Below are 68,573 nucleotides of genomic sequence, written 5' to 3' on the forward strand. Positions count from 1 at the left end.
CCCCCTCTGCTGTGGGAAGACAGCTGCAGCAGGGATTTTAGTCTCCAACTCTGAAAATTCTCCAGAGCAGTTCCAAGAAACCCTTAATAGTTTCTTTCTGGACAAAAGCCTTGTAAGAGAGATGAACTTCAGGTATCCAAGAATTATAGTGATTGGTCCTTTTTTTTTTTTTTTTTTTTCGAGACAGGGTTTCTCTGTGTAGCTTTGGCTGTCCTGGACTCGCTTTGTAGACCAGGCTGGCCTTGAACTCACAGCGACCCTCCTGCCTCTGCCTCCTGAGTGCTGGGATTACCAGCGTGCACCACACCATGCCTGGTATCAGTTTGTAATTTTATAAATTCACTCCTGCCACGTGGTGGTGGTGGTGGCACACGCCTTTAATACCAGCATTCAGGAGGCAGAGGCAGGTGGATCTCTTGAGTACAAGGTCTACAAAGTGAGTTTCAGCACAGTGGGGCTACACAGAGAAACCCTGTCTCGAAAAACAAAACAAAACAATAATAAATTCACCTCTTTCCACTTCTATTCTTGTATCCTTATTCAAGTCTTTTTTCGATTTCTTTATTTTATGTGTTTGGGGGTATTTCGGGCATGCATATCTGTACAGCTTGTGTAGGTTTGGTGCCCTTGGAGGCTAGAACACGGTATCAGGGAAGCCAGAAGACAGTATTCCTGGGACCAGGGGAACAGCCCTGGTCAAGAGCTGCCATGTGGGTGTTGGGAATTGAATTCTCAGCTCCTCTGGAAGAGCAGTTAGGCCTTCTAACTTGGGTCTCTCTCCAGACCCAAGCCTTTTTTTTTTTTTTTTTTCTTCACATCTCAACGGTTATCTGAGGCTTCTGAACAGCCATTTTTCTCAGTTCAATGCTTTCCTCCTTTCTATTTCAAAACCAGCTCTGTCACCCCTTTCCCATTAGTGTAATGCTCCCCCAAAAGGATTCTCTATCCACTATTCGTGCCAGAGAACAGATTATGGTACCTGAGTACAGTGACACATGCCTGTATCCACGGAACTCTGGAGGCCAAGGCCGGGAAGATGTTTGAGGCCAGTCTTACACATATGACCAGTTTAAGGAATACCTGATATCCTGCTTCAAACATGCCTATGCTGTGACTTGAGAATAGTTGGGACTGCAGAGATGGCCCCATGGCAGCTAAGAGCACATAATGCTCTTGAAGAGAACCTGGGTTTAATTCCTGGTAGCCACATCAGGCAGTTAACCACTGGCAGTGATTTCAGGTCCAGAGGGATCTGATGTCTCTGGCCTTCACGGGCCTTGCATCCACATGCATATACTTACACTCAGACACATAAATAAAAACAAAACATCCTTTCAAAAAATGCAAACACTGTCATTCTTACTGCTCAGTCCTTTTGCCTGGCATTCAAGGACACAAGTTGACAAGTTGTTCTGTCACCCCTCCCCCCCCCCCCCCCCCCCCGTCTGTCTTACCAAGTGTCATCCTTCTCTGGCTAACTTTGCTCTTAGCTCAGGTCCTAATGGCATAACAGTTACACACTCAAGAGGTTAACCTGTTGGAAAGAAAACAGACCCTGGGGGGGGGGGAATGAATCTGGCAGGGGTTCAAATCCTAGGTGTGTTATCAGCTGTGGCCATGTGCAAGTCATTAACATTTCTGGGCTTCAGTTTCCACATTTGTGTGGTTAAGGACAACATACAGATTTGGGGATCACAGGTACTACTTCCTCTTAAATTCTTCAGAGTAGCACTCACATTTATGCCTATCCTTTCTCTTCTGCTCTCTGCCTGGACAAAACACCTCCTTTATCCCACTCAAACAGTCCACTTCTTCTCATCTGGGAATGAGAAGTTTCACCTTAGAAACAAAACTTCTTTCCTCTGATTTATAGACACTGATGGCTCTTAGCCTAGGGGCTCTAGCCTCCCGGGGTGGGGATTGCTAGCGGCCCTGAAATCTCTCGGTACAAACAAGATTGAGTGTAGACGACAAACAATATGCTTTGCGAATGCATATGTGATTTGTGCTTCATCAGGGTCACTAAAATCTTTCTGGGGGAAATGAAAAGCTCTTCTCTCCCACTGGAGAGCAGTGAGGGCCTGCTACAAGGCTTGTTCTCTATACATTGGTCTGATAGATTATTTTCCCTAGACTTTATACATACATACATACATACTTTGTGTGTGTGTGTGTGTGTGTATGATTCTTCAATACCTGGATCACAAAACTGACCAAAACATACAACTTCTTTGAATTTCACCTATCCAGGGGTTTGCACACTGCCTGTGCTTGAAGCTGTCACTTAGCTGCAAGTGTAGTTTGAAACTGCTTTTGACTCATAGAGAGTAGGGTAGATATTGTCCAAGTCGGAACACTGTCTTGAACCTGTCCTAACAGTAAAGAACAATGAGGCAGAACCTCATATCAGGTCGGAGCTGCCTAGAGACGCCCTAGGTCTAGGACAGAAACAGATCTCAGTGGAAATTTCCCACCTCCGGCCCTTCCCAAGCCCCTGTGTCTGCCTCTGCCCCTTATCAGGTTCCCCCTGAGTCATCCTGACCCAGAGACGAATTTAGATGCTGGAACCTTCCAGTGTCTCCCTCCCCCTCTCCAAGCATGTCTACTTTAGACACATGAGAGAAGCCTACAGGCTCAAGGGCTCAGTCCAGGTTCCCTGGCTTCCTACATGCCGCAAGCGCTGTCTGAGATCTTTTTATCTTACCATTTTACCCATCTGTAGCTGTGATCTTAATTCCAGCAAGCTTCTCGTGGAGGACAGCTCTAAACCTGCACCCAGGGGCTAGACAGGAAGCTTATGCCAGGTTTCTGTGCTAGTTTCTAGGGCAATAGCTAGGAGGGGAACAGGAGAAAAAAACAGAGGACAACTTGGGGCTCCATTTGGGGGATATAGGAAGCTCTTTAGGTCTAGGGTGTTCTGTTTTGTTTTTGAAAGCTGGGTTTGAGCCTATCCAGGTCTCCTCCTCCTCCCTCTTGGCCTCTCCTTCTTTCCAACAGACCTGCCAAGTGGGGATGAAAAGGGGCATTGATTTTCCTTGGGGAGGGGGGGTGGTGGGTGGTGAGGGTAGTTCCCAGGCAGGGGGGAGGGCAATCTAGGGGTCTTGTGGGGAGCAGTCTGCGCTGGTGTCGCAGTTGGCAGCTCCAGTTCCATTGGACATTGTTTTCAACTGGCCTGACGCCCAGCCCCCGAAATGGCAAGTCTGGAACTAGGCTTGAAGGGGGATGGGGTAGGATTGATCCTGGGAGCAGGGGTGCGAGAACGAGGGCATGTGGGGAAATTCAATCTGGTTGCCCAACACAACTTTCAACCCCCATAGCCACATCAACCCTTCCGTTCCAGCAAGCCTCCTCTAAAGAGCACAGGGAGGGCGTGTCTCCGCTGTGACTCTTGTGGAAGTCTAGGATAGGATGGCAAACCCACCCAGGCGCCGAGAGCCGAGCTCCGGAGACATCTGCAGCGGGGCAGTGCCACTCAGCCTTTCAGAGCTGATCTCACCCTCCTTTTCGGGGCTGGGCTAGGAGGGGTTAGCGCCTCAGCCACAGGGTCTCCTGGGTCTCAGCCCAGGACATCGAGTCCTCCCCAAACCCTTACTCCACCCTTGCGGGGTTAGCTCCGCCTCCGCGCCTGTTTACACAGGAGTCAGAGCCCTTGGGGGGTCCCCTGTCCCTCCCCTGCGCCCCCCCCGTTGGGGCCTTGACCCGGGAATCGCTGTTGGCCATCATCTTCCCCCTCCTTCGTTCATCCTCTATTTATAGCGGCCCCCAGAATTTCCCGCCCCCCCCCCTTGCTTGTTGTCCAACTTTTCACAGAGCGGCTGGAGAGCAGGCGGCGGGATTCGGCTGAGGAGGTACCAGCACCCCAAGCGTTCGGAATCCCTGCGTCCTCGACGCCCCATGCCCAGACACGATGGCACTACCGCCCCTACCTGCCCCAAGACCTGGTCGCAGCGGTAGCCCTCGCCCACCTCCCCCTTCCTCGACCTAGCTCTCTGCTTCCGGGCTGGCGGAGCTGAAATCGGAGGACGTGGGCACCTTGGGTTGGCCTCCCCGTTTTATCCGTCGCCACCACTCAATCTGGGGGTCTAGGAAGGGAGCCAAAAGTGAGCCCGGTAGAGCCAAGTCACAGTAGGGGAGCCGTTGAGGTGGGCGTGGGGGGTCATTTGGAGGCTTAAGGGGTCCCACGCACACCCCACTTCACGCGGCTCCGGGTTGTGGGGAGTACTCGGAGAGCCTATGAGCATCCCGTAACGTGCTGCCTAGTCACCCCTCTTGCCCCTCCCCGGGAGGCCGGGGCGTGTTTACGGGGGTCGGGGCGGATCTGCGGGGAGATGGTCCAGGGGCGGGTCCGGGGCGGGTCTGTGGGGAACCGGAGCGAGGGCGGACCTAAGTCAAAGGCAAGTGAAGGTGGCAGCGACCGCGGCGGCTGCAGCAGGTAGGGGGAGGGGCAAGCGCGCCTTTGGCCTGGGAAGGCGCGGGCCAGGAGGGTCGGCTTTGTGGTTCTGGTCCCGGGGCTGAGGCTCAGGGGCAGGGGCTGGCCAAGAAAGGCGCTCCGCTGCCGTGCACAAAGGCAGAGGCGCTGCGAAGTGCAGGGCGTGTTTGGGGCGCGGCCGAGATGGTGTCCGGGGTCCTGGGCGCTACGTGTCCGCCGTGCGAGGGTGTTGGTCAGGATGAGGACAGGCAGCTAGGGACTCAGAGCGTCAGGTTTCGGGTTCTGGGAGCGGCCAGTCACAGGTCCTACCCATCCTTTCCCGGCTGGCGCTTGCTCGCTGGCAGTCAGGGGAAGTGCGGAGGTTACGTGCGGGATGGACCTGTCTCCCCTCCCCTTTCTCCACCGGACCTACAGTTAGACTGGGTGGAGGGGAGAGATGAAGGCCTGAAATGAACACTGTTTTTAGATATGGAGGAAAAGGTCATGCTGAACTACCTACACACCAACTGAGAACTGTCAAAACCGGACAAGGTCACATAGTGGTGGCCGTAGGGTAGGACCCAGAGGTTCTGACAGTCTTGCGCTGTCGCCATGTCGGCACTCCGTTTTCTCTTTATCCTACCCAGCCTGGACCTGCTTGTGTTGCCCCGCAGGCCCCTCCAACTTGTATTGATTGAGGCGTAAAGAGGACGTGTTCTCTGGTCTCAGTGGAGGTTAAGTAGGGTTAGTGATCCCGGGATTCTGGGTCTTGGCTGTGGCGGTATGTCCCTAAAACACCCACGTCTATCTCCAGTGTCATTCACCTTGCTCGTGTGTGTTTTCTCAGACCGCGCAGTCAGAACTAAGAACCCTGACCTTTAGTCTCCCCGCACCTAGCCAATTAAAGCCCAGTAAATTGACTCCACCCACCCCATGCGGCCTCTCCTTTCTTTGCAAGTCTGCACAGGTGCTCTGTTGCTCTCCAGACCGTCCAGGGTTCCTGTAGGCTTGCTTGTACTTGGGTGGCAGAGTCTTGAGTCGCCAGAGAAAGAGAGGCGTTGGTTGGGTTGGAGATCCATGTCCCTCTGCTGAGCACTTTCAGTTGGTCGTTGCCTTAGTCGTTTTTAACCCCTCAAGATGCTGACATTGGGTTATACTTGAAGGTCATAGTCAATTGCGAACTCTCACTGCCCTGTCCCTTGGTACACTAAGAGTGTACCCAGTCAGCGACAACAGGGAGTGTGGGATGTCCCCTAAATATAGCTTAAGAAACTGGAGCCACATTGCTTCCCTACCCTGGGAGGAGTATCCTGAGGTGTGAGTGTTGGGCTTGGTAGCCAGCAGCGGGCCTGGCAGTCTGAAGAGATGTGCCCTCCTGATTTTGCCCTCTTTTGTAGTACCCTTGAAGTGGGATAGGGGAGCCAGCAAAGCCCTCTGTGTGTCTTGGAGTTTTCACCTTTGGGTTTCCTCTGCGCCCTGCACTGACCAGGGCTGAGAGTACAGAGGCTGAACCACCTACCAGGCTTATTGTTTCTTTGTTTCTTTTTTCCCCTTCCTTCCTTCCTTCCTTCCTTCCTTCCTTCCTTCCTTCCTTCCTTCCTTCCTTCCTTCCTTCCTTCCTTCCTTCCCTCCTTCCCTCCTTCCCTCCTTCCCTCCTTCTTTCTTTCTTTCTTTGTTCCCTGTGTAGCCTTGGCTGTTCTGGCATTCACTCTGTAGAGGAGGCTGACCTCAACTCAGAAACCTGCCTGCCTCTGCCTTCTGAGTGCCAGGATCAAAGGTGTGTGCTACCCTCCCCCCCCCCAGCTGGTTTATTGTTTTCTTATCCTGCCAGGCCACCATGGCAGAGCTTCAGGAGGTGCAGATCACTGAGGAGAAGCCGCTGCTGCCAGGACAAACGCCTGAGACTGCCAAGGTTAATGGAGACTCTCTGATTTCCCTGCCTCAAACCCATACTCTGAAAACAGCCCCTTGCCTCCCGGCTTCCCCAAGCCCATGGCTCTTATTCTAATGCACACTCCTCCTTTATCCATCTCCTCCCATCTCTTGTTCTAGACACTGCAAAAGGGAGCCCACACCTTGTCTTGTCACTACACTAACCTTCACCCTCTCCTGTCTCGTTTTTTTGTCACTCTTTCTGTATTTGGTGTCTTTTGTTCTTTACCTACCTCTTTGTGTCTGCCTCTCCATTTGTTGTGTGTATCTGTCTGTGTGTGTCTCTCCAGGAGGCCGAGTTAGCTGCCCGAATCCTCCTGGACCAGGGACAGGTAACTGTGGGGACGATGCCAGGGTGGGAGGAGCTCTTCTTTCCCCCAATATTGAAAGGGACCCGATCTGGCTCTCTGCACTTTTTTCCATTCCCCACACTTCTCCCTCCTTTCCTTCTTTCTTTCTTCTTTGAGTTCCTTACTTTCCAGCCTCTCATTGGTTTCTACCCTCAGACCCAATTCTACTGTCACATTTTCACCTTCACGTCACTGTTTACTTCTTTTTGCCTTTCCCCCTTTTGAAAAATTTCCGTGTATTTCCTCCCTGATGGCAACCTTTCTCCTTACAGACTCACTCTGTGGAGACACCTTATGGCTCTGTCACTTTTACCGTGTATGGCACCCCCAAACCCAAACGGCCAGCGATATTCACCTACCACGATGTAGGACTTAACTGTAAGACCCTCATTTCTTCTTCTACTTCTTTCTGGGACGAGTCAGGGGTGAGAAAGACCCAGTGCATATGGGGGCATTGTCAGTATGGTCAGGCAGGGCCCCCAGTAGCACATCACGGAAATGTGTCCTTTAGTTCAGCAATAGGGTGGGTTCTGACACGCGGATGGTTTTCCTTCTGATCTTGTTGTTGTGGGGGAATGTGGGTTCTCTTTAGATAAATCTTGCTTCCAGCCACTGTTTCAGTTCGGGGACATGCAAGAAATCATTCAGAACTTTGTGCGGGTTCATGTGGATGCCCCTGGAATGGAAGAGGGGGCTCCTGTGTTCCCTTTGGGGTAAGAAATAGTTCCTTGTCACTTTTTTATAAGCAGGTGTGTGTGTGTGTGTGTGTGTGTGTGTGTGTGTGTGTGTGTGGTGTGTGGTGGGGGTGTGGGCAAGGAAGTGCACAGTGCACCAGAGAGGATGAAAGTGAAGGAGGCAGAGAAGACGCTGGCAGAGGATATGGAGTTACTCCAGGAAGTAGGCATATGGGTACAGATTGGTAACTTTAATGTCTTTCTCTTTTCTAGGTACCAGTACCCATCTCTGGACCAGCTCGCAGACATGATTCCTTGCATCCTGCAGTACCTAAAGTGAGAGGCCTCAGGAGTCCTTCAGAATGTTCTTTTCAGCCTAACAAAGCCCTTAGAATGTGATCACCATGGTTCCTGGGCTAATTTTGGTCTCAATATACCCTCCTCCTCCTTCCATGTTTTTCACCTTGATGGTCAGGAGGAAGGGCAGTGGGCTTTGACTATTGACTAGAACTATCAGAGTAATCTTGCGACTGAATGGGAAAAAGAAAGCAAAAGGGTTTGTACTTGGTGGCTTAGGGGAAGCTTCTCTGATCTGGAAGTTAGGGAAGAAGAGGTACGGGTGACCTCATCCCTAAGGAACTAGATAGACCTGTCTTGGTCTCCATTCCTGTCTTCTATAATCACATTCAGTGTACCGGGAACCAGGTGTGTAAGACAGATAAGCCTCACAAGGGCCCTATGGCATGCACAGGGGAGATACTAATTTGAGGGTATTCTTTCTTAGATTGATTAGTTCTCATTTTACATGTAGGAGAGTTTGCCTGCATGTATGTATATGTACCACATATATGCCTGGTGCCCACAGTATCCAGAAAAGTGCATTGGAACCCCTAGAACTTGAGTAGTAGAAGTTTTTGAGCCACCATGGAGGTTCTGGGAACCTGACCCAGGTCCTCTGCAAAAGAAGCAAGTGCTCTTGATTGCTGGGCCATCTTGTCAGCCCCTGATTCCTAGTATCTTTTTTTTTTTTTTGGCTTACCTTTTTCTGGGCGCATGGCTCTCAGCAACTCTGGTCTACTTTCTTGCCTGTCTTCTCCATCCTTCCAAATGACCAACATCACACCTTTCCCATATTTGCTTTAAGGTGCATAATTCCAGTTCCTCCGTGCAACCAGGACTCAGATCAAGTTAAACACCGAGAGCTGAGAACATAGAAGCTTTGTGTGTGTAGGAAGAGATGTGTGTTTCCTTTCAAAAGACACTCATTCTCCAAGAGGAAGCTGAGTGTAGACCTCAGGGATCTGCACTCAGTACCAGGCATTCTTGGTACCTTTCTTTTTACATCCATGCAGGAAGGTCCTTTGTTGTCCTCTTTTGTGGCTCTGACCTCAGAAAACATGACGATGAGTTTGGAGAGACTGGACTGTGACAGGTTTCGGCTGCCAGGGCCTGTGACACGTACATTTCCCTTTTACAGTTTTTCTTCAATAATTGGCGTTGGTGTTGGAGCTGGAGCCTACATTCTGTCACGATATGCTGTAAGAGGCAAAAACTGCTAAATTAGGGAGTGGCCTCCCCCTCCCCCATATTAGACAGAATATTGCAGGCATAGTCCACATTCCTGTAATTCCAGCATTTTCGAAGGAAATAGGGAGCAGGGTAGAGTAGGCCTTATAGGAGTTTGGGGGGAGGGGACTTGGGAGGGGGAGACAAAGGCGCAGCTGTTTCTGATCTCCTTCCTGTCACCCCTTAGCTGAACCACCCAGACACAGTTGAAGGGCTCGTTCTCATCAACATTGACCCCAATGCCAAGGGCTGGATGGACTGGGCAGCCCACAAGGTTCGGAGGGCGGTGTGTTCTGACGTCTGGGGTGGTGGCGGCTGTCCCTGGGTAACAGGCAGTGTCACTGAACAGATTCGGGCCTTCAAGGAGGGCATGGTGGGGCACAAAAACGAAGACGCGTTGCTTTGCCTGGATGTCTCTTCCCCCACGGTCGTCTGATCTTGTTCACCTGCCCTTGTAGTTAACAGGCCTCACCTCTTCCATCCCGGAGATGATCCTTGGACATCTTTTCAGCCATGTAAGTGGTTATGGAGGGCGGAAGAAATAGAGATGGTCAGCAGGGACTTGAATGCTTTGGGGTGGCTTCCTTCCCTGGGACAGGATCTGGGGTGTGGAGACAGTTCCAGTCATTGTGGGCTTCTTCTCCCAGCCCTGATTTGTCTCTTGTGTGCTTCAGGAGGAGCTTTCTGGGAACTCAGAGTTGATACAGAAATACAGGAATATAATCACGCACGCTCCTAACCTGGAGAACATTGAGCTGTACTGGAACAGCTACAACAAGTGAGTGGGGCCGTGTGCGCACGGAGAGGCAGAAGCGGGGAGAGGGTCGTGTGCAGTGTGCATCGCAGGCAGGATTTGGCACACGGCTTCAGGGCAGGAGTCAGGCGATCTCTCCCTTCCTCTCCCTTAGCTGCCTCTTGCCAGAGGTCTAGGGCACAGGTGCCGAGCTCTTGGCACGTGCCTGCCATTTTCTCTGATATCCCTTCCTCCCTTTTTAACTGCTGGGGGAAACAAACTAAGTGCCTTGTAGACGCTGGCTAAGCAGGTACTCCACCACCAAGCCGCAACCCCCCCCGCCCTCGGTAGTCACTTTTGATCACCATTGACTATAAAAATAAAAAGGGGGGGGGGGAATAGCCTCCTGTGGAGAAGGTAGCTTACCTAGGTAGGCAGTGTTGCCTGTCAAAAACAAGTTCTCTCTGAATCCTCTGCAGCCGCCGAGACCTGAACTTCGAGCGAGGTGGTGAGATGACCCTCAAGTAAGACGTTGGTAGCTAGGGCTCTGCCCTGTCCCTGCACTGTCCCTTGGTACCAGCATCCCTTAACTTTTGTAGAGGGAGCTTACCTGTCTCCCTTACTCCATTCTGTGTAACAAGTTGCCTCCCCCTGGGCCTTCCCTCTTTGATGCTCTTGCGGAGTCAGCAGGAGAAAGGGGACTTAGAGCCAGGGTGCTCTTTTGGGGGAAGTGTTGGGTAAGGATGCACAGGGCTCACTGCCTTCTCCCTGACCCTGTGCCTCTAGGTGTCCTGTGATGCTGGTGGTAGGAGACCAAGCGCCTCATGAGGATGCCGTGGTCAGTAGTGACTTCTGGGCTAGTGAAGGGACGTTGGGGTCAGAAACTCTGGGACAGGGGAAGCAACTCTAGGGCCTTAGGAATGTGACTTCTGTTAACAAGGAATTGGGGAGGGGCTGACGAGGAAAGGGAAAAGAACAGGGTCCCTTGGAAGGTTGTGGAGAGGGCGACCTCATTCATTCTGCCTCCTACTTATTGCAGGTCGAGTGTAACTCAAAACTGGACCCCACACAGACCTCGTTCCTCAAGGTCAGTGGTCCTCCTCTAAGCCTTCTGCCTCCTGGGCCCCAGTCCAGGGCCATACATACTCTAAATTCCAGTGTCTGAGCCTTGTGGGTTCATTATGGGTCAAGGGAGAAAAGAACAAAGGGACTAAATCGGGAAACTGTTAGGGAAGAGCCCCTTTCCCTCTGCGTGGATCATCTGATAGATTCCCGTGTCTCTTCTTTTCTGGGTGGTTCCTTCCTGAGCAGATGGCTGACTCTGGAGGTCAGCCACAGCTGACCCAAGTGAGTACCCTGCCAACCATGGGATGGGGAAATGGGATGAATTACTAGGGTCATTGAGCTGTGGCCTTCCTGCTTTCATGGTGTCTGTCTAACCATATCTCTCTGACTCTTCTTTTTCCTGTAATATGCCCACAGCCAGGCAAGCTGACTGAGGCTTTCAAGTACTTCCTGCAAGGCATGGGCTACAGTGAGTATTGAGACAGAGGCTACTATGAAGAAGGGAAAGGAGGGGCACTCTGAGGGTCGACCTATTTTAGGTTGACCCTTGAAGTCAGCATCTCACAAGTCAAGCTCACGGGCTCTCTGGCTCCACCTGAAGTCACCAGCTCCCTTCCCCACGCCTCTCTGAGGGCCTGCCCATCACTCTGTTTCCACAGTGGCCTCCTCCTGCATGACTCGCCTATCGAGGTCCCGCACGGCATCTCTGACCAGCGCAGCATCCATTGATGGTGGCCGGTCCCGCTCCCGCACCCTGTCGCAGAGTAGCGAGTCTGGGACCCTCCCTTCTGGACCTCCTGGGCACACCATGGAAGTCTCCTGTTGAATGACCCTCAGTTCCCTGGTGTGGGATCCCAGCCCTCACCTCCCGCAGCACTAACTTGAGAGGTGTATCGGGGCATTGGGCCAGGGTACGCAAGGAAAGTGGGCAGATCATGCAGGGAGGTGACCTCCGTCTTTAATTGTTACCCTAACCTTGACCTTTAACCTGTGATTTCCTCCAGCTCCTAGGTGAGATGTCCTAATATCTCGTAGTGATCCAGGCCCCCTAAATTATCCCCTCTCCCGTTTTGGTGTTGTAGCTGTCACGGGGCCTCCACCACTGCCCCTCTTTATCCCATATTTGCAAGGGTTAAGAGAGTTGGTGTGTATGTGTTGGGAGTTGGGAGCTGGGGTGCTCCAATCCCCGAAGCTGACAGTGGATTTGCCTTGATGCTTCAGGTCTCTGAAGGCAGCGGACCTAAATGAATGTCTATGGGGGGAGGCTTGCTGGTGGGTCAGTGGTCCTACAGACGTGACAGAAATAGCCAGCATGTAAAAAGACAGAATGGGAGATGGTGGGCAGTGAGTAAGAGCAATGGTAGGAATGGAGCTGGGGCAGTAGGGAGGGGCCTGGGCCATTCGGCCGCACTAACTTTGGTAGCTGTCAGTGTGCACCTAGCATGGGACTGGGGGAGAGAGCCTAGGTCAGACTGCTTGGAGCTTGACATAAGGGTGGGAAGGGCTACCTCAGGCCCTGACCATACTGTTATGGTGACCTCCTGTCTTGCACAACTTCTGCTGTGACAATAAACTATAGAGGAAACTGAGCACCTTTGTTAATCCGGGTCTAAATGTGCCTGTACCCTGTCCCATCTTATCCTCTCCTTGCCCCCTCTTAAAGCACTATGACCTTGGGTGGCTTGTGGGGTATAAACACAGGATGTGACGTTGGGATCCAAGGAAATGGTATTGTTCTATTAATAGTGTCTTTAAGCTTGGGAAAGAGGAACTGTTACAGATCTTAGAAAACCTCTTTATCATTTGTGGATCATTGAGAAACTAGGATTTCAGGGATGTCATCAGTATCATGCTCTTTAAGAAAGAGCCAGGCAGTGGCAGGGCACACCTTTAATCCCAGCACTGGGAAGGCAGAGGCAAGGGAATCTATGAGTTCGAGGCCAGCCTGGAATACAGAGCAAGCTCCAGGACAGCCAGAGATCTCAAAAAAACAAAAGGGCTGGGAAGATAGCTCAGTGGTTACTTTCAGTAACCTCGGTTCCATGGCAGCTCATAAACTCTAGTTCCAGGGGATCCAATGCCCTCTTCAAACCTCTGAGGGTACTAGGCATGTATGTGGTATACAGACAAACATGCAGACAAAAACACCTATATACATAAACTAAACTTAAAAAAAATTAAATTAAAAAAGGAAGCTAACTGCCAAAGACCCATCTATCAGGATTCTTGGAGTTACTAAAATACATTTTAGATGGGTCATTCATAAGATAGTAAACCAGGGCTGCTTGTATTTGGAAGACTCTAGAAGGTCACAGCAAAAGGGAACTTCCTTTAGGATTTTATTCACTGATGGACTCCAGGGGGATCTGGGAGCCGAACTGTGGTTCTTTAACAAATATGAGTAACAATCTTGGGGTTCAGATGTCTTGAAGCTGATGTCGGTTGATTCTTGAGGCAAAAGGAGGGGCTGTGGGGATGGCTCAGTGTGTAAAGTCCTTGGGTGAACATGAAGATCTGTGTTCGGATCCTTAGCGCATGTAAACATCTGGGTTTGGCTGTAGGATTTGTGCAGAGCCTGGGTGCTCGCTAGCTGTCCGGGCTAGCCAATCAGTGGGTACCAGTTTCAGTTGGGACTTAGTGTTGGGAGAACTTTCTTCCTAAAGGTGTGGAACTAAGCAATGTCTAACTCTCCTTCATGAGGTCCCAGGGCCAAGCCAAAGCTCAATTCTTCCGAGTTCACCCAGGGAAACCAATGAGTTCATTAAGCTTAGAGACCGTAGGTGACCTTATGGCAGGCACACCAGAACATCTCCTCCCAGTAGAGGTGATGACTGCCTATTGCTGGTCAGGTGGTGCTCCCTTCTAGTCATCCCTGGGCTGTATACTGTAGCTCCTCCCTGAGAGGCCTCCTGGAGTTAGGGTGGGGGAAATGGTTTGGAGGAGTGGCTGAATTCTCAGGTGAGGGTCCCTTGACCCTGTTTCCTTCCTATGTGTCAACAAGCCTAGCCATGATGATCGTTTGCAAGTGGGCATGACAGTGGTGGCTGTTTGATTTAGAGGGTTGTGCTGGACAATGCCCAGTCTCAAAATATTAGGTACAGAGTGATGAAGGAATACCCCTGAAGTCCACCTCTGACCTTCACATGTGTGTGCGTGCACACACACACACACACACACACACACACACACGTAAAAATGAGAAAGCACGTTATGAATAATGTGGATAGAGTCTTTGAGGTCATTAGCGTGTGCCTTACGGAAACCCCAATTGTCTTATTTCCTCAGTGACACTGAGTGGCGGGCTGAGCCACTTGGCATCAAGTGCTCACAATTCAGACACGGTAGTGAATCAGGCTAGGCCCTTGACACTGACTTCCCTCTTCTTTCTTGTCCTGTGGATTGACCCCAGGACCTTGGGAATGCTAGGCAAGTGCTCTCCTACTGAGCTATAGGCCTATTTAGGTGTTGTAGGCCAGTGTCAGAAGAGGGTGTTAAAGGTTATAGCTAGCTGTTGGGTGGGTGTTGGCTCAGGCAACAGACTGCTGAAATATCACTGAAGAAAAGCAAAGCATGGCTAGAATCACTAGAGCCATTTAGCAGATCATGAGGTAAAAACAAACAGCTAAGGCCTCAACCGGCCTTTACTGGTATAGCTCTTGGTGTGCATCATGGAAAGGAAGACAGATATTTGCTTAGTATCTGCCTACAAAAGTACTGCTAAGAGTAATTTTTACAACTGGGAACAAATTTCATTTCCACGTACATGTATGTGAATACAACCATAGATGTTTCTTCTCCAGAAACCTTAGGTAGGAGAAAAGATGTTCTGCAGGAGCTTGAGGGGGAAGGGCATTTGCTGTCCCCGATTGACCCTGTTTTGGGTCTCCTAGTCTAGTTCATTTATGGAGACACAGTGCCCCCCGGTGGCCAGTAAGGTCCTTCAGAACTTTACTTGACCACTAAGTTTCCTGGTCTCACAGCCCCATTGTTCTTCCTAGTTAAACACAAGACAGTCCTGAGACCAAGACCTGCTTTGAAGCTTGTTTTATTTCAAAAGAACGTGAGTGTATGCCAGACATCAGGGGCAGGTAAGGTAAAGACAGCTCAACGAGAATGAGGGCTCAGTTTGGGAAATCTGGATCTTATGAAGAGATTTTTCGAGGAGCAGCTGTGAGCTTGCTTCATAAGGACATTTTGGCCAGGCGAATATATAAAATCACATATATATGTATATAATACGTGATGACAGCCCCGCAAAGTGCTCATAGACACCACATAGACATCACTTTCTTAGTTGTGCAGTGCACTCTCTAATGTCTGCCCAGTGACCAAAAACAAAAAACCCAAACCGCCTCACAGATGTACGGATGAGACAGTGACATTACAGTAGGCAGAAGTAAAAACATGGTCAGAGGAAATGTTGAAGTAGGAAACACCATTTTTTAAACAATGCGATTTAGGACTGCCTGGAAAAGAGGAGTGATTTCTGACTTGAAGCTCAGGGTTTGCTGGGGACATCTGATGCCCAGAGCAAGGTAGCTGTTTGTTTTTTTTTTTTTTTTTAAACCAGATCTGTCTGCCAGCAGATGCTTTCTTAACCATGAATCCACAGAAGATATGGGGCACACTGTGTTTGAGACATGACAAGGGAGAGTCACTAAGAACACAGACACAAATTTAGTCTACAGCCGGGATTTTGTAAGCGTCCCTACAGATTGCCTCCCCTTTAGCTAGGGAACCTGAGGTGTCCCCACACACCGCCCTCTCACTAAGCTCTGGCGCTGTTCTCTGTCTCCAAGAACAGGAACTATTCTCTCTTGCAAGGGAGGCAAACACTCCAAAACTTCCTCAGGGGAAGGACCAAGAGACACAGGTTACCCCAGCGGTGAGTCTGGGGCTCTAAGCTCATCCTGCTTTCTTTGGTACTGGGGCTCAAACCCTCGCTCACTGAGTGAGCAGCTGTCAAACCTTGGTTTCTGCCTGACAACCTGCCCTGCTCCAGTAAATTCTCGGAACTCTAGTTTCTCTTGCCTTCTTCACAGAATGTGTTCTTGTGACTGCAACATTGAAAGCAAACTAAGCCAACCCATCATCCTTAAAGCAAAGGGGAGACGGGAAAGCTCCCAGAAAGATCTCTTCAGAAGACAGTGTATTGGTAGCAGAAACAGAGCTGTCTTTCTGAAGGAGGTCAGTTGGGAACCTAATTCTTGAGTTTTCTTCTTAGATATATACAATATATTCGAGGGACTGAATGTGAGAGACAGATGGAAAGGAGAGATGTGAACTAAAGTTCCTGGAAAGAAGTTCACCACTGAACCTTCTAGAGGCTGGTTGGCTGATTAGAACTTAAATGATTGTACAGAAGTTGGAATGTTGAAGGTCTGGTACTTAATTACAGTTTGTTAGGCTATCTTTAGCCCCCTTAAATAACCATTCATTACTCACCTTTATGTCTGACTGGACATCTTTTTGACTATCAGGTAAAATCTTTTGGGATGAATTAGTGGACCATTAACTTTCACTAGCCCTGAAAGCTAAGAATGCCATCAGACAGCATCTGAGGCCTTACAAGTTCTGATTTATGGCTTTGTCTTGTTACTATTAAAACACAATGAATTCTGGGCATGTTTTTGCTCAACTTTAATCTCAGTACTTAGGAGGCAAAAACAGGTGGACCTCTATGAGTTTGAGGTCAGCCTGGTCTACATAATGAATTCCAGGCTAGCCATGGTTACACAGTGTCTGACTCAAAATAAACAAAACCCAACCCAAACCCCAAATCCAACCAACCAATGGACCCCCCAAAAGAGCAACAACAAACTGCATGCAGCTGTCAGCATCACAGAACATGGAATATGGGGTAACCCCAACCTTTTCTGGGTCATGGCCCCTCCTATGTGGTCCCAGAGAAAACTCTGTGTTTTATACATCATCATAGGAGGGTGTGAAAATTGCCACACACGCTAGCCTGGGTCATCTCTCTGTTTCAAAGTCTCACTGTTCTGGTCATTTTCTGTTTCAGTCTTACAGCTGAACCTGCCACACTGCAGCTGCCTCGCTTCTTTCCCACCACAGTCCTTATGCCTGTTCCTGTTCTCCGTGTTGTTTTTATTGGTAACTCCTGAAAACACCCTGTCCTTCTCCTGGTCCGGTGTTCACTCTCCCTGGTGTTCTCCAGAAGGGGCTACCTTCTAGCTTTATGTCTGCTCTTGACACAACATTCCTCAAACTAAACACATGTCTGGCCCTGGGGGGTAAGGAATTGTGGGATAAACAAGAAACTAGGTATGGGAGAAAACAAAGTACTGGTAGCTTTGAAGAGGAGGCCAAACAAGAACCCCGAGTTTGTGATGGATGAAGACAAAGGGTTCATGGCTCCCCAGAGGCTTGAGATTGAAGACTCTACCTGAGCTGCCTCAAATGCTGATGGCACCAGCGATCTAGAAACATGGAGAGAGCCACAGCAGGTGAGGGGATGTCTCCTTCAGGTTCCTTTCAGAGTTAGACAGGCTTCTGGGATGGGGATACTTCTCTAGCTTCCCTACAATCACATGGACGTTTCAATTTGTCCTGCCAAAGTTCTGCCAAAGATCATTTTAAGGTAAATAGGGCAGGGAGCAGATAGCATACAGGACAGAGCCGTGTTCCTGGGGACTGACCGGTCCACAGAGCACTCCCAGCCATTTCTACCCTCAGGCTTTAGTTTGGTTTTACTGGTATAAGACATTAGCAAATCAGAGCAGGAAAATAGGATTATTCTCGTACCTTCCTGGCTGGGTCCCTGTGGATCAAGGACACTGCTCTCGGGGCTGGCCCTTTCTAGTTTCTACTAACAGCTGATTACTCAGCTCCAGGGTATGGCATGTTTCTGGCTTTGTCTAAACCCTGCCCACACATACCTTCCCGAGTACCCTCCCATCCCGCTTCCTCAATTATGCCTCACTCTCTCTGCTCTGATCGGGGATTCTAACATAAAGGTTAGACACTGATATCTGGGAGGGAAAACACAAGGAAGGAGAGACCATGGAACTTTCTATACAGCTATAGGAAAATGAGTTTTGAGGCCCCACTGGCTAAGAGATCAAGTTCCTTAGCTTTTCTGGATGCCAGCTCTCCTATCCAGTTACTACAGAGATAATGTCACTGTTGGAATTGTGTAAGAGTGTACAAACAGCAGCACAGCACCTGTCACACCGCAGGTGTGCTATTGGCACACACCAGGTTCTCCTGAACACCTTACTCCCTGCATCTAATGCTGAGCAGATGCTGGAGCAGTGCTCCAGGGTAAATACCCCACCCCCTCCTATTTCTGTCCACCCATTGCTTTCTCATTGATCCCTGGTTGTGAAGATCAGACTTAGATTCCTTAGTTTTTCATAAGGGGAATATGGCAGAAGGGAGAGAAGACTGAGACAAGAATGAATTCAGGAGAGTTTTTTCATGTTAAGGCTATTTGGGCTATCACACTGAAAAATCACAAAAAGGGGTAAAATGGTGAGGGTGAGTGAGCTCCAGAGCACATCTTTCCTTCCGTATTTCTTCACTAAGTGTGAGATACTCCCAACTAGTCAAGGGCACAGAGCAGTTTTCCTCTCTCTCCTCTGAAGAAATTGAAGATAACAGGGCTAACTCCATTTTGTTTCTCAGACTCTATCTTAAGTTGACTGTCCTTAGTGACTTGGCCCCTATCCTGCAGGCTGTCGTTAATACCACAGAACATGTTAATGGGTCCTCCACCCAGCAGGCTATTGTACCGATAACTCTGGTCTGACCAGGTGACTGGAACGATCAGCTAAAGGTCACCTCGCTTGCTGATCCCCCCAACCCACCACCCAATCTTACCCTACCAGGTAACACCAAAGCTTGGAATTCCCGGCTTGCAGTTAGTTCTTCCCTTTAAAAACTCTGCCCTCCTGAGACTCGAGGCTGCTCATTCTAACCTGCTGTCTCAGGGATGATTGATGGCCGGAGCTTAAGCTCCAATAAAGCCCTCATGTGTTTGCTTCAGACAAACACATGAGGTCTCTTTGGGGGGTCTCGCTTCTAGGCGTAATGTCTCCATTCCAGGTTAGCTGCCTTTTGCACTGTCCTTAGTAGCAGTTGGTCAGGTAGACAAAAGGGAAGTCACTCGGTGGTTACACCTCAGATAATCACCATAGGTATTTATCTGGCGCCATCCCCCTCTGCAAACATTGGTTTTTAATCCTTCAGCCTGTGGCAGCCAGAAAGAGAGAATAGCAATAGTGTCCTTGAGGCTACACCGGACTCAGTGTGAAAATAGGGACTTGGTGGGGCTGACAGCCGGCACTGAGAGTTGGTTGAGGTAGTTAGTGAAGAAAAGATATCTATCCCCTGATTCTGTTTCCAAGCGTCCATCTCCCTGTAAGTGCTGTCCTATTTCTTAGCCCCCATGGGTAAGAGAATAAGGGTTTGTTGAAGTTCAGCAGTCCTGTGTCTCAGGAGAAATGGCCTGTAACCACAAAAATGACTACTGGTCCCACTTCCATCCTCACCCTCTTTTCCCCTATCAGAGACATGACTTACAATCAGGTTGAAGGGAAAGGGTAAAATGGGAATTTTATTACACATAATAATAGCAAATCTGGAATGATGGTCTTAATACCTATGTTCCAGTTAAATCAGACACTCAGACAAAACATCTTTTCTAGGTCCTGAGCGAGAACAGGGTCTCCTGTATATAAAATCTGGGTTAGTCCATGCCTAGTAAATGTTTGGCCTCACTGAAAAAAAGTCTGAGGAGCAAGGTCTCCTCAGGAGAAGTTATCCTAGGTTCAAAAGAGCAGTGAGGGATCTCTCTCTCAGGCCCACAAGGCAATAAGGGCCATGAAGGCAAAGCCGGCAGCCACACAGCCAAATTTGGCCAGAGGGGCCTCAGGACAAGCCAGCTCCCGGGGCAAAATTTCTAGGAAGGTGACATATAAGAATGTGCCAGCTGCTATGCCCTCTAATACAGCCTGGGCTAATCCCCGCCCTGGCCCCGAGGCCCCTCCAGCCACAGTCAGCCCCAGAGCCAGTCCCACAGGAGACATGAGCGCTAAGGACAGTATGCAGAACATGGCCCATCGAGACCCAGTCCCAATCTTCACCAGCCGCAGCCCTACGCTGAACACCACGAGCCCCTTATGAGCCAGAACGGCGACGCAGAGCTGTATGGTAGCTGCCACTGTTGTTTGCAGTCCCACTGCCAGACCTTCGAACACGGAGTGAAAGGACAGCGAGAGCAGAAGGATGAGGGCGCGGAGGGGACCCCGTGAGGGCGAGGGCACAGGCGGATGTTTGTGGAATTCAAAGGCGTGAGTCCCTCCCCATTCCTCCTCCTGTACTGTTGATCCTCCAGCAGCCCCATGGCAGCACTGCAATGCCAGCGACTCCGAAAGGAAGACAAAGAAAAAGCCCAGGGAGATGACAAGCTCTCCGTAGGGATACTCCACCTAGGAACAGAGAGAGGGACCATAAGCCAGGAAGGGAAGGAGACAGTACATTGCATGGACATGGGGCCAGGAGAGAGGAGAATGGGAAAATGGGGGAACAGAGCAAAAAGGGGATGGGGCTTAGGGGAGACACATGGAAGCGAGAAACCCAAGGGATGAAACACTCTTGGGTTGGAAATAAAGGAAAATGATGTGAAGAATGTCAGAGAGTCCAGGGTAGGAAGGACAGTAAAGCAAGAGCTTTCTCCGAGGACCCACAAACAAAGAATTAGATTGGCACCGTCTTTCTCTACATTTTCTGAGTGGAGAGAAGAGATTCCTGGTAATCCTCAGGTGTCCAAAGGGCACGAGCGAGCAGCCCCTGGTTCTCTTCACTCTCCAGAGAGAGGCTAATAGGAGATACTTACGTAACTGGAAGCAGCATCTTGAGAAGAGTTCCCCTTACTGTCTGTACTATTCTAGGGAGACGGAAACAGAAATTAGCCTGAGAGTCTGAGGCAGCGCTAGATCCTGTCCTGCCCTTTCAGCTATCAAGCCTTCCTTGGAAGCTCAGTCCGACCACCCTTCCATCCCTTCTTCTCAATAGCTGCTGTCCCACCGGTGCTCTGTGCTTCCCCGCTTTCTTCCCTGGCTCTCGAGAGCCATAGCCCTGTCACTTGACTTTTCTGTTACCCACCTGTACCAGGAATTTCTGAATTTCTGATTCAATTCCCCCCAGGGCTTCAGCAGTCATATGCATCAACCCTGCTCCCAGGAAGACACCGGCAGAGCTGCAGCCCAGGAGGCTCAGAACCCTGTGGTGATGACCTATTAAAAAAAGCCAAAGTTATCTTCCAGTTTGCAAAGAGATAAATGGGAAAGAATGAAGGGCAACAGACAGCACCCAGTGTTTTTGGGGGGATGTGAGAGAACCAGAGACAGATGTCAGGAAAGGTCTGAGAGAAGACATGGAATGGGGCTGCTGTACCTGTAGCTGCATCCATCTGGAACCATTTGACGTAGACGGGAGTAAGGCCACAGCCCAGTGTGAGAACCAGAAGGGCGAGCAGGCAGCCAATCTTCACTCCCAGCAGCACCTCCATCTTCTGTAGACCTCAGAATGCCAACTGCAGGGAGTAGCAGTTGAGGTGGTCAAAGTGCAGTGTCCCCTTGCATGGATTTCAGGAGAGTGTCGGTATTCTCCCTGTCCTGGACCGCGTCTGGGCTTCCACAGCCCTCACCGCATAGCTGACTAGGGCTCAGCCCCAGCCACCAACCCTCCCACTATCTGGAGGCCCCTCCCCTGCCTCACGCCTTCCCTTCCAGAGCTTCCAAACCAGAAACTCCAGACTCCCTGCCAGGTACAGCTCAGTGAAGTTTTCTCTTCAATGCTGTGACTAATCCAAGAGCTCTGAGGAGTCTTAGTTCATGTCTGGGGTTGACCTAACCTCAAATGGGACAGTTCATGGTAGTTACGGCTCAGCTAATTTATGTGTGGGGCAGTTTGGTCCTGCCATGGTCAAGACATTTAATCTAAGCCTTCCACACTCTCTACCTACCCTAAGTCTTATAGGCTGCTACGCTGATACTTGAACTGAACCCTTTCAGAGAGGATTTGGGGCCACCTGAGGGTACAGGGGGTGGGACTGAGAACAGGGCTGCTACTCTTCTGTGGGAATTAGCAAGTGCAGGGATTCCCCTTTCCTCTAATTCCAGAAAAATAGCTCCAGGTATGGAAATTCCCAGGGGTGTGTGTAGATTCCTAATGTATAATATAGATACTGTAACTTTTTTTTTTTTTTCTTGAGACAAGCTCTCACTGTGTAGCCCTGGCTAGCTTGGGACTATGTAGACCAGGCTGGCCTTGATAATCTCATAGATTTACCTGCCTCTGCTTCTCCAAAGGCTTGAGCCACTATGTGCCACCTGTCACCACTTCTGTGAAGAAGCTGTCCCCTACAACCCCAGTAAAATCAGTCATTTGTTTTCTCTAAAAGCTTAAACACTTCTCTTTCCCTTCAGTTTAAAGAAAGCCACAAACTTCAAACAGTGAATGTCTGGGCTGAGCACATTCTTCCTTTTGGTCAAGGTAGGCTGTTGCCATGTCCCTGTTGCTGTTCCTGTAATTATCAACTATTAACCTTGTCATTTTTGTCACACAGGGCAATTTACAAGCTTGCTGTGCAGAACCTCAGATAGCTCAATGGCCTACCAGAGGTCCATCAGTGCCAAGGAGTATAAAAACCTTGACTTTTATCAAAACCTGTGACTTCACCAGCTTGCCCCTTCCCCTCTTCCCCTTCCCTTATAGTTCATAATTACGCTTGCTGAGTGACCCCTGCTTCTGGTGGGTATCCTCCTGACTGTTTTGGGGGATTTGTTAATGTTTCCTGCTGTGAACTGGGCTTATTCTAGAAAGGAAACAGGAAAATGGAAACAAAGCAAATAAACAGTAGTGCCCTGATGAGATCTAGATATGGGTAGAGCTGGATGGCTCAGTCCTGATGGGAGCGACCTTGAGGGAAATACGAGGCAAACTCCAGGGAAAGAAACAGGGTAAGGAAGCCAGCTCCCCGCTGGCTCCCACTTAGGAAGCCCCCATAACCACCAGCTGAGACCTGTGGAGACTGGTCACAGGGCCAGGGGCGTCTTCCTCTGCCACCTTGCCATCTTTCAGGGGAGTATCTTATAGAAGTATCTGACTGAGCCCTCATTCTCTTCATTCTCCACAGACGGGCCAGAACAACTGACATAAAATCCACCTCTGTTCTTAAAAAAATTTATTATTAAAATTTCAAACAAACACAAGCACAGGGGTACCAGCACTCTCTTCCCGGACATGGGGCAGCTTTCGCCTTGGCAGCTGTGATGGGAGGGAACTCTTAGTATACGCCCTTGTCAACTCTCAGGGGGCTCTTCAGCAGGGGATGGAGGAGACTCAGAGGAAGTGATCACTGGTAAAAGGTCTCCCCAGGAGCTGACTCGGGCACAGCGGTACAAATCCCTGAGGCACAGGAAAGAGGTGTTACCGTGAGCTGCAGGTTCCCCCTATACTTCCCCACGCGGTCATAGCCCCCGTACCTGCCGTGTCGACGGGCTGTGACCACAGCATGCTGCATGTGCCCGTCTGGGCAACAGAGGTGACAGTGCACGTGCCGAGGCCGTCTAAGGACAGGCTGAGTGATTCGGGGCCAGTGGTGAGCCTCCTTTGGAGACCCTTTGGCAAGGATCACCATAGAGAACATTTCCTCCTTAGGCTTCTTATTCTAAAAGAAGAATATGGGGGCTGGTTAAAGGGAACAAACTTGTTTAGCTCCCGTCCCCTTATTTGCCTGAAGTCCTTTCTCATCCCATAAATCACATTGCAGGTTAGTCCAGGAATATTTCAGCTCTTCCCACCTTCCCCTGTCTAGTTAGTCTCTTTTCCTAGGCTAGTTCTCCCTGTTGCAGCACTGAGAATACGTACCCAGCTGAAGGGGATCGGGTGATACGCCTGGGAGAAGCTACAGGCCAGGGGCTTGGAGTCGCTCAGCTGAGGACAAGGAAGCTCATGGGGACACTGCAAACACACATAAGACCCATCACAGTGTATCTGGGGCTGGAGACAAGGCTCATCTGGTGAAGGTGCTTCCTGCAAAACCCTAGTGGCCTGAATTTGATCCCTTAAATTCCACAGAGGGAGGAGGGAACAGATTCCTCGAAGCTGCTTGCCCTTCACACGCATGCTCCACACATCATGCACCCCCCCCCCCACATGCTAGGAAAAGTAAAATAAATGTACAAGTATCTAGAAATAAGGACTTTTAAAGCACATTACAAATCCTAAGGTTGAAGAATAAGGAGTCAGCAGGGGCCAGAAGGAAGGGAACACAGGGCAAGGGGCTGGGAAAGCGGTGGGATCACTGGAGGAGGCCATGAGGACAAGGCAGGAGAGTGGCCGCCTCCCGCTCTTGCTCTAGGTGACAGAAGATGAAGCAGAACTTACTGGGGCAAAGACAAAGCTGGGCTCCAGGTCCAAAGGTGACTTCTCTTTTTCCTGAAATCAAGGAAGTACAGCTGAATCTGTGGGGACTCTAGCTTCCTGAGCCAGCCTCTGCACCTGGCGAGCTGAAGACGCCTCATTATAACGCCAATGTCGACACACCATGCTCACTGAGGCTACAGCTTTACCGTGCCACACAATGAGCTCATCTTTACCACAGCGGAAGGGCAGGGCGTGGGCACGCGGCACTGTACTCTCGTTAGCAACCCCCACTGACAAAACCCTCACTCTGGCACAGTTAAATTTAGGCTTCTGTATTGGCTCACACGGTTTCTCTGAGACTAGGGTCTTGGCTCAGCAACACTTTCAATCAGGAGTCAGCAAAGTCATTTTTTAAACAACTGAGGAGCAACCAACATCTGTCTGTAAGGTACCTGGCTCTGCGGTCTGAAGTGTGAAAGCTATCACACACACACATGAATATGCACAGCTCCTAGGGCAACAGGCCCCGGGCTGGATTTGACCCAGAAACCTCATTTGCCAACCATTTTGCTGTATCATGACTTTGTGTGTCTCAATATGGAGCTACCATTACAAATGCGGGGCAGTCACAAGCTCCCAAGCGAGTAATAGCAACTTAGGACAGAAAGGTGGACGACTGCGGATAAGAACTCTACCCGGAGGACCAGGTTCCTAACATCCATGAGAAGTCGGTGTCCAGCTTTTGTTCCATTCTCCACCAGCACCTGTTTAAAAACAGAGAACAAAAGCTGGCATTCTAAATCCCAGGAAACAGAAGTCAGTGGCTGTCAGGGCACTCGCAGAGGGAGGCGGGCGTTGTGTGAGACGGGTCTACGAAAGAGAAAGATACTAGATGCTAATAAGAGGAAAAGGCAGAGTCACAAAGCTGCTTGCAGGGAAAGGATTTCAACTCACCATAAAATGGCTTGTCTTACGCCACAAATTCTGCACTACCTCAAGGCGATCAGCCCTGCTGGGTAGTTCACTGAGGGCGAAGGCTGCCACTGTAACATCAAACTGGACCTGGGAACCAAGACCAGGGTCACAACAGACCCGACACTTCCCTATCCAAAAGCACAACCAATTCCTGGCCTCTAGATCTTCCTGACCCCAACCTTCCTAACCCATGTTGGACTCGAACTCACAGCAATCCTCTGGCCTCAGCTCCTGAGTGCTGATGCTATAGGTGTGTACCATGACACCTAGTTTTAAATTTATCTCCTAACACAAAATGATGGATTTCACGGCTGAGGCCACAGCTCTCATCTGCCACGTTATGTCTGAGAACAGCCTACTTGCTACTTGCCTTTGGTGACACAGGAAGAAACTGTCTGAAAAAGACACCTGGGATACAGGGCTTCCCTGATTCTGAACCACCTATGGAAGAAAGATTCAGTAGCTAAGAGTTTATACTCAATTAAAACATGCCTCAGATGATTATGCCAGCCGAGAGGTGCAGGGCTATAAGGGAATATTAGAAATGGTGACCTACTACCACCATCCCACCATTCAGAGCCCCAGAAGGCCCCTGACACTGCTTCACTACAGTAACAGAAGGGGACCGGGTTAGCTTAATTCATAGCTTTCTCTTTTACATGCCAACAAAACACTTTCCTAACTCCCTTAACTTCTGAAAAGCCCAGTTATAGCTTGGTCTCACCTTTTAGTAGCTTTTCAGCCAAACCCAACATGGCGGCTGAGCTGTCTACACACATATATTCCCGGAGGCTCTGGCCCCAAGTACTGTGAGCAGCCCTGAGATGGCAAGATGAAAAACACCAATTTTTTTTTTTTTTGATGAACAGTCATTTCTCCAAGAGACCCACCTGACCTCAATCCCACCCCTGGGGAATCAGGGTGCTACATTAAGACAGATAAACAGTGTAATTTTCTTTCTTTCTTTCTTTTTTTTTTTTTTTACAATTTATTCACTTTCCGTCTCGATTGTAGACCCCTTCCTTATCTCCTCCCAGTCTTACCCTCCCTCCCTCTTCCCTAACTTTCTTACTGTATTTACAACTTCTGAAATAAAAGGCAGATGATTAAAAAATTGATTTGTAGACATAAAAATTGGCATATAAAATCTATTCCTTATGCTAAATTTCTCTTTCTTTTAACTCGAGTACTGAGCCCTTTTTCACGTACTATTTCTTTAAATCTAACCCAAATTATTCTGGTTTGTCTAATCTGAGGGCAGAAACTAGGTCCAACTTTCTTGTTCCCTAGTGTCCCAGTTTCTTGATACTGAGATGGTGTAGAAAATCTGATTCTCTAGAACAGTTCTCAACCTTCCTAATACTGTGACCCTTTAACACAGTTCCTCATGTTGTGGCGATCCCCAACCACAAATTATTTTCATTGCTACTTCATAACTGTAATTTTGCTATGTAAAATTATATTGCATTGTAAAAATGCAATGTAAAAATCTGATATGTGACCCCTGTGAAAGAGTTATTTGGCTTCCAAACGGGTCGTGACCCACAGGTTGAGAACTTGCTCTAGAGTTAGCGCCGATATGGCTAAGGGTTAAGTTACTTACCAGGTGACAGAACCAGTGCCAGATCCAAAGTCCATCAATGTTTGCGGCTTGAACTCCGGAACTCGAGCCTTGATCTGATGGAAATACACAACACCCAGAAAGGTAAGTCAGCACTGAGAGCTTTGCTAATGATCAGGGGACTGAGACAGGGGCGAGATAGGAATGTACTACAAGACTCCCTAAAACAAAACAAACAAACAAACATTTTGAGATAGGAAACACCTCGGTGACTCTAACCTTTCTTAGGCCACAGAACTTTTTCCAAAGGATATACAGAACCAATAATGTATACATAATGTCCCAAGAACTCCTACCACAGAAGACTAATTTATGGATAACAAAACCATTGATAAAAAGGGTCAGGTTGGACTTTCACCTCATGGAACGCCCTTAATACTGCTGCAAAACCACCATCCAGTCTTGCTGCCATATATAACAGACTCAGTTCTTCATTGTAGCTGCCAAAAATAAAATAAAAAAAATTCAGAGGGTCCTTTTAGCTCCACATTACCCTCTAAAGTCTAGGAAGTGAAAAGTCTGGAAAGGTTCTTCTCGGTCAGTCCTTTCACTTTCCAGTGCAGAGGAGTCCAGGCAGCTCCCTCAAACACAACGGTGTCTGTGGTTCTCTCAGCTCTCGTCAAATTTCTCCTTTGCACCCTTTCTGTAAGTCCTTACCTGAGCTCCTGCCAGTGGTAGGTAGTTTTGCGCAGGGCACGCAGTACCGCCTCACGAAGTTTTTCCTCTGTCTGCGTTGCGTCTAGGGTGAGAAGGACCAGGGGGGTGAGGACCTGGGAGAGCTGGCCAGATCCAATGTAGTACACCGCCTGCCCAGCCCCCTCCCCCCATTCCCACCCAGGAAGATGCTCATAGTTCGGGAGGCCAAACCCAGAGAAAACTTCAGGAGACAGTAATAGCCGCCATCGCCACCAACCTTGCCTATATATTGCTGTTCTAATAGTACTTATACTATTAGAATCGTTTGGTCAGCCTAACCTATCCAAGTTTTCCTGCATTGTAAGCGTTAGCCTGGCAAAAATTATTATTTTTTTTTTACATTTATTTACTGTGTGTGTGTGTATAGGTCTGAGTCAGTTCTCACCTTCAACCACAGGGTAGAAGGTCATCAGGTTCGGTGGCCAGTGCTTTTACTCTGCACCATTTCTCCTGCCCATGCGATAAAAAGTTAAAAGCTAGGATAAGGGCATTTTAAGGGATTTTTTTTTTCACTTCCCTTACACTTTGGAGCGAGACACCCTCAATATTCCCACTGAAAGAGGATTGCACGTCTAAACCTCACGACTGTGTGGAGCTCTGCAGTAGCAAAATTCTGCAAACACCCACTGCGGTGGTCTAAAGGAGACGTCCCTCATTGGCTCATCTAGTCCAATGCTTGGTCACCAGAAGGTGGCACTATTTCAAAGGAAAAGGAGGTGGGCTTTGACCTTTCAAAGGGCCATGCCAAATCCTTCAGCTCCGAAGAACTCTCAGCTACTTCTTCAGCACCACGTGTGCCTTCCAAATGCTCCTTGCCATGCCGACAATGGACTAAATCTCTGGAACTGTAAGCCAGCCCCAGTTTAATGCTTTCCTTTATAAGAGTGGTCATGGTGTCTCTTCACAGCAACAGAACACCGAGTAATTCACCTACCCTGAACCAGGTACTGTTGGGAAGTGCAGGGAATACAAGATGAATAAAGGACAAATCTGCAACATGAATCCACAGCCTTGAACCTAACCTGAAACGTAATCATTTTCAACCCCTGAAGTGGGTTTCCACACCTACTGGATAACGATATAGCCTTTATTTTACACGAATCAAAATACCGTCATAATCTTTCGGACTTGCAAAGGTGGGGGAAAAAATAGAAACAACAACAACAACAACAAAATCCAAAGATCTAAATTTCTGATCTTTATGCAATCTCCAAGGGCAGCCTCTGTGGGAGATTTAAATTATTCCTCCAGATAACTTCATTGACATTTCAATCTGGTTTACTATTCGTCTTAAACCCTACCTTGGGTTTCCAGGAATTTTTTCTCAAGATTCGCGGCCCGTCTTTGCAACTCCTCCGGCTCTACTGGCAAATGTCGGCTCCAGAGGTAGTTGGTGAGTGCTTCCACCTGCTTCTCTATGCCGCGCACGGGTCTCTCTGTGGCCACAGAGGGAAAGAGTCATCAGCATGTGCTGGCCCCATTTAGTTTCTCTGGCCTCCCCTTCCCGCAGTTTCTCACCGAGAAGCAACAACTGCGCGGCGTTGGCCAGCGCTTGCGGCAGCCGCACGTGCGGAAGGTGCAGGATGCCGGGATGCTTGCGGTGGGGCTTCTTCCCCAGGAAATCGGAGCTGTTGTCTACCTGGGACACACCGGGCACAAGGGCGGAGAATGCCTGCAGACCGCGGAAGAAACAGAGAGGCTGTAGGTGCTTGCTGCCGGCGGCACCGCCGAGGTCGCTCCTTCTCCGAGAGACGTCTCCGGAAACCCACTTCTCCGCCAGGAGACGAAGATGCACTTACTCTGGACTGGGGTCCTTGAAGGTCGCGACACGACCTGCAGAACGTCCGTAGAAACCTCAGCTCCCTAGCGGTAGCCATGGCGGCAGGGCACACCGGAAACGGAAGTGCACGTGCCTGTGACCCTCAGCCCACGCAGCTAAAAGCATCTTCCGTGGAACTTCGACCCGGACAGTATCAGCTAAATAAGAAGGGGTAGTATTCGCTAGCAGCCAATAAGCGACCTTTCTGTCCATCTCTTTGCGACAGAAGCCGTTCGTGGAGGGGCTTAGTCATCAGAAGGGGCGTGGCCCCAAGGCGGCGCGTGGCCTAGGGCCGGGAACCAGCGCGGCAGGGACAGGGCGCGTTTTGTGAAATGTGTGGGGAGGGATCAGCCTCAAGGGGAGGGCGGGGAGGGGGAGGGAGGAAAGGGCGAGGGCGGGGAGGAGGGAAGGAGGGGGCCAGGGGTGGGTTGGGGAGGGGAGGGACACCAGCGGAGCAGACGCAGGAGCTGGGGTGGGGCTGAGAGTGGTGTAGGCAGGTGAAGAGGGACGTGTTGACTTCCTTTGTTTTCTTTTAGCGCTGAAGAATTCTGAGCCTTGGCCAGTGTTCCTCTGTGAAATCGGACAATCCCGAAACGAAAATGTAGGCGATGAAAGATGTCAGCTAATAGTTATTATAGTTAGCAGCTTAATAGATATAAAGGCCAATTGGTTTACTTTTTCTTATATTTTCTTTGTGAACACGCTCGAGGTTTTCTGTCAAGAACTTCCATATAGTACACCTAATTCCCACAATCCTCTGTTCCTACTATCCTCTGTTGTTAACCTAATTTTTCAGGTGGTCAAATGTGCCCAAGAACACTGCACAATACTGGGTATTGTTGGTCCTTGGAATGCAAATGAATTTTATGCTAACTGTTCGGAAGAGCCGGTGGCATTAGAAAAGCCTTAAGGAGCTGTCAACACCTGTTTCCTGGTGGCAGCGCGTTGCACAGCTGTGGTTTTGTCCTTAACCTCTTGGGGGGTAGGAGTCCGCCGACAGCACGCTGAGCACTCTGCGTGGTCACCATAGACTAGAATAATTACAGGACCACATATGAGCAGCTGTGTCCTCAGGACACTTAGATGCCTGGTTTGTGTTTGGGTCATAGAGATTTGATTTCAAATCTCTGGAGACTCGAGGGAGTGTGTGACAGCTGTGGAAAATGTGCTACCTACTTCAGTCCCTTGCAAGTTTGCTTTCTCTCCCCCCTCCCCCCTTCCGTCAGAAAGTCTCTGCATAGCCCTGGCTGACCTGGAACTCACTATGTAGATCAGGCTGGCCTAGAACTTATAGAGATCCACCAGCCTCTGCTACCCAAGTGCTGAGTTTAAAGGCCTATGCTACTATGCCCAGCCTACATTTTGCATTTCTTATGTTTATGGTTGTGAGCCTAGCCTTTAATGGCTGAACCATCTCTCCAGCCCCGTTTTGCATTTCTTATACTTTACTTTTATGTTAAATTACTGTCTTGCGCTTAAACAAAATATCACTGCATTTACAGGTCTGCCATGCTAGAAGTTTGATTAGTTTTTTTTTTTGTTCTTGTTGTTATAGGCAGGTGTCATAACACAGGATATGTAAAACTCCTGGGGTCCAGCATTTGGTAGTGAGATCCTAGAGCAGTGACAGTTGATGCCTTTAAAAGGGTTGTTTTAATGATTAAATATGATAATGTCTGGGTCAAAGTAACTGTTCAATAAATTTAGGCTACTATTTTTATATGCACTTTTGGAATTTGAAGGGACATGACTATATATTTAAATTGTTACTCTACAGCCATATCATTTTAAAAACAGACATGAAAGAACAGTTTGGGGGCCAGTTAAGACTGAGCACCAGGGAATGAGAGGAAATCAGGGAATTAATTGGTGCTGTCTGTGAATGACATTCCTCTTTTCCCTGTCAAACTGCTAATAGAGATGTGGCTGCCTTTTTCCTGGTAATGGTCTAATTGGCATCCTTCCTTTTCACTGGAAATATAACTTCTTAAGAGCTTAAGAGTGGTGGTTTGAATGAGAATGGTCCCCATGGGCTCCTATGTTTGAATTCTTAGATCCCAGTTGGTGGAACTGTTTGGGAAGGATTAGGAGGTGTGGCCTTGTTAGAGGAAGTGTGTCACTAGGGGTAGGCTTTGAGGTTTCAAAAAAACCATTGCCATCCAGTCAGAGATAAGCATACCTTTAATCCCCGTCCTAGGGAGGCAGGGGCAGTCAAATCTCTGTGAGTTCAAGGTCAGCCTGGTCTATTGAGTGAGCTCCAGGACAGCCAATGATATACCTAAAAACCCTATCTCAAAAAACCAAACTGAAACAAAGCAAAAACGTGCCGTTCTCAGTGTGCTTTCTGCTTGTAGTTCCAGATGTGAGCTCCCAGCTGTTCCTGACACCATGCATTTGCTCCTAAAGCATGGACTCTAATCCTCTTCAATCGTTAACCCCAATTAAACGTTTCCTTTTATAAGTTGCTGGTGATGGTGATTGATTACAGCAACAGAATAGCAACTTGATTGATTACAGCAACAGAATAGCAACTAATACACTGACTTAGACCTCATTTTCTTTTTCTTTTCTTTTTTTTTCTTTCTTTTCTTTTGCTCTTCTCTTCTTTCTCTTCTCTTCTCTTTTGAGACAGACTCTTGCAATGTAGTCCATGTTGGCTTTCAACTCACAATCCTGCCTCTGTCTCTGGAGTGCTGGGATTCTAGGCATATGCCTTCCAGAGACAGAGGCAGGATTGTGAGCTGCCATGTGGGTGCTGGGAATTGAACCTAGATCTTTTGGAAGAACAGACAGTGTTCTTAACCATTGAGCTGTCTCTCCAGTCCTACACGTTAGCATCTTAAGGAGCTTTTACTTTTAAAAAATTGTTATTTTTGTATGTGGTATGTATATATAACATGTGTATGTGCACAGGGCATGTGTATGTATGTGAGTATGTCTGATGTGTGTATATGTTATGGGTGTATAGGTGTGTGCTAGTACCATGGTATGTATTTGGAGATCAGAGGAGTTTGGGGAGTCAGCTCTTACCTCCCATTTTGTGGAGCCAAAATCCCTCCTGTTATTTCTTCTGCTGCTGGCCTGTGTACTCTCGGCTAGTTGACCAGCAAGCTTCTGCATAATCTTTCTGTCTTTTTTCCCACTTCACCATAGGAGTGCGAGGGTCACAGAAGTCTGCTACTGTGCTTTTCCTCAGGCCCAAGTGGCTAGAGTTTTGCCCCTGGGTCATTTCTCCAGTCCCTCTTTCTTTCTTTCTTCTTCCTTCTTGTCTTAGTTTGGGTTTTGTTGCTGTGAAGAGAGACAATGGCCATGGCAACTCTTAAATGGAAAACATTTAACTGGGGCTGGCTACAGTTTCAGAGGTTCAGTCCATTGTTACTATGGCGGCAAGCAGGGTGGCATGCAGGCAGTCATGGTGCTGGAGGAGTTATGCGTTCTGTATCTTGATGTGCAGGCAACAGAAGGAGGCTGTGTGCCACACTGAACGCACCTTGAGCATAGGAGACCTCAAAGCCTGCCCCACAGTGACACACCTTCTCCAACAAGGCCAAACCTTCTGATAGTGCCGCTCCTTATGGGCCAAGCATTCAAACATATGAATCTGTGGTGGCCTTTCCTATTTAAACTGTCACACTCCCTCCCTCCTTTTCTCCCTTCCTGAGACAGGGTTGTGCTGTGTGGCTCTGGCACTGGCTTGGACCTTGCTATGCAATCAGGCTGTCCTCACATTCATGGCAATCCTCCTGTCTCTTTCTCAAGTGCTGGGATCATAGGTATGTAGGTTCTTCTTCTTCTTTGTCTTTGTCTTCTTCTCTTTCTTCTTCAAGATTTATTTATTTTATACATGAGTACTCTATCTGCATGTACACCTGCATGCCAGAAGAGGGCATCAGATCCCAGTATAGATGGTTGTGAGCCACCATGTGGTTCCTGGGAATTGAACTCAGGACCTCTAGAAGAGCAGACAGTGCTCTTAACTGCTGAGCCATCTCTCCAACTCCCTCTTCCTTCTACTCCTCCTCCTCTTCCTTTTCCTCCTCCTCTTCCATCACTTCCACCACCTCCTCCTCTTTTCTGCTTCTCTTCCTCTTTCTACTCCTCTTTCTGTTGTTGTTTTTCTACTACCCCACTATTTTTCCTAGGTGCTATAGCAGATACAGGTTATGTATTGCCTATGCTAGTGAGTGTTTTTTTTTTTTTTTTGTCAACTTGATACAAACTAGGATCATTTCAGAAAAGAGAACCATTTTCTGAAAAAGAAATCTCCCCTTTAGAGTGCCAATGGTGTGGGAGTATTTCTTGACTAATGATCAATGTGGAAGGGTCCAGCCTACTTTTAGCAGGTAGTCTCTGCCCTCTGCTTCAGTCCCCACCTTCAGGTTTCTTCCTTCGCTTCCCACCACGATGGACTGCCATCTTCGAGGTGAAATAAACCCTCTCCTTTCCAAATTGCTTTTGGTGATGGTCACTATCATAGCAACAGAAAGCCAAGCTAAGACACCATTCTTGTGCAGAACACTGATACGGCTATACCAAGGTCAGGGGCCAAGCCCTTCCTATGACTACAGGTTTGAGCCTGAGATGTTTTGCTTAAGGGAAAAGACTGGTACTCAGTTAAGAGCACTCACATAAGACAGCTTACAACTGCTTGTAACTCCATGTTCAGGGGTCCAATGTCTCTCGCCTCTGGGCATCTGTACTTACCAGTACACATTGCCTCCTCCCATGTAATTAAATCAAAACAAATCTTTTTTAAAAAGAAAGGGAAATTTGGCTTTAGCCTTCACAAGTTGTTGAGTACTGTGTTATTAGGAGAAACTGTACAGAAATGAATATTGGAAACTACTCAACCTTATTGGTGAAGAAATGCAGGTTAAACAGGAGTGTGAAGGAATATTACTCTGCATTGTGAGTAGGTGTGGACTTCGTGGGAGACTCTTTGTAATATAACCGGAGCCAAGGGTATGGCCATGCTCCTTTGATCCAATGCTTCCAGCTCTGTCTTGTCTATAGAATTCTTTGTGGTATGTGGCAGGTGTGAGCTGCATTCCCTTGTCTTCTTGGAATCTTGAAGGATCTCTGCTCTCCTGGGACCCTGAGTAGGAAAGACTGGCAGGCACTTGGAACCCAAAGCACAAGACAAAAGTTCCTTTGCTTTCTGTGGCCTGTCTACTCAGCAAGACAGCCGTGATGGGGCAGGAATACCATTTGGAAGGACCGTAGACATGATTAATAGTTTGATAATTAGAAATACAACAGAACAGTTTTTATAAATGGTTAAAAAGAGAGAGAGAGGGAAAAAAAAAAGCAGTTTTGCCACACCAAAGGGTAACATGTAGTTTTTATATTTCAATGTCCTCTGAAAATGGAACAAGTGAAGAATGATCACAATTGTCCTATTGTCCTAAGGCTTTTAGATTGAGAGGAGCATGTTAAAAAATACTTTCTGGTCAGATGGTGGTGGTACATGCCTTTAAAAACAATACTCGGGAGGCAGAGGGCTACACAGGGAAAACCTGTCTCATAATAAAATAAAATTTAAAAAAAAGTGATGAGCCAGGTGAACACCAAACAGGAACCTTGAAAGTGGGAGAGCTTCACCAGAGAGCTGTCATCACCCTGTCATGTGACAAGAGGCTAGAAGAACGAGGCATCTGTTTTGGGGACTGAGACAGCCTTTTTTCCATTGAGCATCCCCATTTCTTCCAGAAAAGAATGACATAGCCTGTGCTGCTTATGGACCATGCATCACAAGTGAATTCTTGCATTAACTTTTCAGATGAGGAAAATAAGGATCCCTTTCTGAGCTTTTGTCAGATTAGGGTGGGATCTTTCTTAATTCTAAGAGAAGCTCTGAATTCTGGGAAAAGGAGGCTGGGCCGAAAGAGCCAAATAACACAGAGATTTCACCTGGGAGAATGACTGGGCCATGGTGCACAAGACCTGCAAGGTGATAAAGATTAGATGATGTCATGATTGAATTCTGGTGGCTTGCTTTATCTGTCTGTCTAGCCATTTACCTATCTATTATTTCCTTTATTTTTTTGGAGAGAGAATATTTCCTTTATTTTTTTGTAACCCTGGCTGTTCTTGAACTCACACTACAAACCAGGCTGGCCTAGAACTCAGAGATCTGCCTGCCTCTGCCTCCCTCATATGAAATATAATATGCCAAACACCAAGTGTACATAAAAATAGATATTTTTTTTTTAAAAAGGAGAGAGACTATGGCACATGCATACCCTTAGTCTTTTGCTTTGTGATGTCCTGTATCACCTCAGGAGTCTACCAGCAAGAAGGCCACCACCAGATTTTGCCCCTCAGCTTTGGAGTCCCACAAACTGTGAATCAAAATAAGTTTACCTAGTCTGTGGTGTTGTGTTATTAGCAACAGACAACAAATTATAGATGAGTTTTCCCATATGATCCATGAGAACACCAGGCTCAGGGAGTAGAGATAGGTCCAGAGAGAACCTCAGTTTCAGGGATCCGTGCACTCATTTCCCCTCACCTGCCAGGTGTGTGAGTCTGACTCACCCCTGGGTGGTTAGGCTTCTGCAGTGCTGTCTCCCACACACTGTGGGAGCGCTCGTGCACATGCAAGGACGGGCAGCCTCAGTTTCCATTTCCTGAAAGACAACAAGCCAGTAACCAGCCTCTCCCTGGCATGTTCCTCACCACTGCTGGACACGATTAAATACTTGTTGGGAGGAGACGGTAGTAATGCCTCTCCAGTCCCAGAACCCCTGGCTCTTAATTTTGCACGATCCTCAGCCTAGAGTTGGGTAAAGAAGGTTGTGTGACATCAAGACTGTGAATGTGAAGAATTCTCGCTGGCAGCTGAGGAGAACAGGCAGGCAGGAGGCAGCACTGGGTAAGGGGCTGAGTGAGCAGTTAGAAAGTGGAGTTAAGCAATCTATCTTTCTTCTCCCTCCCACTCCTTCTTTCTTTCCCATTGTCTCTTGCTTTTTTTCCTTTCCTTCTTCTCTCCTCCCCTCCCTTCCTATCTCCCCTCTTCCTCTTTAGCTAGAGAAGTACTCTACCACCGAGTTACATCTCTACTGTATTTTATTTTGAGGTATGATCTTGTGCAAGGTAGGCCTTGAACTTGTGCTCCTCTTGCCTCAGGCTGCAGAGTAGCTGGGATCACAGGCTTATGTCACAGCAGGTTTTGCAGAATGAAGGAGGCTTTGAATGCAAATGTCAGAACACTATTTCAAGGGCAATTTGAGAGGTCACCATTGTGTGACTTTGGATAAGTCATGGAAACATCTTGATGCTCAGTTGTGTTCATGGATGATGGGATTGTGCAATAATTGCTTTCATTTACAAGGATATGAGGGAGAGCCGATTATAAAAGTTTAAGAGGCCAGCCAGATCATCTTTCCTGATTGATGTTGAAAACTTGAAGCAGGAAACCAGGGCATTCAAGGCTAGCGAGCGCAGGAGAGCAAACTGCAACACCAGGCTCATTTTTATCATTACAGGTCTTTTGATAACAGAGTTAAGTTTACATTTTAGGAAGGAGCCTTGATTAGCGGGCCAGCACATTCAGCTTATATAATGTACAGCAATGTTACTTTTCTTCAGACAGGCGCTAAAACATGGGAACATCAGTTGACCTAAATATTCTCTAAAAGTTGAGGAAGGCCCCAGGCATTCCAGTGTTCTATCCTACATTTGATGGCATTCCAGAGTCCCTTATGGAGAAACACTGACTTTATCCACATCTCAAAGTCATTATATCCTCACAGAGCCTTAATTCAAACCCCAAAATAAAAGAAAAACACTTTCTAATTCCCAAAGCAAATGGTAAATGCATTTTTGCCATTTATTGAGTAATTCAGGTAAGAATCAAATATCCTTTGTGATGGAGGACACTTTTGTCCTCTGTTTAGAAGGGTATGATACCCCCATTCACTCTGGTGTCAAATCTGGAAGCAAGAAACATGATTAGGAAAGGCTGGAGAAATGGCTCAGCTGTTAAGAGAGTTAAGAGTACTTGCCCTTGTACAGGATTGCAATTCAATTCCCGTGGGCCACAATGGGAGAGGGCGTCTGATCCCCTGGAGCTGGAGTTAACAGGTTATTGTGAGTTACCCAAACAAGTGAGCTACACAGACACAGAGGACAGAGGACAGCACGTGGGAGCTGGTTCTCTTCTTCCACTGTATGAATGCTGGAGCATCAGGCTTGGTAGCAAGCTTTTTTATTCACTGAGACATCTCACTGGCTATGTCATCTTTTGATGATGAGAGAGAGGAAGGAGACACCGTGCCTCAGAGAAAGTGACTGATTGTTATTTTATGACTTTCACAGAAAATATGGTTTCCACAATGACCCTTCTCTTGCTTCGGCTGCTAGATCAGCTGTTTCTCCAGCCCAAACCTTGTGAAGACATGATCATTGAGAGGGTTTTGCAGCAAAAACATATCTTGGTGTTCAGAGGGTGGGGGAGGGACAAGGAATACCACAAAATCCATACCACAAAACAGATGTTTGAAGGTGTTGGTGGGCTTGCAGACCCTGGAGACCTTTCTTCTACTCATCACAGCACTGGTTGAAAAGGTCCCTGATCCTGCATGCCAGTAGGCATGACAGTTAGTCAAGAGAATTATTGGAGTAGGGGGTGGGGGCCACAAAATGGCGGCCTCTGAGCAGGGATGGAGACAGTGGCAGATCAGGTCATGATGGCAGGTTTTGTGTGAGTAAGGGTTGTGGAGCATGCACATAGGGAAAATATGGCTAAGAAAGTGACAGCGGAAATGTGCCAGATTCACGAGACCCCAAAAGACCAGCAGGAGTCGACCTTGTTGCAAAACACATGAGGATCTTTTTTATTACAAGCTAGCTTGGGCTTACACACCCTCTCTGCAGAAGCGGTTGAGAGCTGAGAGCCTCATGCTCAGGTTAAGTGGTCAATTTAAAGAGTCTGGTCCCTCCCAGTGCACCCAAAGCAGGGGGATTCCTGCCTGGCAAGCGTCTATTGGTCGAAACACAAAAAGGGATGTTGCATTTTGAACTGATTGGTTATAGGAAGGCCCCCAAACCATTAATGGTCTGGCTTCCCTCGTTTTGCTGTCCTAGGGGAGAGGGGCTGATTTCCTAGCAACTGTATCTCTAGTGAGCAGGAAAAGAATGTAGTAAGGCTGGTTGTTCCCTACAGGTGGCTGGACATGTCTCCACCTGGCTGGCCTTCATTCAGGCTTGTGCTTTAAACGTTAAACCAATACCCACTAATTTTTAATTCTTCGGTCTCCCAGAAACTTGTCCCATTGGTAATTAGTGATGATGGGGTTATGGCACTGAGTCATTGAATGCAGGGTGGGGGATGGGAAGCAACTGTTTCTGGAGCACAGTGTGGGAGGTTCTTAGTTGACTGTTTCTGAAGGCCATCAGTGTTGAACTGGTTTTCATAAGTTATTCCCACTCAGAATGCAAGAAACAAATGACAGCAAATTCTGGCGAGGAGGTGCATAGAAGGGAACCTTTATACACTGCTAATAGGAGTGTAAACTAGTCCAGCCACCATGGAAATCAGTAGTGGAGTTCCTCAAACAGCTTCCTGTAGGACCTGACAGACCAGGAGAGCAGCTCTCCATATGAACCCACAACACATAGACCCTGAGAACATACCAACTTCTCCAGGAGGACATTTAGACCAATGGTGACAGAGGGCTGGAACCCTGCAGAGAAACCCGTGTGTTAGTAGCTTGAATCATTTAGGCTAGCAGTTGAAGGGTTCCAACGTCTGGTAGGAGTGGTGTTACATGTCCTTCACTCTCTTGTTTTGAAGGTGTTGGTGGGCTTGCAGACCCTGGGGACCCTGCTGCTCCCGATCACAGCACTGGCTGAAACTTTCCCAGATCCTGCATTCTGAGTGGGAAGAACATATGAGAACCAGTTCAACGTTGCTGACCTTCAGGAAGCTGCAGAATAAAGGACAGGGCTGTCTTTCTGCAGCCCACAGGCCTCAGGCTCCATCTGCTTGTTGCTTTAGGACATTCACCCTCTTCTCCAGAAGATGGACAGGTCTGAGGGACATCCCCTTTGTTCTGTTATCCTCAGCCACCTCAGTGCAGTGGGCATGAAAAAGGAGAGGAGAGGAGTAAGGAAGTGTGTGCAGAGAACCTTGCAGTGTGGCTTAAGAGCAAAGACTCCTGAGGTCAGATCTGAGCTGCCTCTTTTTGACAGTGTCAGGTTTTATTTTAGGAGTTCCTCAGGGTTTGGAATTTCTGTTACCACGGACCTTCTTCATAGGCTCAGAGGGAGAATGTGGAAGAGTTGTTTGGCCATTTTATACATACATAGTATACACATGTATTAAATTAAGGAAGTCTATTCAGTAAAAGGCTTTGTGATGATTTATGTTTGTGATACTGCATGTATACTATAAATTAAGTATGTACAAAGAAGAGTATGTTGCACACAAGCTCACACACTCTTTCACAGTTCCTAGCTTAAAATTTCCTCTTCAAGGCAGTCCATAGAAATCACAGTTTCTCTTTTCTAAAATGGGGAATGAGATCTCGAATCCCTTGCATTTTCTGTCTTGGAGCTGGCCAAGAAGAAAATTTCAGGCCCAGTGTGGTAGAGTATGCCTTTTCATTTCAGCTCTCAGGAGGCGGAGGCAGGCTGATCTCAGAGTTTGAGGCCAGTCTGGTCTACAGAGTTCTAGGAGAGCCAGGACTACACAGAAAAACCCTGTCTCAAATAAACACTCCCCCCCCCCCACATACACAGAGAGAGAGAGACAGAGACAGAGAGAGAGACAGAGACAGAGAGAGAGGAAAAAGAAAACTTTCTGAAGGACCCGTGTCATAGGAGGTGTTAAGACTCTTCACTTCAGGAGAGATCTGGCTGCATTCCTAGGAGGAAGAAATGCTGTACAGAAAAGCCAAGAATGTGGACAGACAGGTTGGTGTGGATTTCTTCCCTCAGGTCAGAGCATGATCTTTTTGTCTAATCACATCCCTACATCGTTGTATATGCTTTGGTCACGGATATGCAATGAAGTCTCCATAAGAAAGCAAACAGAACCGCTGGATATGTGCAGTTCCTGAAGTGAGGCATGGTGTGTTAGGACCAAAATAATGAATGATGAAGCACCCAGCAGATTTTATATGGAAGAGGTTTATTAGATGGCGATGAAGAGAGAGGTAGAAGGAGAGAGTGAGACATGATAGGGGAAAGGGAGGGGGGAGCCCCAACAGAGAAAGGGGAGAGGGCAAAAGCCAAGGGCTGAGAGTGAGAGAGGAAGAGGGCAAGAGAGAGACAAAGTGGGCGGGTTGATCCTTTTAAGGAGCAATGTAACCATGCCTGCCAGTGTGGCTACCTGGCTGGCAACACATGATGACATCATAGGTTGCTAGGCAACCCAGAACCAGGCTGCCTGAATACTAACATGGTGGAGAAGGCCTGAAAGGCCTGGCCCTGGATCTTACCCTGAGTGGCTCACCATTTTTACCTTTTTGGTATTCTTTATAGTAAGCCAGTAGATGTGCTTCCCAGAGTTTTTTGAGCCACTTGAGAGAATTAATTGCCCGAGGAAAGCATTATGTCACACCTAGTTTACGGGCAGAAGCCTAGGCAAAGTAACGGGGACTCAGTTTTGGGGACTGAGCTCTCACTGTGGATTTGACGCTGTGTCTGGGAGGATAATGACAAGCGTGATGAGTTGGAGGCCAGTCAGCTGCTGCTCCCTGAGGACCTGATGGACTGCTTGCTAGTGGGGGGAAAGCCCCATGCGCGTTGCTGTTGCAGAAGTGATGTGGCACAAGTGTCTCCCAGAAGAAACAACTTTGTTCACAGATCACATCCTCTGGTCTTTGTTTTTCAGATCACTTTTCTTTCCTAAAGGCAGCAAATATTGAGGTGGTGTTTTTGTTTTTTGTTTTTTTTTTTCTCCCTTCACAGGTGTCTGTCTTCATGCTTAATATGCATCTGTAATGGCCAGTTACTGTGTGTGTATGTGTGTCTGTGTGTTGTGTTGTTGGCCCTAGGAAATCTGGACATTACTATTTTCAGAGAAAAGTTTTTCCTTGTTATCCACAGTTTCACTTTTTGTAGTTTTATTTATCTGTAGGAAACTGTGTTCTGAAAATACTGAGTAGAAAATTCCCCACATAAATAATTTGCCAACTTTCAATTGTGCACTGCTTTGACCAGTGTGATGAAATCGCGCATGTGTCACTGGGACACGAGCCACTCACCTCTCCACTGTGTCAAACTGTCTGCACCACTTGCCCTCCAGTCTCTTAGCTCAGACTGTCAGGATGACCAGATGAGCTTGCCAAGGTTGCACAGTGCCTGGAATCACATAATCTTTGTTTTACTTAATGATGCTTCCACTCCTGAGTGGGCCAGTGTGACTGTTCAGCAGATAAAAGTACTTGATCCCTGGAACTCACATGGTGGAAGAAGAGAACCAGTTCTCACAAATTGTTTTCTGACCTCCACAAATGTGCTGTGACCCATGTGCATGTGGAGGCCATACACACAGTCACACAGAAAAAAATGTTTTAAAAAATTCAAGAGTATTCCTCCTGCATTTAAATATAGTGATGCTCACAGTTTGACTACGTCAGCAAAAGCCACAATGTGCCTCCTTTTAAGCAAGAAGATGGAAAAATCTGACTTAAGAAAACCATCATTGTATGGCAAGGTTCCTCTGTGTTACATCATGAATAGATCTGTTGGTAAACTTGTTAAGGAGAAAAAGAGAGTGAGGACATAGCTCTGTGGGAGGGAGTTTGCCTCGAAGGAACAAGGCCCAGAGTTCATTTCCCAGCATACATACACACACACACACAGAGAGAGAGAGAGAGAGAGAGAGAGAGAGAGAGAGAGACTCATGTTAGCCTCAATGTGCAAAAGTTATACCCAGATTCTGAAACTGATACCTACATGGCTGGGTCCTGCCGAGAAGCCTCAGATGCTGCAGACAGCTAGCTCCTTCTCTACCTGCATTTGGTAGAAAGAGCTAGAAGGCTCCAGTACTAATCAGCCCCTAGTTTCTGCTTCCATTATATTGAAGCTTACAATGTTTTTGTAAGAGGTGATCAGAGTTTACTCTGAGACTTCTATAGGTCTAGAGGGGATTGAGACCTGAGAGCAAAACTCTCCTGCCCTAGAGCTTCCTGAGAGACAGTGCAGTTCCTTCCTGTACTATGTGAGCTGAGACATCTTAGGAAGGCATGGTGACCCCTTCATCCTCAGAGCTTGAGTCATGGTCGCCTCGGGGCTTCTTTAGAAGCGCACCTTGCACTGTGTTGTATTCTTGTCCTACAGGAACAGCTGAATAGTGGAGTCCCCACGTCTCTGCTGGAGAACAGACTGACACGGAGGTCATGCCATGGAGGAGCTGATTCTGTTAGCAAGCCTGCAAGATGACTAAGCGTCAAACCTGATGACCTGATATGCAGCCCTGCCCAGAAACTGAGAGTAGAGAGCTGGCTGGGAGGATCTCTCAGCATGTTTGTGAATCTCTGGAAGTGACCAGCACTAGCATTTATCTGAGAATGCTGTCTGGAAATGCAGATATGTGAGGAGAAAGGAGAACCAGGCTTGGGGTGAGTGAGACCCTGTCTCAAGACACCATCATCACCCCCACAACCACCCTCACCTCCCACCATCATCCTCCTCCATCACCCCCACTGCCTCCATCATTGTCCTCTCCACTGCCATTACTGTCTCTGTCACCATCACCTGCACCACTATTCCCATAACCCTCATCACCACCACCAGCATCTGCCATCCTTCTGCTCTCCAGAGTTCTGAAGGTAAAAGCATGTGAAATTCCTGGTCCATACTCCAGGTGAGGCACACTGAATTAGATCCTTGAGGAGGGGTCATGCCAGCTACCTACAAAATAAATCTACAGAATCCTTTACTATCTTTCTCTACCTTTTAATGAAAAAAAAAAAGTGTGTGTGTGTGTGTGTGTGTGTGTGTGTGTGTGTGTGTGTGACAGACCATGAAGACTGGTACTTTTACTTCACCATGTGGGTCCCAGGGATTGAACTCATGCCCTCAGACTCGGCACTCAGGCCTCCCATCTTGCTGGCCCACTTTCTCTATTATTTTTTGTCCTCTTGGTTTCCTTTCGTGTGTGAGTGTTTTTCTTGCATGGATGTCTGTGCACCATACGTGTGGCTGATGCCTGTGGAGGGCAGAAGAAGGTGTAGAATCTCTGACACTGGGATTGCAGATGGCTGTGGCCACCATATGTAGGCTGGGGACTAAAGCTGGGTCCTCCGTAGTGTCCTTCAACCACTGGGCCATCTTCTCCCTCCTCTTCATTCTTGTAACTTGAAAATGTCATCCTATTGCAATCCATTTGGACATAAATACTGATTTAGACAGGCCTGAATACATACCTAGCAGCAGCCTGCATTGGTACTTTGTTCTGTAGCATGACTTGATTCCTTGGACAAACAGCATGGGAAGACTTTTGCAAGAATACAAGGATGGGGTGAGGGCAGCCATCTTGGGATACCAATGGGCTCAGCATATGGAAAGAAACATACTGGATGTTTCCTTCCCTTATTCTTTTAAGACGATATCAGTTCTTATCTGTGCTGGCATTAAACTCACAGCAATCCTCCTGCTTTAGGTTCCTAATTTCTGGGAATTCAGAAGTGAGCCACCAAGCCTGTCTATACCAAATGTTTATAAGATCAGGCAGAGATTATGTATTTGTAGCCACAGTGGTGTTTTTAAAAGCCTTTCTCAAAACAATTTTTGGGTAAGTCTTTCTAAGATATTAGTTTTGAAAATGTTGATACATAATGTGCCTTAACGATAGTTAAATATATGACCTCATCAGGCCATCATTATCCCAATGCAATTTTCAACTTTCACCAAATAGTAGTTTAGTCTTTGTAAGCTACTTTTATTTTTGGTGGGGGGAAGGATGGTTTTTAAAGACAGGGTTTCCCTGTGTAGCCTTGGCTGTTATGTATCTTGCTCTGTAGGCCAGGATGGCCTTGAACTCACAGAGATCCACCTGCCTTTGTTTCAGGAGTGCTGGGATTAAAGGCAAAGCCACTCTTTAGCCAGTAGCTCTCTGTAATGCCTCTCCCCTGCATGCTGGAGTTACGTTTATGGCCACCAGAAATATTATGAAAAATGACTTAGACCACTAGCCTGATCCTTTCCCATGGTTAAAACTGTGCTCAACAAGTTCAAGCCACAACTGCAAGAAAATCTTCCTGTTTTCTGTGTAGGTCCTTCTGCATGCTTGGCTGCCCTCTATCGCCTCTAAATCCAATTCCAATGCCCTGTTGACAGAAAATGTGTTTGCTAAGGACCCTTTTATTGGGAAAAGGAATTTAATAAAAACACATGTTAAGGAACATAGCCTGAGTTCTCAGGGAGACTTTGTCTTTAGTGTCAAAGGCTGCTGTTTCTTCTTCAATTACACACCATACCAGTGTCATGGAGGCAACTGAATTGTTGACTGATGTTATGCCACTATTTGTAATTAAGGATGCTGTCAGATAAAAGTTCCAGGAAAGGTCTCCCACACTGAGATAAGGAGAACGTTGAGGACCCTGCTCACAGCCAGAGCTTCTCAGTGCCACTTTGATGACCAGCACTTGTTGTTTCCTAAGTTGTGGGCACTCTTGCATGCCTGTGCTTTAGCTGCCAACGTGGGGATACCATCCACCAGGACCACCCTGCACACAGCTTTCCCCGACTCAGTGGCTGACATGAGAAGGCAGGGAAGTGCTTGGAAAACCACATGAGATTTCTACAGCGACATGGAACAGTGGATGTCCAGTGAATGCAGGAGACTGAGATTACTTCCAAAGCCATTTGGTGGAGACAGGGCCTAGACAAGTCAGGGAGGAAGTGGACTGGAAGCCTCTTCCCTGCTGGGTTTCCCAGCGATGGAAGGTGATATGCAGGCCATCGGGGGAAGAAAAGTCACCGACAGGCTTAGCTGTGACCTGTGGGAGCTACAACACCAACCATTTGACAAAATCCAACATCCACTCATCTTTAAAGTCTTGGAGAGATAAGGGATACAAGGCACATAACTAATCATAGTAAAGGCAATATACAGAAAGCCTATAGTCAATTAAAGGAGATCAAGGGGATACAAATTGGAAAGGAAGAAGTCAAAGTATCACATTTGCAGATGATATCATAGTATACCTGAGTGGCTCCCAAAATTCTGCCAGGGAACTCCTACAGCTAATAAACACCTTCAGCAAAGTGGCTGGATACAAAATTAACTAAAAAAAAAAAAAAAAAAATCAATAGACCTTCTGTATACAAAAGACAAAAGGGCCAAGAAAGAAATTAGGGAAATAACACCCTTCACAATAGCCACAGAAGACATAAAGTACCTTGATGTAAACCTAACCAAGCAAGTCAAAGACTTGTATGAAAAATTTTAAGTCTCTGAAGAAAGAATTAGAAGAAGATATCAGAAGATGGAAAGATCTCCCATGCTCATGGCTTGGCAGGGTTAACATAGAAAAATGGCCATCTTACCAAAAGCAATCTACAGATTCAATGCAATTCCCATCAAATTACCAACACAATTCTTTACAGACATTGAAAGAAAAATTCTGAACTTCATACAGAATAACAAGAAACCCAGAATTGCTAAAAGAATCCTCTACAATAAAAGATCTTCAGGAGGTATCTCCAGCCCTGCTCTCAAGCTGTACTATAGAGCAACAATACTAAAAACTGCATGGTACTGGCATAGAAACCGACTGGTGGATCAATGGAACTGAATGGAAGACCCAGAAATAAATCCACACTCTTATGGACACCTGATTTTTGACAAAGATGCCAAAATCATTCAATGGAATAAAGACAGCATCTTCAAGAAACGGTGCTGGTCTACCTGGTTGTCTACATGTAGAAAAATGCAAATAGATCCATACTTATCACCCTGCACAAAACTAGAATTCAAGTGGATCATAGACCTCAATATAAAACCAGACACACTAAACTTGTTAGAGGAAAAAGTGGGGAAGAGCCTTGAACTCATTGGTACAGGAGACAACTTCCTGAACAGAACACCAACAGCACAGGCGCAAAGAGCAACAATCAATAAATGGGACCTCATGAAACTGAAAAGCTTCTGTAAAACAAAGGACACTGTCATCAGAACAAAATGACTGCCTACAGATTGGGAAAGGATCTTCACCAACCTTATATCTGACAGAGAGCTGATATCCAGAATATATAAAGAACTCAAGAAGTTAAACAGCAACAAATCAAGTAATCCAATTAAAAAATGGGGAACAGAGCTAAACAGAGAATTCTCTGTAGAGGAATATCGAATGCTGAAAAACACTTAAAGAAATGCTCAATGTCCTTAGTCATCAGGGAAATGCAAAATGCATTTCAAAATGACCCTGAGATTTCACCTTACTCACATCAGACAAAAGCTCAAGTGACAACACATGCTGAGATGTTGTGGAGAAAGGGGAACCCTCCTCCACTTGAACAACCACTCTGGAAATCAGTCTGGCACTTTCTCAGACAATTAGGAACAGCGCTTCCTCAAGATCCAGCTATACTACTCCTAGGCATATATCCAAAAGAGGCTCAAGTACACAATAAGGACATTTGATCAATCATGTTTGTAGCAGCTTTATTTGTAATAGACCAGAATCTGGGATGATATTCTAGGCTGACACAGAAGAGTGTGCAGCCTCAGCGTGGGATGACAGGGCTGAAGCTGGATGAAGCATTTGATTGACCCCATGGGATGGCCCAGTGCAGAGATAGGTCCATAAGAGCACCTTTCGGCCAGCAGAGGGCAGGAGCGGGCTATTCAGTCCTGTGCTGTTTCAGGGTGTGGAAAGGACAGCTTGGCACAGAGATGACCTTATGTCCTCCTGTGGCAAAGAAAACACACTTAGGTGTGGGTGTTTTCCCACGGGAATTCTCAACCAGACTCTTTCTAGACCAAGAATTGTGTATCTCTCAAAGGATTGCCCAGCCACCACAGCCTGTTAATAGGGTGACTGGTAAAGGGGGTGCTGCTTACATCTGAAATGAGACCTCATCCTAGTGGGGTGTCCTTCAGCATTCAGCAACCTTCCTCCTCGATGACACAGCCCTCGAACAGGGCTGCTTGTAACAAACTGGAACAGAAAACAGTTAAGGTAAGGCAGGTGTCCTCAGGGGACACTCACTGAGAGGCGGAATGCTAGTCTCTGGACAGCCCTACCTCCTGGCCCTCACCTCACCTGCAAGGATTTATTCTCAGTCTAATCTAACCCTCTTCAGGTCATGCTGTTGTTGGGGACTCCGTGGGTCAACAGCTCAGTCTCCAGCACCCCCTTTGTGGGCTCATCCAGTGCAAGGCTGTAGGTGCCACCAACTCTACAACTTCGCCCTGATTTTACCTTTAGCCGCTCGTGTGAAGCAGGACTAGCCTCAGCACTGCCATATGCAACTCTCTCCTAGGAGTTTGCACTTGGGGACCTGATGCATGCATCCAACTATATTAAGTAGACACGATTACTTTCTTCCCAGCTTCTTTCCTAAACTGGTCTAGGTTGGCATTTCCCAGCTGAGAAGAGACAAGTTTTCCTCTCTGAGGACAACACCTTCAGTGTGATTCTTCATTCCCCTTTCTTTCATTTTTCTCTTCTGTCTGTCTTCCAACCTGTCAGTAGAGGCAACTGTCCCCTGAGAATATGGGGATCTAACATGGGGCTCCTCCTCCTGCTGCTACTGCCACCACTTTGTCTGCTCTCACAGCCTCAGCCTTGGGCTCTTTTTCTGCTCTTGATCTCAGACAGAAAAAGCCAGAGACATCCTGTCAGAAGATAACTCCTCCCAGGAGGAGGGTCAAAATGATCTGCAATTCTTACAGGGAAGTCTACAGTGACCTCATGGGTCCAGGGACAACACTCTTTATCTTCTTTTCACATCCTCATCTTGTGTGTATTTGAAAACTTATTTTGTGCTTATCTTTTGAAAATGTGTTCCCTGCCAGGCTGTTACTTCCGTGAGAGTAGAACGTGTATGTGTGTGTGTGTGTGTGTTTAGTCTGCAAACTATTTTAACATATTAAAGCTCAAAAATATTTACTGAATGAATGAACAAAACGCCACATAATTAACTGCTGTCCACCATATATGTGAATTATATGTAACTTGATGCTTTCACATCTCTTAGACAAATCACAAATTATTTTCATGTTTAGAACACGAGAACCCCTCTTTGTGATGTAGTCATTTATTCAAGCTCACAAGATGTAATGCTGAGGTGGCATTGGAGTCACACTTTCCTCCTGGTCCTCCAGGGTGATAAGTGTGAGGACAGGAATGTTGTGGCTACTGTTCCATGAGTACCAGTTAATTACATGTGCTTGCTTATGTGGGAGTGTGCAAGCACACATTTGTCCAGGTGTGTGGAGGCAGAGGCCAATGTTGAGCATCTTCCTCACTGCCCTCCACGTACTTTTCTTTTGAGGGCAGGGTCTCTCACTGACTCTGGCAGTCACCAGCAGTTTGTGTCTGTTGCCTGGTCAGTGAGCTCCAGGCATCAATGTGTGTTTGTCTCCCCACTGCTGGGTAACTGATTGAACTATCTCTTCAGGCCCTGGGGACAGGTTTGTTTGTTTGTTGTTTGATTGATGATTCTTTGTTCTTGTTTTTGTGTTTGGCCTGGAATTTGCTGTGCAGATCAGACTGGCCTCAGAGTCACAGACAGCCACTTGATTCTGCCTCTCGCTATGGGTGAAGACTTGTGCCACCTTGTCTGATGTTACTGAAGAAAGCAGCTCCTTCAGACTCTACTAGGTGTGGCCTTCAGGAAATTTATTTCCACACTGGCCAAGCTTTATCATTCCTCAGAAGATGGAAATAAAGACTTTTGTAGGTTGAAAACCCTTAAGTCCTCATATTTGCAGTTAATTTAAAAACTTAAGAAGACACAGGGTAGAAGAGCCAGGACACAGCTGTGGACATCAGCGCTCTGCTCCTACTTTGTGAACTTAACCTTTGCCTTGTATTTCCTGTCCACATCTTCCCTGGAAGAACAGTGCACAGATGAACACACAGACAAGTCAGTCAGCAGAAGCTGTTAGGCATTTTACCACATTGCTATGGACATCAACTTTGAAGAAGCTGCCTGACCCAGCAAATAAGACCCGATTATCAAGCTTTCTGTGTTAACAGAAAAGCAGGAAGTTCACCCAGGGTGCACTCAAAACAAACAGGCTGCCCCTCCTTAGCACACCAACACTGGTGGCCTGGCTCCATATTCTTCCAGTTCACTCTCATGCCAGCTCCTTTCCTTGGAATTGGAGTTGTTAGGGTTCTTTCTTTTCTCACTGTGTAGATCAGGCCAGCCCGAATCTTCCTGCTTTTACCTCTCTGAGTGTTGGAAGCATGACAGGAGCCATACAGCCCAAATGAGCTTTGCATTGGTCTGCTTGAGCTCTCTTGTTGGTGTGCAATGGAATCAGGAGGTAAGGGATGATGAGATGGCTCATCTGTTTAGGAGGTGAGGAGAGGGGTGGGGGCAAGGCAGGGGGTCTCAGTAGAGTAAGGAGACCATGCCTAAAGTACTTCATGTGTGTTTGTGACAAGTCCTTATACAATTTAGTGTATCCAACCATAAATATTTGCTAGTGAAGACTATTTTCAAAGGTGTTCATGTGATAAGAACCCTCTACAGCATGTGTTTCTAATTTAAAGTTCATTATAAAATAATTTATTCCTGTACCTTGACACACATCCCCTCCAAAAGAAAAAGTCTTTTGATGTCCCAAGAACTTCATAGTTAAAACACTCTAAGCAATAAGGTGTCGTTATGAGTTAACAAGCCGCTTATCAGAGCTCAGATGGTGAAAGCAGATTTCAGTTTCTTCCCCACTCCCTACCTCTTCTGTCTTGGTCTGTCTTCAGGCAGATGTCCCACATGTATTGGTAGGGTGGAGGTTTTGTGGGAATCTTTCTGGATTAAGCACTCTGACACCAATGAGAGTGGAAGATAGGTGGGGTAACCCAGGTTTGAATCCAGGATAGCTTCTGGGACGCTTTCATCCTGGGTCTAGTTTGTATTCTCACTAGGACCACAAAGGGTAGTGACAAAGCATATTTGGCAGTTTAAGGTAACAAACCACGGTTTCATCTGTTTCTCCAGGTCATCCTGTTTCAGGTATCAGGTGAAGTCATGCTTGGCAAAGAGGCAGGACAAGCAGAGTAGGTAATTAACTAAATAAATCAATACATTAGTATAATAATTGGTCTTTTCTACCTTATTCTACTTCAGGGGCAGCAGCTCCAAACCCTATCCTGTCTCTAGAATAACTGAAGTGGGAAAGGCTCCCATCTTCATCTGCCAACACTCTCAAGACAATGTTTATGGTTGTCAAGGTTCTCTCTTAGATTTTAACAGTGGGATCCCAGGAAGAAGGGATTCTTCCTGTTTACATCATGGGGGGTCTACAAACTCTTGTGTGGCAGCTGGTAGGCACTTCCTTTTCCAATTGATTATTTGTATGAAGTCAGACTTTATATGACTCAATAAAACAATGATGTAGGACAGTATGAACAAAAAGCAGATCTGGGAATCGAGATGTCAGCTACTAAAGAGATCTTGAAACTTTCATCCGGTGTCAATTTCTCTTACTAATCATTTTGTTTTGAAAAGGATGGGTTTACTGGCAAGACCTGGTGACACACATACCTTTAATTTATGCACTTGGGAGGCGGGAGGATCAGGGGTTCAAAGTCATCTTTAGCTACACAAAGAATTTGAGTCAGCCATAGTACCTAAGATTCTGTTTTAAAGCTAAAACACCCCCACCCTAACCCATTCCCTAATTCCCCAAATGAAATCAAAACAACAGGTTTACTTCAAAAAGTGTGATACTTGTGTAAACATACAATATAGTAAGTGGTTTATGACTTGCAAGATTTAAAATACTTCAGTTCTAATTTTTAAGAAGATGAACATGAACAGATACAATAAACATAGGCAAAAGTTCTTTGTGAGCCTGGACATTTTTTATTTTTTAAGACAGGGTTTCTTTGTGTAGCCCTGGCTGTCCTGAAACTCACTCTGTAAACCAGGTTGGTCTCAAACTCAGAGATCCATGTGCCTCTGCCTCCCAAGTGCTGGGATCAAAAGCATGCGGCCCCACAGCACAGCAAAACTTGGTAATTTTTAGAATATAAAATGACAGCATGATTCTAATGTGTTAATCCTGCTACTAAAAAAATAGGGGATGGAGTGAGCTGGCAAAGACCCTGGCCATTCAAGTCTGGCAAGCTGAGTTTGGTTCCTAGAACCTGTGTAAAGGTGGATAAAGAGAGCTGATTCTGTGAACTGACCTCTGACTTCAACATCACCATACAATACTAACCAGAAGCTTAAAAGGGAGCCAGGAGAGCTGAGGCAGCAGGTAAGCACAATGGCTGTTCTGGGTTCCCAGCAGCCCTACAGCAGCTCACAGCCATCTAGAGCTTCAGTTTCAGGGGATCCAAGGCTCCTGGCCTCTGGGAACACAAAGCACAAACATGGTGCCTACACATCCATGAAGGGAAACCCTTAGGCACACCAAAATTTTATTGAAGAGAAAATTATACTAGGAGCTGGAGTGTTGGCTTAATTGGCACAGTGTTTGTCACACAAGCTCCTCAGAATCCATGTGGCAAAGCTGGGGGGAGGGAGGGTAGGTAGTTGTCCTTCCTCTAGTGAATGTCCACATCATAAAGGTTTTACAACCTTCTTAGAGAGTCACCTGCTATGGATCAAGTGTTCAGACACATGTGTGCATGGGGAACATTTCACATCCAAATCCCAATTCCTCTCAGTGTGTGACAGAATGAGAAGCCCTGCAGGGAGGCTCTGAGAGACTCCTGTGTGAAGCTGTGAAGGTGATGCCTAAGTTTCAGTGAAGACCTCAGATGATGGCAGGACCAGGGGATACCTGCTGAGAATAGCCACAGATGAGGAGTGCAGCTGAGGCAAGAGCTACTGTATGTGCTTCGGGGGGCAGAGTTGAGGGGTGGGGCTGCCTCATCCCAGCACAAGTCCCAGATGCCAGGCATGGAGCATCAGCAGAGGGTGTTTGCTTCCTGGGTTTGTGTCGATTTTCTTTGCTCTGCTCTGCTACTCCCTTTTGGAATGGGAAAGAGTACTCTGTGCCACTGTAGGTTGGTAGCACGCAGTGTGCTTTTCGGTGACATGAGCAGATGGTGAAGTGACGTCCATATAGTTCAGCTGAGATGCGGACTTCAGACTTTTGAACAGTGCTGTGATCCAATGAAAGCTCTCAAGCTTCTCTTAAGGAACAGAAATCCCTTAAACTCATCTCTCTGTGTGTCTTGTTTTTTCAAGATGGAATTTCTCTGTGTAGCACTGGCTGTCCTGTACTTGTTTTGAGGTCTAGGCTGGCCTTGACCTCACAGAGATCTACCTGCCTCTGCCTCCCTGAGTGCTGGGATTACAGGTGTGTGCCACCACCTCCAGATTCTCACACTTCTCTTTAAGGACCCGTGAGGTGGCTCAGCAAATGAAGGCACCACTGATGTCCTGAGTTTGAGATCCAGAGCCTATATGGTAGAAGGAGGGAAGCTACTTCTGCAAATTGTCCTCTGTCCTCCACATCCACGCTGTGGCCTGTGTGTGCCCACCAACACAATGAATGTTAATAAACCTCTAAAACAAAATAGCAAACAAACAAACAAAACTGAGACAAAAAAAAAAAAAACACAAAACAACAACAAACAATCCTCCCACCCCGGAAACCCCGCCAGCTATCGTCCAGATTCAGACCATCACCTAGAACACCTGCTTCCCAGCAAGATGATAATGTGGCATGGCAGAAGCCACCCTAGCTACACACAGCGAGAGGAGGTGACAAGAAAACTGCCAACACCTGTCTCAGAGATAAGACTCAGCCACCTGGATAAACTTCTGAAGGACTGTCTCTGTCTCCATTTCCCTCAGAATTTGCTAGCTAAAGGCAAGACAGCATCAGGGCTCTGACCCACCGTCTTCTCAGGTAATGGCCCACTCAAGGAGGTACCGGGTAAATACCCAGTTCCTGGTTTCTGCCTACATAAAGGTTAGATACAACATAGTGGGCTCAGCATGGAAATTCCATTCATATGTTCTAATCACAATTTGTTCTCATTCATCCCTCTGCCTCACCACCCTTTCCTGTACTTTCTCACCCATGGCAGTTGGGTCTCTTGTTACAGACAGTTAGTCCCAAATTCTGCTTTTCAAGCCCATGTACTCTATTACTGTGTTTTCTTCTTCCCTTCTAATATCATCATCCTCTTACATATGAACATACACACACACACCATTTTAAAAAATGGTGGAGAGATGGCTCAGCAGTTCAGCAGAACACTGTCTGCTTTGCTAGAGGACCCGGGTTTGATTCCTACCACCCACATGGTAGCTAACAAACACCTGTAACCCCAGTTCCAAGGATCCAACTCACTCTTTTACCCCTGCTGACTCCATGCACATATGTGGTGCACAGACATGCATGTAGGAAAAAATACTCCTACATGTCAAATAAATATAATAAATTAAAAATCTAAGTTCTGCATCTGACAGAAAACATGGAATTTGCCCTAGTCTAGCTTATTTCACTTTGCACAGTGATTTTCACTCTTATGCCTTTTCCCACAAGTGTCATCATTTCCTTTTTCTTTAGGATTGCATAAGTTCTGTTGTGCATATTTCTAGTCCTTGTCTTTGTGCATGTGCTGTTGATGGACATCAGGCTGGTTCTATTTCCTGGCTACTGTGCATAGAGCAGCAGTAGTATGGCTGAGCAAGCGTTTTTGTCGTGCATCTTTGGGGCATTGACCTGTGAAGGGTGTAGCTGGGAATGGAGAGGCTCCGTCTCTTCACTCTTTTTCCACTTTCCACAGTGGTTGCACAAGTTGGCATTCCCACAAGCGGTGAATAATAGCTCCCCCTTTCCCCTCACCCTTAGCTTCAAACCCTTGACAGCATTTTTTTTTTTTTTCTTCATGATAGGCATGGCATGCTGACAGGGAAGCAAAACAATTTTGATGACATCCTTATGTATTAGGGAAATGTTACTAAAACAGCCCTGAGCCTTTCTGAGTTGGATCTGGCCTGATTTATGTAGTGAGTTCCAGGAGAGCCAGGACTCCATGGAGAGACCCTATCTAAAAAAGAGAACAAACAAAACACCACTCACACATTCTCACACCCTCTCACACCCAACATCTCCACAGTCTATCTCTCCCCAGTCACTATGGCTAGCATGAAGAAAACAGTGAGAGCAGTTGCTGGCCAGGACCCAGGGAGAGAACAGTCCTTCTGTACTGTTGGCAGCAGTGTGAGCTGGTGCAGCCCTATGGAGACCAGCGTGGCCGTTTCCCAAACGTCTACCATACAACCCAGCCACCTCACTCTTGAGCCTATGGCCACTCATCTGTAGATGGCTAGTTTGTGAGTATGTGATACACACCCACAATGGAGTTCCATTCAGATGTGAAGACCTGAATTTTCCAAGAAAATGGTGGAGCTGGAAAATATTTTAAGTGAAGCAAGCCGGGCTCAGCGATCCTGCCAAGCACTCTGGGAGATGTAGACCTTGGCTCCTCATTGTTGTGTGCATATTTAGATGTAGTAAATGTGAGCAGAGGACAAAAAAGGGAAAAGGCCCAGCAGAAGAAGAGGGAGGTTGCACGGGAGGAAGAGCTAGAAAGGACACAAGGACCACATCCTAGGATAGCGCTGGTGTGAGCAACCCACTCCTCTAGAGCATGGGGTGTCTGTGCTGCTGGCTTCATTGGTCCAATCTAGAGTCTTAGGTGTCTGCTCACAGGAGATTGCAAGCCCAGTCAGGGTGTTCTCAAAGCACGTAGTCCTCCCTGTGTGGCTTGGAGTCAGCCTGCTTCCAGGGAGAAAAGGCTGTGAACATTTAACTGGAGCACAGGGACTGGAGAGGCTGGAGACAAGAGTTGTTTCTCAGGTGGCCTTAAAAATAGCCTTTGCCACCAAAAATTAAAAAGTGAAAATTACAGACCGATTTCTGTGAGTTCAGAATCAGGCTGCTCTACAGAGTGAGTTCCAGCACAGTGAGGCCCTCATGCTGTTCCCAACTTCATCTGAAGCCAGTGAATTCTTTCCACCCCTGCACTTCCAGGAACTCAGCATGCATGTGTAAAATGCAGATTCCCCACACCAAGCTGGAAGACCAGAGGACTGGCTTCCCTGCAGCCACTGACAACAAGAAGGACCACCACTGGACAGTGGTGGGGAGAGTCTGGTTGCTGCATGTGGGGGCCCAGAGAGGAACAGCCAAAGGGAAGCTGGGGATCCAGACTGAAGGACAGAGGTGCAGCCTGATGATTTCACGCCCCTGCTCCCTTCTGTGTCAGACTGCCCCATGAGGTGATGTCGTGTTTGCCCATGTCTTTCAAGGATGGCCCCTTCCTGTTTGTCACTGATTCCTGACTACAGTTCTGTACTCAGGAGTCAGGGCAGGACCTCTCATTATTCATCCTTTTCTGTGTGGAATCCAGTTCCCTTGTCCTGGAATCTGTGCCTTCCTGGTCTGTGTTGAATGATAGAATTATTCACCACTGAGGACAGCTATGCAGGGGAAGGAGAAGGGGAAGGGGAAGCTGAAGGGATAGCCTCTAAGGGTAAAGGATAGACCCCACTTCTTTTTTCCCCGCTAATAGCCACTTCAGAGAAGATGCCCTGTAAGAACTTTCTGGAAAGATAGACATCTCTTCTCATACGGTATTTGTTTCTAGGGAACTGGTAGATGGCTCAATTGGTAGAGTGCTTGTCATGCTAGCCAGGTCCTGTGTCAACACTCTCTCTCTCTCTCTCTCTCTCTCTCTCTCTCTCTCTCTTTCTCTCTGTCACACACAGAGGCAGTCAAAGATCTAGATGAGTATGCTAAGGTGTTTATTGATTAAGAAGACTCTGTTCAGCTAAATTTGAAGGGAGCCACGGACAGGTTTCATGAGGACAGGTCCTGATAGTCAGTGCAGCGGAGGAATTGGTTCTTCAGCACTAGGATTGTCGTAACATTAGCTGACGATTAAAGGTACAAAGTGGTGGTGCTGGAGCCATCTAAAATATATTATCCAAGTGAACTGGCACCACTGGATAGGTGGTATTATCCTGTTGGGTTCTGTTTTCACAAGCAACTGTGTAGGACTTCGTGTCTAATGTTGTTTGGTATTTGCATAGTGTATAATTTGTTGAATGAGATGTGATGTTACAGTAAGTTATAGATACTGGAGATGAACTATTATGACAATTTGTTCGTCCGTTCCTGCAGGTAGTATTTGTGTTATAACAGACATCAACAACATCAGCGAAAGTTGTATGAAGAAAAGTATTTTTGCCCTTGCATCTTCCCGTATAATTGTTAACTCCCAGCATTGCAGCATTACATCGGATGGTAGTACTATTCCTTATATGCTGGATTTCAAACCACTGGGAACGGGTTAAACCAGGTGGGGCCTGGAATGAGGGCACCATCAGGACAAGTCCCAGCAGCAGCAGGAAACATAGTCGGGACTCAGGCAGCTTCAGACCCATGTTTTCCTGTGAGAGCAGAGCAGAAGTGACTACTCCCCATCTTGGCCTGGTTTTTCCTCTCTCTCCCTGAAAGCCCTCTGCTGTCACTGTAGGCTCACAGTTCCATTTCTCCTGGACGCTGCCCCATCACTAGCCCTCCTGCCCCAGTCCTAAACAGTCAGTCTCTTACCCAGTCTAGGTTGCAGCTCCTGTGCGATCGAAATGCTGGTTGTCCTGGAAATCAGGGATGATGGGTGAGCTCTACTTGGGCCCATAGATATAGAGCAGACCCTGTGGGTGTGGCTGGCAGAGGCAAATGGCTCAGGGTATTCAAATTTCGAAACCTAGATCGACACATTGTCCGTTGTGCAACGGACCTTCTGTTCCTTCACTTGGCCAACCAACAGTGCTGCTGGCCCCATTGTAAGGAGGTCTAGTTCCAAGTCATCTTGTGCAGGGTAGTTGAAGTCTGAATGTGAACTCTGCTTAGAAATCTCTGTATTCTGTCGACTGGCTGCAGATTTTGTGCCTGTGTTTCTGTGATGGGCAGACCAGGGTTCCTAGCAGCCTGGGTAAGCACTTAGAGGAGACAGAGCCTCGGAAACCAGATTTGTAAGAGATATTTACATTTCTGTCTCTCATTTTAAAAATCATATAAGGAAACCTGCTTGGTTGCCCTCACCTCTCATTGCTCATGTACCACATATTTCTCTGCTTGAAGTACTGTATTCTGGAAAAGGTTCCCAATTCTGACTTTGTACGCATTGCAGGAAAAGTGCCTATTTCCTTTCCTATCCCCTTTCTTTTACAATGTCCAAATGGTTGCAAAATTGAAATCTAATGTGCTACCTGTACTTCTCTACTAGAACTCATACTCTCAAATTTTCATATCCTCCATTTCCCCTAATAACAGCTTCCAAACAGTTCTATCTAGAGTATGCCTAGTTATAACGGGCAGTTTTTTTGGCAGTAGGGACCTAATTGTCAGTTTGGGATCTGAAAATTGGAGAGAGAAGTAGATCTCCTTATTTCATGGGTGCCTCCTCCTCATCTTGAGTTGGGAACTGACACATTTCCAACTTTATGACACATCGCAGGAGTTACCACACTAGCAAGAGCCTGGCTATGGGTACCTGAACCCCTTATTCCTTTAAGAGTCCTATTCTTTTAAAGTTGGTCTGGGCCCGAAGATACAAGTGAGAGCTGAAGTTTTAGGAGAGGGAAGTGTAAAGAGCCGGGCTGTTGTTTCAGGTCCTGTTACCAAAGCTGACTCATCTATTCCTTTTGGGTGAGGTGTGGCAGTGAAGCAGGTTATAGGATGATGAGGATGTTTCAGCGGTAGAGGGAGCCAAATGCAGCATGCCTTGTTTGGTTTTGGTTTTAGGTCTTTTCTCCCTTCACAAAGGTTTATTTCCTGTTGATTTTCCCCTTCCTGTGGATGAAATAACTGAAGCCTAGAGGAAGGAGCTGCTGAACAGTTTAAATTATTTTCTGTTAATAGTACACTTTGAGTATCTTTTTCCACATTTAAAAAGAACGTTTCTTATGTTATTTAGCAATGTATACTGTTTAAAACTGAATTCAAACCCAGGGTTTCCCAATAGCCGCTAACTGTACATTTTGCACTAACTGTGGTTGTTGTGCTTCTTGTAAGATTGCACTTCCTGCTTCCGTTTGTTACCTTTGTGGACCTACTTAATAGCACCATTCAAATAAACCAAACTTGCTTTTGTTGAAAAAAATCTTATGAAGTTGGGGTCTGGAGAGAGGGCTCAGTGGTTAGGAGCACTTGCTGCTCTTCTAGAGGACCCAAATTAGGTTCCAGAACCTATGCTGAGTGGCTTACAAAAGTCTGTAACTCCATTTTCAGGGGACCTGATGTCTTCTAATAGCGTTTGTGGCATGGGCATACATGTGTATAGACACACAGATACACGGAGGTGAGAATGAATCTTAGGGACTGGGCTGGAGAGATGCCTCAGAGGTTAAGAGGACTGGCTGGTCTTCCAGAGGTCATGAGTTCAATTCCCAGCAACCCCATTGTGCCTCACAACTCTCTATAATAAGATCTGATGCTCTCTTCTGGCATGCAGGTCTACATGCAGAAGAACATTGTACAAATAATAAAAATAAATAAATAAATCTTTATAAAATCTTAGGGACTAGTGAGCTGTGTGGTTAGGAGAACTTCCTGCCCTGGCAGCTCCCTCCCTTCAAAGAACTCCAGTTTGTAGAGGTCCCAAGTGCACAGAACTCCAGCTCCCAGGGAAGCTATGACACCAGTCTTGGTTTTTGTTAGTACCTGTACACACATGACACATGGGTGCACGTGCACGCATGCACATACATGTGAAAGTTAAAAAGTAAAGCTTGAAATCTATCCTCAGAAACAACAATGGGAGACTGTACTCAAGGCATACTGCATAATATTTTTCTGATTCTTTCCTATGTAAGATTTCTCTGTACATTTCCAACTACCTAATTTGTCTCCAGAACTAGTTCAAGTGGCTTAGTTTTACACTCATGACCTTCTCTGAACTGACTGAACCTGCTTCCAGATGTCTGTCTGTCTGTCTTCTATCTTAGCTTTGCATTCTCAGGGCTCTCTCTATATAATGTATCACACATCACAGAGATCTGTCCTCTAATAGATGGTCATGAGAGTTGGGTGTGGTGTGCATGCCTTGAATTGCAGCAGAGGAAGAAGCAGAGGCAGGTGGATCTCTGGGTTCAAGGCCAGCCTGGTCTACAAGTGAGTTCCAGGAAGGGGAAAAATGGAAAAGAAAAAAGAAAGAAAGATATAACTGACAAATCTTTATTGATCAATTACACTGCACTATTAATACACAAAGATAAATGAAACCTGGCTTCTGCCTTCCAGAGATTTATGGTCTTACTGTAGGGAGTTTAGTTATATGGAAAAGGTTTTAAATATACAGGAACACGAAGGAGCAGGAATGATTCCAAAGCAGGCTGCATAGCTGGCCTTTACTTTAACGGCTGAAATATTAGTGCACAGGGAACTGTGAGCAAAGACAGAGCAAGATACACATCTGTGAGAGTGAATGACAGAGAAAGCTGCTGCAGAGCTCTTGTGGGTCTTCTGTGGAAAGCCATGCTCCTCACCCCATTGCGTTCCTACAGCTGGAACTTCCTGGAAAGGGGGGAAGTGAGGTCAGGAGAGTCAGGCTCTTGCTGTAGAGGGAGCTAGAGTAGAGTTGGGCAGTCTCAGGGTTTGCCATGGGCAGATAATTAAGAAAAATGCTCTGGTCCAAGTGAGGGGCAGGTGCACCCTCTGTGAGACAGGAGCCTGCTGTTGAAGGGTCATCCAGGGGTCACAGACCCAGAGTGTGGGTTGTGTGCTCTCTAGTCTGCTCTGGCTGATTATGATACATGTTGGGAAAGCTTAACCCAGACCCTTTCCATCCCTCCAACCATCCCATTTCTAAAGAAACACAGAGGCTTTTATGAGAGGAAGAGAAACCATAAGCTTAGCTTGGGAAAACTGAGCTGGACAATTTTCTCCTGCTCACTGTGCTGTGAGGGAAAAGATGTCGCCTCTCACTTGGCATCTAGCAAGGTGCTTGTGACCATTACTATTGGGACGGTGTGTGCTACCTAGTGCGACAGAAAGACTGCATCGACGGACACCAAAGAGAAAATACAAGAAGGTACAGGATTTTCACTCTCAGCGCAAAGTACATTGACAGTTTGGAGGACATTCTTTTTTTTTTTTTTAATTAGAGAAACAATACACATTCAACATAAATATGTTAGTTATCTATATGAAAGTTAAAAAATAAAGCTTGAAAGTTGTCCTCAGAAACAAGACCAACACTAGCATTTATCCAAGAATGCTGTCTGGAAAATGCAGATATGTGAGAAGAAAGGAGAACCAGGCTTGGGGTGAGTGAGATCCTGTCTCAAGACACCACCATCACCCCCACAACCACCCTCACCTTCCACCATCCTCCTCCTCCATTACCCCCACTGCCTCCATCATCATCCTCTCCACTGCCATTACCATCTCCACTAGTCCCATAACCCTCATCACCACCACCAGCATCTGCCATCCTCCTGCTCTCCAGAGTTCTGAAGGTAAAAGCTTGTGAAATCCCTGGTCCATATTCCAGGTGAGGCACACTGAAATAGATCCTTGAGGAGTGGTCATGCCAGCTTCCTACAAAATTAATCTACACACACACACACACACACACACACACACACATCATTTTGAAAAATCTATTGGCCTGTAGAGATGGCTCAGCAGTTAAGCACTGACTGCTTTTCCAGAGGACCCGGGTTTGATTCCTACTACCCAGGTGGTAGCTAATAAACACCTGTAACTCCAGTTCCAAGGATCCAACTCACTCTTTAACCTCTGCTGACTCCATGCACATATGTGGTGCACAGACATGCATGGGGAAAAATACTTATATATGTAAGATTAAATTAAAAATAAATTAAAATAAATAATAAATTAAATAAATTAAAAATCTAAGTTCTGCATCTGACAGAAAACATGGCACTTGCCTGAGTCTAGCTTATTTCACTTTGCACAGTGATTTTCATTTCCTTTTTCTTTAGGATTGCATAAATTCTGTTGTGCATATTTCTAGTCCTGTCTTTGTGCATGTGCTATTGATGGACATCAGGCTGGTTCCATTTCCTGGCTACTGTGCATAGAGCAGCAGTAGTATGGCTGAGCAAGCGTTTTTGTCGTGTGTCTTTGGGGCATTGACCTGTGAAGGGTGTAGCTGGGAATGGAGAGGCTCCGTCTCTTCACTCTTTTTCCACTTTCCACAGTGGTTGCACAAGTTGGCATTCCCACAAGCGGTGAATAAAAGCTCCCCCTTTCCCCTCACCCTTAGCTTCAAACCCCTGATAGCATTTGTTTTCTTCATGATAGGCATGGCATGCTGACAGGGAAGCAAAACAATTTTGATGACATCCTTATGTATTAGGGAAATGTTACTAAAACAGCCCTGAGCCTTTCTGAGTTGGATCTGCCCTGATTTATGTAGTGAGTTCCAGGAGAGCCAGGACTCCATGGAGAGACCCTATCTCAAAAAGAGAACAAACAAAACACCACTCACACCTCACAACATTCACACCCAACATCTCCACAGTCCATCTCTCCCCAGTCACTATGAGTAGCATTGAGAAAACAGTGAGAGCAGTTGCTGGCCAGGACCCAGGGAGAGAACAGCCCTCATGTACTGTTGGCAGCAGTGTGAGCTGGTGCAGCCACTGTGGAGACTAGCGTGGCCGTTTCCCAAATGTCTACCATAGAACCCAGCCACCTCACTCTTGAGCCTAAGGCCATTCATCCGTAGATGGCTAGATGGTAAATATGTGATACACACCCACAATGGAGTTCTATTCAGATGAGAAGACCTGAATTTTCCAAGAAAATGGTGGAACTGGAAAATATTTTAAATGAAGTAAGCCTGGCTCAGCGAGCCTGTTAAGCACTCTGGGAGATGTAGACCTTGGCTTTGTTATGCCAGGTTCACAGGACCCTTAGAGATCACCAGGAGGCGACTTGATGGAATAGCAAGAGAGGTTTATTACGAGAGTTATCGAACTTGGGACCCAAGTCTCTCTGACACAGCAGTAGAGAAGTGGGACCTGGAGCTCTGAGTGAACAGGATTTTTAAAGGGAAAGTCTGTGAGCAGGGGGTTTCCATGGCAGCAAGCAGGGGGGCATAAGCCTTGGTGTTACAGAATTGGGTGAAGTTTAGCAGGATGGAGTGACCTTTTCTGAGGCACACAATCACAATGGCTATTTTTCTAAACCATGTCTGAAATATTTGGGAGAATTTTCCCACCCAATTCTCAACTGATTCCCATTGATTATTGCCAGGGAGATTGTCTCTATTTTCTATGAAGCATTTATTCTGTTATGTTTCCTGGAGGCTGTTGCTAGGAGAGTTAACTTTGTTTTCTGCCAGGTGTACATTCTGTGATATTTCCTGGTACCTGAATTTAGTTCCCAGTCAAGCTCTTTATTTCAAAATGGAGTTATATTCTGGCTAACCTAAACTCTTCAGCTCCTCATTGTTGTGTGCATATTTAGATGTAGTAAATGTGAGCAGAGGACAAGAAAGGGAAGAGGCCCAGCAGAAGAAGAGGGAGGTTGCACGGGAGGAAGAGCTAGAAAGGACACAAGGACCACATCCTAGGATAGTGCTGGTGTGAGCAACCCACTCCTCTAGAGCATGGGGTGTCTGTGCTGCTGGCTTCATTGGTCCAATCTAGAGTCTTAGGTGTCTGCTCACAGGAGATTGCAAGCCCAGTCAGGGTGTTCTCAAAGCACGTAGTCCTCCCTGTGTGACTTGGAGTGAGCCTGCTTCCAGGGAGAAAAGGCTGTGAACATTTAACTGGAGCACAGGGACTGGAGAGGCTGGAGATGGCTGGAGATGGCTGGGAGAAAGTGACCTCGAGATGCAGGGCAGGAAGGATGCCACGGCCCACAGGGTTGGTGTTTTTGGAGTCAGACACTTAGGTATTCAGAGCTAGCTTCAGATTCATGGTGTAGGCTTTCGCTCCTCATCCACTTGCCTATACCTCCAAACACTGGGGCTCTAGGATGCTCTGTTTATGCAGTGCTGGGGATTGAACCTACGATTCTATATATGGTAAGCAAGCACTACCCACCAAGCCATACCCTCAGCCCCGCATGCCTGTCGTAGCCACAGAGCAACAGGCCTGTTCTACTGGATTGCTCGGATCCGAGGCTTTGTTGGCTTGGAGCATGAGTTCCTTACTGGGACCTACACTTCCAGTCAGTCCCCGATAGTCACATTCTGTACAACAGCAGCTGTGATCATAGGCTGGTTCAGTCTCTGGTTGAACACACTTCCCCTGTGCCCTGCAGGAAATCACTCCTTCTGAACCTCCCTAAACAGGGGTGGGAACCTCACGGAATCTTTCCATTTAAACAGTTGGTTGGGTCCGATGAAGGCCTGAGAGCCTGCACACACACACACACACACACACACACACACACACACAAATGGATTCTCCAGTGTTAGGGTTCTTTCTGGTCCATGACACTCTGCAGGACACTTGACTCTGAATTTTTATCTCTTTAAATTCCTCTGGGAATTGAGATAATTTAGCACACATTGAGAATCCCACTCCTCTTGTGTAGGTGTGCTAGACTTACTTGATGTTAAGTCAAAGCATGCCCGACCAGGACTGGTAAAGCAAATTTACAATCTACACCAGATCTGAAAGATTCCTAAGCAGAAAAGAGTTGTTTCTTAGTTAGCCTTAGAAGTAACCTTAGCCACCAAAAATTAAAAAGTGAAAATTCAAACAGATTTCTGTGAGTTCAGAATCAGGCTGTTCTATAGAGTGTGTTCCAGCACAGTGAGGCCCTCATGCTGTTCCCAACTTCATCTGAAGCCAGTGAATTCTTTCCACCCCTGCACTTCCCGGAACTTAGCATTCATGTGTAAAGTGCAGATTCCCCACACCAAGCTGGAAGACCAGAGGACTGGCTTCCCTGCAGCCACTGACAGCAAGAAGGACCACCACTGTGCAGCAGTGGGGAGAGGCCGGGTGCTGCATGTGGGGGCCCAGAGAGGAACAGCCAAAGGGAAGCTGGGGATCCAGACTGAAGGACAGAGGTGCAGACCTGATGATTTCACGCCCCTGCTCCCTTCTGTGTCAGACTGCCCCATGAGGTGATATCGTGTTTGCCCATGTCTTTCAAGGATGGCCCCTTGCTGTTTGTCACTGATTCCTGACTACAGTTCTGTACTCAGGAGTCAGGGCAGGACCTCTCATTATTCATCCCTTTCTGTGTGATTCCAGTTCCCTTGTCTTGGAATCTGTGCCTTCCTGGTCTGTGTTGAAGGGTTGAATCACTCACCACTGAAGACAGCTATATAAGGGAATGGGAAGGGGAAGGGAAGGGGAAGGAAAAGAGGGCTGGGAAGATGAAGGGGAGGGGAAGGGGGCTGGGAAGATGAAGGGGAAGGGGAAGGGATAGCCTCTAAGGGTAAAGGACAGATCCCACTTCTTCTTTCCCCGCTACTAGCCACTTCAAGGAAGATGCCCTGTAGGAACGTTCTGGAAAGATAGCCATCTCTTGTCATACTGGAATTTGTTTCCGGGGAGCGGGTACACGTCTCAATTGGTAGAGTGCTTGTCATGCTAGCACTTCATGAGCCTGAGGACCTGTCTCAACAGTTGTACACACATTCTCTGTCACACACAGAGGCAGTCAAAGATCTAGATGAGTACACAAAGGTGTTTATTGATTAGGAAGGATCTGTTCAGCCAAATTTGAAGGAGCCAGGGACAGGTTTCATGAGGACAGGTCCTGATAGGCAGCGCAGCCGAGGAATTGGTTCTTCAGCACTAGGATTGTCGTGGCACTAGCTGACTAGCCAAGGTACAAAATGGTGGTGTTGGAGCTATCTAAAATATCCCATCCAAGTGAACCGGGACCACTGGGTAGGTGAGCTTGTCTTGTGGGGTTCTGTTGTCACAAGCCACTGTGTAGGACTTCATTTCGTGTGTTGTTTGGTATCTGCATTGTTTATAATTCGCTGACGGAGTTGTGAGGTTACAGTAAGTAATAGATACCTGAGATGAACTATCGTGACAATTTGTTCGTCCATTCCTGCAGTTAGTATTTCTATTGTAACACTCATTAACAACATTAGCAAAACGTGTATGAAGAAAAGTATTTATGTCCTTGCATCTTCTTGTGTATCTGTTAACTCCCAGCATTGCAGCATTACATTGCATGGGAGCACTGTTCCTTATATGCTGGATTTCAAACCACTCGGAAGGGGTTAAACCAGGTGGAATCTGGAAGGAAGCAACCATCAGGAGAAGTCCCAGCAGCAGCAGGAGACATAGTTGGGACTCGAGCAGCTTCAGACCCATGTTTTCCTGTGAGAGCAGAGCAGAAGTGACTACTCCCCATCTTGGCCTGGTTTTTCCTCTCTCTTCCTGAAGGCCCTCTGCTGTCACTGTGGGCTCACAGTTCCATTTCTCCTGGACACTGCCCCGTCACTAGCCCTCCTGCCTCAGTCCTAGACAGTCAGTCTCTTACACCCAGTCTAGGTTGCAGCTCCTGTGAGATCACAATGCTGGTTGTCCTGGAAATCAGGAATGATGGGTGAGCTCTACTTGGGCCCATAGATATAGAGCAGACCCTGTGGGTGGAGCCGGCAGAGCCAAGTGGCTTGGAGTCTTTAACAGGTGGAACCCACTGATTGGCATATTGTCCATTGTGCAAACGGCCTTCTGTTCCTTCACTTGGCCAACCAACAGTGCTGCTGCCCCCATTGTAAGGAAGTCTAGTTCCAAGTCATCTTGTGTAGGGTAGTTGAAGTCTGAATGTGAACTCTGCCTAGAAATCTCTGTATTCTGTCGACTGGCTGCAGATTTTGTGCCTGTGTTTCCGTGATGTGCAGACCAGGGTTCCTAGCCGCCTGGATAAGCACTTAGAGGAGACAGAGCCTCGGAAACCAGATTTGTAAGAGATATTTACATTTCTGTTCCTCTTTCAAGAATCGTATGAGGTTGTGGTCCGGAGAGATGGCTCAGTGGTTAGGAGCACTTGCTGCTCTTCCAGAGGACCCAAGTTAGGTTCCAGCACCTATGCTGGTGGCTTACAAAAGTCTGTAACTCCATTTTCAGGGGATCTGATGTCTTCTAATAGCGTTTGTGGCATGGACATACATGTGTATAGACACACAGATACACGGAGGTGAGAATGAATCCTAGGGATTGGGCTGGAGAGGTGGCTCAGAGGTTAAGAGGACTGGCTGCTCTTGCAGAGGTCATGAGTTCAATTCCCAGCAACCCCATTGTGCCTCACAACTCTCTATAATGAGATCTGATGCCGTCTTCTGGCATGCAGGTCTACATGCAGAAGAACATTGTACAAATAATAAATAAATAAATCTTTATATAAAAATCTTAGGGACTGGTGAGCTGTCTGTGGTTAGGAGAACTTCCTGCCCTGGCAGCTCCCTCCCTTCAGAGAACTCCAGTTTGTGGAGGTCCCAAGTGCACAGATCTCCAGCTCCCAGGGAAGCTATGACACCAGTCTTGGTTTCTGTTAGTACCAAGACTGTGAAAGTTAAAAAGTAAAGCTTGAAAGCTGTCCTCAGAAACAACAATGGGAGACTGTACTCAAGGCATACTGCATAATATTTTTCTGATCCTTTCCTATGTAAGATTTCTCTGTACATTTTCATCTACCTAATTTGCCTCCAGAACTAGTACAAGTGGCTTAATTTTACACTTATGACCTTCTCTGAACTGATTGAACCTGCTTCCAGATGTCTGTCTGTCTGTCTGCTTTCCTAGCTTTGCAGCCTCAGGGCTCTCTCTATATAATGTATCACACATCACAGAGATCTGTCCTCTAATAGATGGTCATGAGAGCTGGGTGTGGTGTGCATGCCTTCAATTGTAGCAGAGGAAGAAGCAGAGGCAGGAGGATCTCTGTGAGTTCAAGGCCAGCCTGGTCTACAAGTGAGTTCCAGGAGGGGGAAAAAGAAAAAAGAAAAAAAAAAAAAAAGAAAGAAAGATATAACTGACAAATCTTTATTGATCAGTTACACTGCACTATTAATACACAAAGATAAATGAAACCTGGCTTCTGCCTTCCAGAGATTTATGGTCTTATTGTAGGGAGTGTGGTTATAAGGAAAAGGTTTTAAATACACAGGAACACGGAGGTACAGGAACAATTCCAAAGCAGGCTGCATAGCTGGCTTTAACCTTAATGGCTGAAATATCAGTGTAGAGGGAACTCTAAGCAAAGACAGAGCAAGATACACATCTGTGAGAGTGAATGACAGAGAAAGCTGCTGCAGAGCTCTTGTGGGTCTTCTGTGGAAAGCCATGCTCCTCACCCTATTGCATTCCTTGAGCTGGAACTTCCTGGAAAGGGTGGAAGTGAGGTCAGGAGAGTCAGGCTTTTGCAGTAGAGGGAGCTAGAGTAGAGTTGGGCAGTCTCAGGGTTTGCCATGGGCAGATAATTAAGAAAAATACTCTGGTCCAAGTGAGGGGCAGGTGCACCCTCTGTGAGACAGGAGCCTGCTGTTGAAGGGTCATCCAGGGGTCACAGACCCAGAGTGTGGGTTGTGTGCTCTCTAGTCTGCTCTGGCTGATTATGATAAACATTGGGAAGGCTTAACCCAGACCCTTTCCATCACTCCTACCATCCCATTTCAAAAGAAACACAGAGGCTTTTATGAGAGGAAGAGAAACCATAAGCTTAGCTTGGGGGAACCGAGCTGGAGGAATTTTCTCCAGCTCACTGCCTTGTGAGGTAAAAGATGCCACCTCTCTGGACATCAGAAGAAGAAGAAAACAGAAAACAAGTTAGGAGCTTCCCACAGAGGGACTCTGAAAGGCTCGGCCCTGCAGACTATCAAAGCAGATGTTGAGACTTACGGCCAAACTTTGGGCAGAATGCAGGGAATCTTATGAAACAAGTAGGAAATAGTAAGATCTGGAGAGGACAGGAACTCCACAAGGAGAGCAACAGAACTAAAAAATTTGAACACAGGGATCTATCCTGAGACTCATACTCCAACCAAGTACCATACAGGGAGATAACCTAGAACCCCTGCACAGATGTAGCCCATGGCAGTTCAGTGTCCAAGTGGGTTCCATAGTAATGGGAACAGGGACTGTCTTTGACATGAACTGATTGGCCTGTTCTTTGATCACCTTCCTCTGAGAGGGAGCAGCCTTACTAGGCCACAGAGGAAGACAATGCAGCCACTCCTGATGAGACCTAACAGACTAGAATCAGAAGGAAGA

At 47.1% G+C, this 68,573-nt stretch overlaps 5 protein-coding genes and 2 long non-coding RNA genes across 13 annotated transcripts; 2 read left to right on the plus strand and 5 right to left on the minus strand.

The window, feature by feature from the left end:
* Positions 1-3,699: 3,699 nt before the first annotated feature.
* Ndrg2 (NDRG family member 2) lies at positions 3,700-12,317 on the plus strand. Of its 6 annotated transcripts, none has more exons than XM_021652295.2 (16): positions 3,701-3,848; positions 6,240-6,320; positions 6,631-6,672; positions 6,963-7,068; positions 7,283-7,403; positions 7,638-7,700; positions 8,842-8,902; positions 9,118-9,204; positions 9,389-9,445; positions 9,605-9,708; positions 10,143-10,187; positions 10,450-10,501; positions 10,703-10,750; positions 10,975-11,010; positions 11,146-11,197; positions 11,388-12,317. In XM_021652295.2, exons 2-16 carry the CDS (start codon positions 6,246-6,248, stop codon positions 11,552-11,554), a joined length of 1,116 nt encoding a protein of 371 aa, XP_021507970.1. In that variant the 5' UTR covers positions 3,701-3,848; positions 6,240-6,245; the 3' UTR covers positions 11,555-12,317. The 6 variants fall into 6 exon arrangements, with proteins under 6 accessions (XP_060247241.1, XP_021507970.1, XP_021507972.1 ...); XM_021652293.2 differs by lacking the exon at positions 3,701-3,848 and adding an exon at positions 4,295-4,432; XM_021652296.2 differs by lacking the exon at positions 3,701-3,848 and adding an exon at positions 5,452-5,571.
* A 2,363-nt stretch (positions 12,318-14,680) lies between these two features.
* Slc39a2 (solute carrier family 39 member 2) lies at positions 14,681-22,807 on the minus strand. 2 transcript variants are annotated; one of them, XM_021652309.2, is made up of 4 exons: positions 21,148-22,807; positions 20,857-20,987; positions 20,588-20,638; positions 14,681-20,180 (listed from the first exon to the last, which is right to left on the minus strand). In XM_021652309.2, the coding sequence occupies exons 1-4, from the start codon at positions 21,260-21,262 to the stop codon at positions 19,548-19,550; spliced, it is 930 nt and encodes a 309-aa protein (XP_021507984.1). In that variant the 5' UTR covers positions 21,263-22,807; the 3' UTR covers positions 14,681-19,547. The 2 variants fall into 2 exon arrangements, with proteins under 2 accessions (XP_021507984.1, XP_021507985.1); XM_021652310.2 differs by having other exon boundaries at positions 20,078-20,180; positions 20,588-20,633.
* Positions 22,808-22,922: 115 nt separating this feature from the next.
* On the minus strand, positions 22,923-29,353 carry Mettl17 (methyltransferase like 17). Its single transcript, XM_021652305.2, has 14 exons — positions 29,215-29,353; positions 28,934-29,087; positions 28,717-28,851; positions 27,377-27,458; positions 27,078-27,159; positions 26,702-26,775; positions 25,823-25,917; positions 25,469-25,539; positions 25,078-25,185; positions 24,819-24,887; positions 24,145-24,195; positions 23,626-23,718; positions 23,241-23,425; positions 22,923-23,163 (listed from the first exon to the last, which is right to left on the minus strand). Exons 1-14 carry the CDS (start codon positions 29,290-29,292, stop codon positions 23,058-23,060), a joined length of 1,383 nt encoding a protein of 460 aa, XP_021507980.1. The 5' UTR covers positions 29,293-29,353; the 3' UTR covers positions 22,923-23,057.
* A 116-nt stretch (positions 29,354-29,469) lies between these two features.
* Positions 29,470-51,200, plus strand: LOC132656479 (uncharacterized). The gene is made up of 5 exons (XR_009594219.1): positions 29,470-29,568; positions 29,771-29,835; positions 39,031-40,151; positions 42,525-42,805; positions 48,902-51,200. It is a non-coding gene; the product is annotated as an uncharacterized LOC132656479 (long non-coding RNA).
* Positions 46,843-47,949, minus strand: LOC132656623 (uncharacterized). Its single transcript, XR_009594341.1, has 2 exons — positions 47,254-47,949; positions 46,843-47,101 (listed from the first exon to the last, which is right to left on the minus strand). It is a non-coding gene; the product is annotated as an uncharacterized LOC132656623 (long non-coding RNA).
* A 4,927-nt stretch (positions 51,201-56,127) lies between the features above and the next one.
* On the minus strand, positions 56,128-57,030 carry LOC110543247 (ribonuclease 2B). Its single transcript, XM_021629627.2, has 2 exons — positions 56,956-57,030; positions 56,128-56,792 (listed from the first exon to the last, which is right to left on the minus strand). Exon 2 carries the CDS (start codon positions 56,784-56,786, stop codon positions 56,313-56,315), a length of 474 nt encoding a protein of 157 aa, XP_021485302.1. The 5' UTR covers positions 56,787-56,792; positions 56,956-57,030; the 3' UTR covers positions 56,128-56,312.
* An 8,168-nt stretch (positions 57,031-65,198) lies between these two features.
* LOC110544166 (eosinophil cationic protein-like) lies at positions 65,199-65,672 on the minus strand. Its single transcript, XM_021630261.1, has one exon. The coding sequence runs from the start codon at positions 65,670-65,672 to the stop codon at positions 65,199-65,201; it is 474 nt and encodes a 157-aa protein (XP_021485936.1).
* Positions 65,673-68,573: the final 2,901 nt, after the last annotated feature.

This window comes from Meriones unguiculatus, chromosome 9 (genome assembly GCF_030254825.1).
Source record: "Meriones unguiculatus strain TT.TT164.6M chromosome 9, Bangor_MerUng_6.1, whole genome shotgun sequence".
NCBI lineage: Eukaryota > Metazoa > Chordata > Mammalia > Rodentia > Muridae > Meriones > Meriones unguiculatus.

What these genes read in the sequence shown, in the direction of transcription:
- Ndrg2 (XM_021652295.2), top strand. Translation starts at nt 6,246, where the DNA reads ATGGCAGAGCTTCAGGAGGTGCAGATCACTGAGGAGAAGCCGCTGCTG. An exon ending in AAACGCCTGAGACTGCCAAG is followed by an intron (nt 6,321 to 6,630) that starts GTTAATGGAGAC and finishes GTGTCTCTCCAG; the next exon opens with GAGGCCGAGTTAGCTGCCCG. An exon ending in CCTGCAAGGCATGGGCTACA is followed by an intron (nt 11,198 to 11,387) that starts GTGAGTATTGAG and finishes CTGTTTCCACAG; the next exon opens with TGGCCTCCTCCTGCATGACT.
- Slc39a2 (XM_021652309.2), bottom strand. Translation starts at nt 21,262, where the DNA reads ATGGAGGTGCTGCTGGGAGTGAAGATTGGCTGCCTGCTCGCCCTTCTG. An exon ending in CCAGATGGATGCAGCTACAG is followed by an intron (nt 20,988 to 21,147) that starts GTACAGCAGCCC and finishes TTTTTTTAATAG; the next exon opens with GTCATCACCACAGGGTTCTG. An exon ending in TTCAGAAATTCCTGGTACAG is followed by an intron (nt 20,639 to 20,856) that starts GTGGGTAACAGA and finishes CCGTCTCCCTAG; the next exon opens with AATAGTACAGACAGTAAGGG.
- Mettl17 (XM_021652305.2), bottom strand. Translation starts at nt 29,292, where the DNA reads ATGGCTACCGCTAGGGAGCTGAGGTTTCTACGGACGTTCTGCAGGTCG. An exon ending in TATTAAGGGCGTTCCATGAG is followed by an intron (nt 26,776 to 27,077) that starts GTGAAAGTCCAA and finishes TATTTCCATCAG; the next exon opens with ATCAAGGCTCGAGTTCCGGA. An exon ending in ACAGCCCGTCGACACGGCAG is followed by an intron (nt 23,164 to 23,240) that starts GTACGGGGGCTA and finishes CCTGTGCCTCAG; the next exon opens with GGATTTGTACCGCTGTGCCC.
- LOC110543247 (XM_021629627.2), bottom strand. Translation starts at nt 56,786, where the DNA reads ATGGGTCTGAAGCTGCCTGAGTCCCGACTATGTTTCCTGCTGCTGCTG.
- LOC110544166 (XM_021630261.1), bottom strand. Translation starts at nt 65,672, where the DNA reads ATGGGTCTGAAGCTGCTCGAGTCCCAACTATGTCTCCTGCTGCTGCTG.